General features: G+C 45.3%; 1 protein-coding gene across 1 annotated transcript; it reads left to right on the plus strand.

The window, feature by feature from the left end:
- Nucleotides 1-16,830: 16,830 nt before the first annotated feature.
- Nucleotides 16,831-50,393, plus strand: MYADM (myeloid associated differentiation marker). Its single transcript, XM_069742001.1, has 2 exons — nucleotides 16,831-16,953; nucleotides 46,420-50,393. The coding sequence occupies exon 2, from the start codon at nucleotides 46,431-46,433 to the stop codon at nucleotides 47,352-47,354; it is 924 nt and encodes a 307-aa protein (XP_069598102.1). The 5' UTR covers nucleotides 16,831-16,953; nucleotides 46,420-46,430; the 3' UTR covers nucleotides 47,355-50,393.
- Nucleotides 50,394-72,089: the final 21,696 nt, after the last annotated feature.

Consider the following 72,089-nt stretch of genomic DNA (forward strand, 5'->3'; position numbering starts at 1 on the left):
GAGAGACAACAATAATGATCATAGAGGCTCAGGTAATGATCAAGTAAAGGGGTGAGGTAGGAAGATCGGAGTATAGCTAGTGGCACCTATATCAGACAACTACTGGTGCTATGATGATTGACAGCCGGCTTCCCCCAGTTAGGCAGCAGAATCCGGCTGTCAATCAGCATGACACCACTAGTTCCACCCTGTCAACAGGAAGAGAAACTGCTGCTCTGTTGACAGAGAGCAGCTGAATCTCCGGCAGGAGCAGTCAGTTACCGCTGCTGGGTACAACAGGCAGGTAGTTGGCTCTCTTAACAGCTACATGCCTTTTTTTAAGTATTGGATATCCTCTTTAATGACATGGGCTATATGTTTGGGGTCACTTGAACTATGGATATACAGCATTCCTGTAAAGAATGAGTGCTCAAGAACGCTTCCACTTCTGTAAAAATTTGAAAATAAAGGTACTTTGTCCTCCAACGCGAGAAAAATAATTCCGATTTTATCTTGAAGCAGTCCAAAGAATATAATGGTAATGTTTCGGCCCAATACATGGACCTTCATCAAATATGGATTGCTATGGGGTACAGAGAAACCATGGTGATGCAACCACTAAGGAAGAGCGTGCGTTGTCGCTGTGTGTGGTGCTGTAAAGTCCTAGATGCCTCATTTATATACAAGATTAAAAAATAGACATATATAAAACACCTAAAACAATTACAAAGCGTAAGAAAAAGTGAAAAGGGTGGCAAAGAAATGAAAAAAAAAGTAAATTGTAAAATAAATTTTATTACATATACCGTAAGTAACAAAAAAAGTGCACGTGCATAGAGTAGATATGGCCGTCACAACTTGGACATTTTATTCAACAGGATATTTAATTAAAACGATAAAAAGGCGGTCATTAAGTGGTTAAACACTATAAGATCTGTGATCTTCAGATAGTGATTTGCAATTACCGTGCCCTGAACCCAATAGCTCTATTTCAAACCCCATATGTGTTTCCTTTTAGACAGGAAACAGATAAATGAAATGAGTCAATTTCTAACTATAAACTGGTAACTTAAAAAAAAGTGAAATGAATTATATGGAAAAGAGCTGACTTTGTAAATGACCAAACCCAGCGTTGGTTGCTGTAGTTACCCATAATAAAAACGTCTTGAACGTTGCACAGTGTTCCCTATTCTGGTCTCGGTCTCCTTAGCTACAGTTTATTTCTGCACAAATAAACCAGTTTCCCCTACAATCAGTAGGGCAGCACAGTGCAGCCCTCACTATACAATTAATCACCTAGTGTAGAAAGCCAGATGCTATCATTCTACAGGGATTTCCTAAATGTTAAGCTATAAAAAGAAAGGAATGGAGTTCCCTCCTGGTGAATGATATGGCACCAATTCCCTCTTACTACATAAGCAGCATCTGTATTCGCTTCTGCTGTATGGAAACAAGCCTGACGAATCATGGCAAGTTCTCATCCACTGTCCCACTATTTGTGTACCACCAGTATATTCATCAGTGTCACAAAAACACTCGCAATGAGCAAGTGTGGAAAAACAATTAACGTCATTAAGTTTATGCCCTCATGCCCATTAAATGAAAGTCATCCAATTCAATTAGGCAGGATTGGCCGGCCTTCCAATATGCAAGGGGCCTCCAAAATGTCCACCGATAAATTATCTCAGGAGACATAAGGATCGGGCAACTGGAAAGACAATCCCGACCAAAGGGGTAACCCTCAACCAGGTGTTATGTCATCTCTGGTTTGTCAAGAGGAGACCAAGATTCACAGGAACACAGTCCATAGTCACACGTTCAGTATTTGGTAAGTATGTTACCTCAGTATTTGTAAGACAAAACCAGGGGTGGGTAATAAATACGGAAGTGGTGACGTGTTTCTATTATACCTTTCCTCTGATTGTTCCACTCCTGGTTTTGCCTTACAAATACCGATAGAAAATACTGACCAAATACTGAATGTGTGAACCTTGGCCTAAGTTTCAGAATGGGAGTTGTTGAGGATCACTGGTGGTGAGGATGCTTTTATCAGCACGATAACACATTTAGAGGGGTATTCTCAAGTTTAAAATCTATCGATGAGACAGAGGACCACTTCCCAAATGATGGAGACTCCGACTGTTGGGACCCCAGCAATTCCAAGAACTGGAGCTCTAATGTGAATGGAGAAGTAGTCAATCATGCACACTGCTACTGTATTCGGAAAGTCGACAGCTGCACCAAGACACAACTAAGGGGGCATAGCAATGAACAACGCTCATGGCCATGAGTGCACCAAAGCCCCTCATTTGCCTATAGATTAAAAGATATTTTTACAAGCACCTTACCAGTCACAGCTACAGTACTAGTTTGAGTTTTATAGGGGTAAAGTCCCTTATATCACTGTATAGTTAGTCTAAAAGGCATTTTTGGGGTGACAGACAACCTTTGAGTTTTCAAAGTAGAACCATAACATAGTAACATACTTAGCAAGGCCGAAAAAAGACATTTGTCCATCCAGTTCAGCCTCTATTCCGTCAGAATAAATCCACAGATCTACGTCCTTTTAACCCCTTCATGACCCAGCCTATTTTGACCTTAAAGACCTTGCCGTTTTTTGCAATTCTGACCAGTGTCCCTTTATGAGGTAATAACTCAGGAACGCTTCAACGTATCCTAGCGGTTCTGAGATTGTTTTTTCGTGACATATTGGGCTTCATGTTAGTGGTAAATTTAGGTCAATAAATTCTGCGTTTATTTGTGATAAAAACGGAAATTTGGCGAAAATTTTGAAAATTTCGCAATTTTCACATTTTGAATTTTTATTGTTAAACCAGAGAGATATGTGACACAAAATAGTTAATAAATAACATTTCCCACATGTTTACTTTACATCAGCACAATTTTGGAAACAAAATTTTTTTTTGTTAGGAAGTTATAAGGGTTAAAATTTGACCAGCGATTTGTCATTTTTACAACGAAATTTACAAAACCATTTTTTTTAGGGACCACCTCACATTTGAAGTCAGTTTGAGGGGTCTATATGGCTGAAAATACCCAAAAGTGACACCATTCTAAAAACTGCACCCCTCAAGGTACTCAAAACCACATTCAAGAAGTTTATTAACCCTTCAGGTGCTTCACAGCAGCAGAAGCAACATGGAAGGAAAAAATGAACATTTAACTTTTTAGTCACAAAAATTATCTTTTAGCAACAATTTTTTTATTTTCCCAATGGTAAAAGGAGAAACTGAACCACGAAAGTTGTTGTCCAATTTGTCCTGAGTACGCTGATACCTCATATGTGGGGGTAAACCACTGTTTGGGCGCACGGCAGGGCTTGGAAGGGAAGGAGCGCCATTTGACTTTTTGAATCAAAAATTGGCTCCACTCTTTAGCGGACACCATGTCACGTTTGGAGAGCCCCCGTGTGCCTAAAAATTGGAGCTCCCCCACAAGTGACCCCATTTTGGAAACTAGACGCCCCAAGGAACTTATCTAGATGCATAGTGAGCACTTTGAACCCCCAGGTGCTTCACAAATTGATCCGTAAAAATGAAAAAGTACTTTTTTTTCACAAAAAAATTTTTTTAGCCTCAATTTTTTCATTTTCACATGGGCATCAGGATAAAATGGATCCTAAAATGTGTTGGGCAATTTCTCCTGAGTACACCAATACCTCACATGTGGGGGTAAACCACTGTTTGGGCACATGGTAAGGCTCGGAAGGGAAGGAGCGCCATTTGACTTTTTGAATGAAAAATTATTTCCATCGTTAGCGGACACCATGTCGCGTTTGGATAGCTCCTGTGTGCCTAAACATTGGCGCTCCCCCACAAGTGACCCCATTTTGGAAACTAGACCCCCCAAGGAACTTATTTAGATGCCTAGTGAGCACTTTAAACCCTCAGGTGCTTCACAAATTGATCTGTAAAAATGAAAAAGTACTTTTTTTTCACAAAAAAATTCTTTTCGCCTCAATTTTTTCATTTTCACATGGGCAGTAGGATAAAATGGATCATAAAATTTGTTGGGCAATTTCTCCCGAGTACGCCGATACCTCATATGTGGGGGTAAACCACTGTTTGGGCACACGGCAGGGCTCGGAAGGGAAGGCGCGCCATTTGACTTTTTGAATGGAAAATTAGCTCCAATTGTTAGCGGACACCATGTCGCGTTTGGAGAGCCCCTGTGTGCCTAAACATTGGAGCTCCCCCACAAGTGACCCCATTTTGGAAACTAGACCCCCCAAGGAACTTATCTAGATGCATATTGAGCACTTTAAACCCCCAGGTGCTTCACAGAATTTTATAACGCAGAGCCATGAAAATAAAAAATAATTTTTCTTTCCTCAAAAATGATTTTTTAGCCTGGAATTTCCTATTTTGCCAAGGATAATGGGAGAAATTGGACCCCAAATATTGTTGTCCAGTTTGTCCTGAGTACGCTGATACCCCATATGTGGGGGTAAACCACTGTTTGGGCGCACGGCAGGGCTCGGAAGGGATGGCACGCCATTTGGCTTTTTAAATGGAAAATTAGCTCCAATCATTAGCGGACACCATGTCACGTTTGGAGAGCCCCTGTGTGCTTAAACATTGGAGATCCCCCAGAAATGACACCATTTTGGAAACTAGACCCCCAAAGGAACTAATCTAGATGTGTGGTGAGGACTTTGAACCCCCAAGTGCTTCACAGAAGTTTATAACGCAGAGCCATGAAAATAAAAATAAAAAATTATTTTCTCAAAAATGATCTTTTAGCCTGCAATTTTTTATTTTCCCAAGGGTAACAGGAGAAATTTGACCCCAAAAGTTGTTGTCCAGTTTCTCCTGAGTACGCTGATACCCCATATGTGGGGGTAAATCACTGTTTGGGCACATGCCGGGGCTCGGAAGTGAAGTAGTGACGTTTTGAAATGCAGACTTTGATGGAATGCTCTGTGGGCGTCACGTTGCGTTTGCAGAGCCCCTGATGTGGCTTAACAGTAGAAACCCCCCACAAGTGACCCCATTTTGGAAACTAGACCCCCAAAGGAACTTATCTAGATGTGTGGTGAGCACTTTGAACCCCCAAGTGCTTCATAGAAGTTTATAATGCAGAGCCGTGAAAATAATAAATACGTTTTCTTTCCTCAAAAATAATTATTTAGCCCAGAATTTTTTATTTTCCCAAGGGTTACAGAAGAAATTGGACCCCAAAAGTTGTTGTCCAGTTTCTCCTGAGTACGCTGATACCCCATATGTGGGGGTAAACCACTGTTTGGGCACATGCCGAGGCTCGGAAGTGAAGTAGTGACGTTTTGAAATGCAGACTTTGATGGAATGCTCTGCGGGCGTCACGTTGCGTTTGCAGAGCCCCTGATGTGCCTAAACAGTAGAAACCCCCCACAAGTGACCCCATTTTGGAAACTAGACCCCGAAAGGAACTTATCTAGATGTGTGGTGAGCACTTTGAACCCCCAAGTGCTTCATAGAAGTTTATAATGCAGAGCCGTGAAAATAATAAATACGTTTTCTTTCCTCAAAAATAATTATTTAGCCCAGAATTTTTTATTTTCCTAAGGGTTACAGGAGAAATTGGACCCCAAAAGTTGTTGTCCAGTTTCTCCTGAGTACGCTGATACCCCATGAGTGGGGGTAAACCACTGTTTGGGCACACGTCGGGGCTCAGAAGGGAAGTAGTGACTTTTGAAATGCAGACTTTGATGGAATGGTCTGCGGGTGTCACGTTGCGTTTGCAGAGCCCCTGGTGTGCCTGAACAGTAGAAACCCCCACAAGTGACCCCATTTTAGAAACTAGACCCCCCAAGGAACTTATCTAGATATGTGGTGAGCACTTTGAACCCCCAAGTGCTTCACAGACGTTTACAACGCAGAGCCGTGAAAATAAAAAATCATTTTTCTTTCCTCAAAAATTATGTTTTAGCAAGCATTTTTTTAGATTCACAAGGGTAACAGGAGAAATTGGACCCCAGTAATTGTTGCGCAGTTTGTCCTGAGTATGCTGGTACCCCATATGTGGGGGTAAACCACTGTTTGGGCACACGTCAGGGCTCGGAAGTGAGGGAGCACCATTTGACTTTTTGAATACGAGATTGGCTGGAATCAATGGTGGCGCCATGTTGCGTTTGGAGACCCCTGATGTGCCTAAACAGTGGTAACACCTCAATTCTACCTCCAACACTAACCCCAACACACCCCTAACTCTAATCCCAACTGTAGCCATAACCCTAATCACAACCCTAACCCCAACACACCCCTAACCCTAACCACAACCCTAATTCCAACCCTAACCCTAAGGCTATGTGCCCACGTTGCGGATTCGTGTGAGATATTTCCGCACCATTTTTGAAAAATCCACGGGTAAAAGGCACTGCGTTTTACCTGCGGATTTTCCACGGATTTCCAGTGTTTTTTGTGCGGATTTCACCTGCGGATTCCTATTGAGGAACAGGTGTAAAACGCTGCGGAATCCGCACAAAGAATTGACATGCTGCGGAAAATACAACGCAGCGTTTCCGCGCGGTATTTTCCGCACCATGGGCACAGCGGATTTGGTTTTTCATATGTTTACATGGTACTGTAAGCCTGATGGAAAACTGCTGCGGATCCGCAGCGGCCAATCCGCTGCGGATCCGCAGCCAAATCCGCACCGTGTGCACATAGCCTAATTCTAAAGGTATGTGCACACGCTGCGGAAAACGCTGCGGATCCGCAGCAGTTTCCCATGAGTTTACAGTTCAATGTAAACCTACGGGAAACAAAAATCGCTGTACACATGCTGCGGAAAAACTGCACGGAAACGCAGCGGTTTACATTCCGCAGCATGTCACTTCTTTGTGCGGATTCCGCAGCTGTTTTACAACTGCTCCAATAGAAAATCGCAGTTGTAAAACCGCAGTGAAATGCGCAGAAAAAAACGCGGTAAATCCGCCATAAATCCGCAGCGGTTTAGCACTGCGGATTTATCAAATCCGCAGCGGAAAAATCCGCAGAGGAACAGAATACGTGTGCACATACCGAAACCCTAACCCTAGCCCTAACCCTACCCCTAGCCCTAACCCTAGCCCTAACTCTACCCCTAACCCTAACCCTACCCCTAACCCTAGCCCTACCCCTAACCCTAACCCTAGCCCTAACCCTAGCCCTACCCCTAACCCTAACCCTAGCCCTAACCCTACCCCTACCCCTACCCCTAACCCTAACCCTATTCTAGCATTAGTGGAAAAAAAAAATTTCTTTATTTTTTTATTGTCCCTACCTATGGGGGTGACAAAAGGGGGGGGTCATTTATTATTTTTTTTATTTTGATCACTGAGATAGATTATATCTCAGTGATCAAAATGCACTTTGGAACGAATCTGCCGGCCGGCAGATTCGGCGGGCGCACTGCGCATGCGCCCGCCATTTTGGAAGATGGCGGCGCCCAGGGAGAAGACAGACGGGACCCCGGCTGGATCGGTAAGTATGATGGGGTGGGGGGGACCACGGGGGGGGGGGGGGATCGGAGCACGGGGGGGGGAATCGGAGCACGGGAGGGGTGGAACGGAGAACGGGGGGCGTGGAACGGAGCACGGGGGGGGCTGGAACGGAGCACCCGGGGGGGTAAGGAGCACTAGGGGGGAGTGGATCGGAGTGCAGGGGGGGTGATCGGAGCACGGGGGGGTGATTGGAGCACGGGGGGAGCGGACAAGAGCACGGGGGGGAGCGGAGCACAGGACGGAGGGGAGCCGGAGCAGTGTACCGGCCAGATCGGGGGGCTGGGGGGGCGATCGGTGGGGTGGGGTGGGGGCACATTAGTATTTCCAGCCATGGCCGATGATATTTCATGGATTGTAATATTTCACCCGTTATAATAGGTGAAATATTACAAATCGCTCTGATTGGCAGTTTCACTTTCAACAGCCAATCAGAGCGATCGTAGCCACGAGGGGGTGAAGCCACCCCCCCTGGGCTAAACTACCACTCCCCCTGTCCCTGCAGATCGGGTGAAATGGGAGTTAACCCTTTCACCCGGCCTGCAGGGACGCGATCTTTCCATGACGCCACATAGGCGTCATGGGTCGGAATGGCACCGACTTTCATGACGCCTACGTGGCGTCATGGGTCGGGAAGGGGTTAAAGAACCTAATAACTGTAATATACAATACTTTTACGCTCCAGGAAAACATCCAGGCCTCTCTTGAACCCCTCAGCTGAGTTGACCATCACCACCTCCTCAGGCAAGAAATTCCAGATTCACACTGCCCTAATAGTAAAGAATCCTCTTCTATGTTGGTGGAAAAACCTTCTCTCCTCCAGACAAAGAGAATGCCCCCTTGTGCCCGTCACCTTCCTTGGTATAAACAGATCCTCAGAGAGATATTTGTATTGTCCCCTACATGGTTATTAGGTCACCCCTCAGTCGTCTCTTTTCTAGACTAAATAATCCAAATTTTGCTAATCTCCCTGGGTATTGTAGTTCCCTATCTCCTTTATTAATTTTGTTGCCCTCCTTTGTACTCGCTCTAGTTCCATTATATCCTTCCTGAGCACCGGTGCCCAAAACTACTCCATGTGCGGTCTAACCAGGGATTTGTACAGAGGCAGTATAATGCTCTCATCATGTGTACCCAGACCTCTTTTAATGCACCCCATTATCCTGTTTGCCTTGGCAGCCGCTGCCTGGCACTGGTAAGTTTATCATTAACTAGGATCCCCAAGTCCTTCTCCATGTCAGATTTACCCAGTGGCTTCCCGTTCAGTGTGTAATGGTGATATTGATTCCTTCTTCCCATGTGTATAACTTTACATTTATCATTGTTAAACCGCATCTGCCACTTTTCCGCCCAAGTTTCTAACTTATCCAGATCCATCTGTAGCAGAATACTATATTTTCTTGTATTGACTGCTTTACATAGTATTGTATCATCTGCAAATATTGATATTTTACTGTGTAAACCTTCTACCAGATCATTAATGAATATGTTGAAGAGAATAGGTCCCAACACCGACCCCTGCGGTACCCCACTGGTCACAGCGACCCAGTTAGAAAATATACCATTAATAACCACCCTCTGCTTTCTATCACTAAGACAGTTACCTATTTACACACATTTTCCACCCAGACCCAGAATTCTCATTTTATGTACCAACCTCTTGTGTGGCACGGTATCAAACGCTTTGGAAAAATCATGATATACAGTACCATGTCCAATGACTCACCTTGGTCCAGTCTATAGCTTAGCCCCTTCATAAAAGCTGATTAGATTGGGTTGACAGGAGTGATTCCTCATAAACCGGAAGCTCTTCCTGTGTTCAGCGGTCACGTGGTACCGCTCATTAAGGTAATGAATATGAACGCGCCTCCACCCCGATAGGCCTGGAGCGCATATTCATTACTTTATTGAGCGGTACCACGTGACCGCTGAACACAAGTACAAGCTGCCAGCACCAGAGAGATGATCAGAGAAGCAGGGACTTGCAGAGACCGTGCCAGGAGAAGGTGAGTATGACGGGGGAGCGTGAGCCATGAGATATTCACCTGTCCCCGTTCCACCGCTGCGCTGTCTTATGCATCCTCTGGCTGTGACATTCAGGTCAGAGGGCGCAACGACGTGTTTAGTGTGCGCCCTCTCCCTGAACAGTCACTGCAGAGACCCGGAAGACACAGTGGCGCACGGCGGTGGAACGGGGACAGGTGAATATCGCAAGTGCCGGGGCCTGAGCCAGCAGCGACACCAGCACCTGGCCCCCATAGCGCACCGATATTCCCGCCTGCTCAGGACACTGGCACCTTGCTCCCAGTGACGAGAGGTGAGTATGTCATTTTTTTTTTTACATTTTTTTAATCGCAGCAGCAGCATATGGGGCATATTATTTTATGAAGCATCTTATGGGGCCATCAACCTTTATGGAGCAGCATATGGGGCATAATATTCTATGAAGCACCTTATGGGGCCATCAACATATGTGCAGCATTATATGGGGCATATTATTCTATGGAGCATCTTATGGGGTCATCGACCTTTATGGAGTATTATATGAAGCATATTATTCTATGGAGCATCTTACGGGGCCATCATTAACCTTTTATGCAGCATTATATGGGGTATATTTTAATATGGAGCATCTTATGGGGCCAATATTAACCTTTGTGCAGCATTATATGGGGCATATTTTTGTACGGAGCATCTTATGGGCCCATCATGAACTTTATGGAGCATTATTTGGGGCGTATTTTGTATGGAGCATCTTATGGGGCCCATAATGAACTGTATGGAGCATTATATGGGGCTCTTGATTCAATATGGATATTAAAAAACACTTAATCTACTGATGTTTTATTTTTGATATTTACCAGTAGCTGCTGCATTTCCCATCCTAGGCTTATACTCGAGTCAATAAGTTTTCCCAGTTTTTTTGTGGCAAAATTAGGGGTCTCGGCTTATACTTGGGTCGGCTTATACTCGAGTATATATGGTAAGTATGGTGAAAGTGTGGAAAAATAAAGAGGTAAGATAGTTAATAGACAATGGTATCTCTCACCTCTGGTCACTTCTGGGAAATTTCTGGTATATTTGTAATGTGCACTTAAAAGCTGCACTTGACATTGCTGCACGCAGATACAGGAAAGTGCAGCGCCCCAGAGATCTGGTCGTTGCAGTATGACACTCTGCCACTAAGAGGAGTGATGGTACGTCTGATGGCACTGAAGGAATTCTCCTGACCAGGTATCACCAGCACACATTACACTTCACACTCCGGCCACTAGGGGGAGCAAAAGGCTTTATTTATTGGGCCCCTCCTCACACTGGTAAAACTAGGGGTTGGATAGAAAGTTAGTCAGAAGCTGACTGGGTTGGATTCAGGCAACATCCCGTGGCAGGGGGTGTGGCAGGGAGAAGACACAGGGGGGACCCTGTCAGGCGTGGGAACCTGGCAGGTGCCTAGTGAACAGAGCAGAACGTTACGGAACCGCGCCTGCATCTCCTTGCGGCGGTATCCTAAGAAAGAGACAAGAAAGGAAGGATATTGTGGAACAGTGTAAACGAGATCTAGCAAAAAGGAGTACCAGTAGGAATCGTGCCGTGAGACCGAGGCAACATCCTACTGAGGTGCGTAGCCGGTGGCCGGAACGCCGCAGAAGTAACTGACTCTAGGCCTTACTTCAAACTCCGCAGGACAGTTAATTATAGGTTGGCTGTCTACCTTAAATTTCCTAAGAAGACTTAGGGGGCAACATTGGGAGAGGGGCGTCTCTAGGGTCCCGGAAGACCTCCAAGCCTTCCCGTCATACGGGTGCGTCTTAGCCAAAACATACTGGGGGACGAGAAACTAGCAACATCTGGAACTAACGAGAGAGAGAGAGAGCTGTAAAGAACGAACGAAACGAGAACAGCAGTTGTGAGGACTATTCCGAATGCTCAGCAGGGTAGAACTACAACACACAGGCGCTAGTGGTGGGCAACGATTTCCATCTGTGAGGGAAACTCTGGAAGTGCCCATCAGACCGGCCTGTCTCTGATAGCCCTGTTAAACGTGCTCTGGATTGAGGATCCTGAAGTCTTCAGTAAAGAGGTAAAGAGACTGCAACCTTGTGTCCTCGTTATTGCCTGCACCTCACACATCACTATCCACCTTACTGGGAAGCCCTGGGGACATACTTCACCTGTGGGAAGGTATACCATCCAGCTGCAATTCCATCACCCCAGCGGACCCCGCAGCAGCGTCGGTCACCCTGACCGAACACCACAGGTGGCGTCACGAACCCCTGACAGACTATACCACCTTTATTGGACGCCCCTTAGCAGGGTCGCGGACCGGGTCTAGCCACCGTGACAGCCTCAGAACCGAACCAGAGAGGCCCGGTACCAAGAACGCGTGGCCCTGTGTCTTGGGGCGATCCAACTTGGCGTCACGAACAGGATCGTACTTAACCCTGAAGAATTGGGACATGTGTGCCTTGGAACTGTGATTGAAACGTGTTGGACTGCGATTTATTGCATGGACTGTGTGTTGCCATCTGCTGCAAGATTCCCGCCAAAACTGCCGCCATTGTAGCGCCACGAGGAGCGCAAGAGAAGAAGAAGGGCGTGGAAGTGGGCGTGAGTAAGCTGGAGAGCGCGAAAGATAATGGCCGCCCAGTCTAAGCATTGCTGTATCCTGAGGGCATGTCCGTCAGTGGCTGAGGTCCGCCTTCTCATTCTCCATGGAGGGTGGAGACAATGGAGACGGGACCGCCCTCGGAAAAGAGCCCGGGAAGAAGACCCAGAGGAGGAGACAAAGATGGCGACGTCCAGGCCACCGCATGGCGACAACCCGGCCAGGCAGAGACCTGCACCCCCTGCAGCGACCTCGGAGTCATCACCGCTGCAGAGACTTTCCATCGCGGAGCAGCCGGAGGGAAAACCCGGCGGATGGATGCCCGTCGGTGGGATGGCCATGGCCGAGGCCCGGCAGCTGGCGCGCTGCCTGAAGGCCCAAGCTCGTGTGAGTTCCTGATTGGGCCACCCGACAGAGATTCGCCTGTCGCCCATGTCTCCTCCTTTACCCGTCCCGGCCGCGGCGGACTCCCGAACCCGGCCAGGGGATCGTGTACCGCAGGGGTCGGATCTGAAGATCTTGACGGTGACGGAGCATCAGCGACGCCTGGTGGTGGCCCGGAGGAAGCAGCCTCGACCCGCGATCGTAGTCGACCTCACGGAGGAAGAGAAGGTCCGACCGTCACAGTGGGGAGTGGTGGTCTTCTATAACCCCAAGGAGGAGAGGGGGGTCATCCAGGAGATTGGAGAGCCCTTACAGGTCCGTGTTGATCGGAGCGAGGTGGAGCCGTGTTGTGGGACGGTCGAAGACCGCGACCTAAGACCTGGAGACGCGGTAACTTATACCCGATGGTCGAGGGGGACCGGCTGGACGGCCAGGGGCGTTCAGCGGTGCGCAGTCCTCCATGTCGCAGCTGGGACCCCGGATGATGAGGTCCCCGCTGCGGATCGCCGGGCTGACCAGGCCCCGCATGCAACTGTGGATCCCACCCGTGCTCAACGGAGAGGAGTGGTCTGCGAGGTAAGACCACAACCTTCACAGAACTAAACCTCGAAACCCTGAAAATGTACATAAGTTATTTAACTGTTTCTTGCTGCTGCTTAAAACCCGTCCAGGGTTAACTCCTAGGGATCCCTTTGTTTACCCGGGATCCCTCTTCTTTTTGTTTGTTCATCATTGTTTCCAAAGACTGCCAGATCATGGACAGTGAATGAATCCAAAACTGCTTTGTATATAGTTTGCACCTTCATAAAGGTGCTCCCTACTGGTTTTACAAGTGAAAGAAGACTTTGCGAAGATAATGCTTCTGGACATGACGCAGAAGGTCTTGCTTTCAGTGGACTTGCAGACAGAGAGAATCTGCACTACTTTCTAGAGACTTGGGTCCCTCTTAAAGGGAATGTTTACATGGTTGCCTTAATAAAAGTTGAAACGTTAATAATGTTGAAATTTAGAAAGTTTGATAATGTTGATAGAGACTGGGGACAGGAAAGCTTGAAAGTGAACCCATAGGGGTTAGAGAGAGAGAGTCCTCCTGAGAACTGTAGAAAGATGGTCGGCACAATGACAGTAGGCCAAGCCAAGGAGCTAGGTGGTCCTGCATTGGGGAAGTTAGAATGGAAAGAAAAGTTGAGTTATTTATATAGCATTTTATAGTAGGCCTTTAGTGGGTTCAGCGTATACGCCCTTAAAGGAAAAGTTAACTTATTGTTCAGAGTTTGCACTTGGTAGAATACCCAGCTGGGTACTGAGAATTATTTATAGTCAACATGTTATTTAAAAATATTTAATTTTGTTTGTAACGTTCAAGTGTCCTCACCTCCCATAAAGGGAAGCATTGTTCTATTTACTTGTTTTAGCATTTCAAAAATTTTGTATGTCTTTTGCTGCTATGTATTGTTGTTCTTCTTCCCAGTCCAGGAGTACTGGATTTAACCGGGGGGGAGTGCAGCGCCCCAGAGATCTGGTCGTTGCAGTATGACACTCTGCCACTAAGGGGAGTAGCGGTACGTCTGATGGTACTGAAGGAATTCTCCTGACCAGGTATCACCAGCACACATTACACTTCACACTCCGGCCACTAGGGGGAGCAAAAGGCTTTATTTATTGGGCCCCTCCTCACACTGGTAAAACTAGGGGTTGGATAGAAAGTTAGTCAGAAGCTGACTGGGTTGGATTCAGGCAACATCCCGTGGCAGGGGGTGTTGCAGGGAGAAGACACAGGGGGTCCCTGTCAGGCGTGGGAACCTGGCAGGTGCCTAGCGAACAGAGCAGAACGTTACGGAACCGCGCCTGCACCTCCTTGCGGCGGTATCCTAAGAAAGAGACAAGAAAGGAAGGATATTGTGGAACAGTGTAAACGAGATCTAGCAAAAAGGAGTACCAGTAGGAATCGTGCCGTGAGACCGAGGCAACATCCTACTGACGCGCGTAGCCGGTGGCTGGAACACCGCGGAAGTAACTGACTCTAGGCCTTACTTCAAACTCCGAAGGACAGTTAATTATAGGTTGGCTGTCTACCTTAAATTTCCTAAGAAGACATAGGGGGCAACATTGGGAGAGGGGCGTCTCTAGGGTCCCGGAAGACCTCCAAGCCTTCCCGTCATACGGGTGCATCCTAGCCAAAACATACTGGGGGACGAGAAACTAGCAACATCTGGATCTAACGAGAGAGAGAGAGAGAGAGAGAGAGAGAGAGAGCTGTAAAGAACGAACGAAACGAGAACAGCAGTTGTGAGGACTATTCCGAATGCTCAGCAGGGTAGAACTAAAACACACAGGCGCTAGTGGTAGGCAACGATTTCCATCTGCGAGGGAAACTCTGGAAGTGCCCATCAGACCGGCCTGTCTCTGATAGCTCTGTTAAACGTGCTCTGGATTGAGGATCTTGAAGTCTTCAGTAAAGAGGTAAAGAGACTGCAACCTTGTGTCCTCGTTATTGCCTGCACCTCACACCATCACCATCCACCTTACTGGGAAGCCCTGGGAACATACTTCACCTGTGGGAAGGTATACCATCCAGCTGCCATTCCATCACCCCAGCGGACCCCACAGGAGCGTCGGTCACCCTGACCGAACACCACAGGTGGCGTCACGAACCCCTGACAGACTCCTATCACCTTTTATTGGACGCCCCTTAGCAGGGTCACGGACCGGGTCTAGCCCAGTACCGAGAACGCGTGGCCCTGTGTCTGGGGGCGATCCAAAAGAACTTTGTAAAACTTTACCTTTATTTATATGAACCACGAAAGATTTAGAGACAAGGTACCTCATCTGCATAAGAGGGGATTGTTGATTTAAAGACACCTATCACCAATCTTTTTGTTTAATTAAAGGGAACCTGTCATCATGATTTAGTATGTTAAAATAAAGGTATGGTGCTTTTATACTGATTTAATAGATACCTGTAGGGAAGAAATCTGCATCATGGTTCTTGTTTAATTCATGTTATATATACCGTATATTGCCATTGCTGTGCTTATTATTAGGGCTTTTTCACATGGCTGAATTTCCCAGCCGATCTCAGTCTGTAAATTGGACTTTACACTGACCAGTTTGGAGCAACTTCCACTACACGTCAGACGCTTATCCCTTCCTAGCGTCACCTCTTCACTGGATTACCCTACATCAATATTCTGTGTAAAATAACAGCGCACATTTTACGAAAATGGTGTCAGCACTTTCTAAAGCACACAATATATTTGATGAATGATGGGCCCGAATCACCAAGAGTGTCGTTGTTGAAAGCGCTTTTCTTTTTTTGTCCTGAGTTCTTGGCAATTTTGGAGCCAAATTTTTTCAAAATGGTTCAAGTGGTTCAAAAATTTTGTGCAAAAATAAAAAATGATTTTTTGACTGATACATTATTGCATTTGTGCCTTTTTTTAATCAAGTTTTTGGTGTTTTTTTGGCTTGGATTTCATGTGCGCCTTTTTTTTCTTAATTTGCCCGCTTTTGCCGGTTTATTTTTTTCTATATCCAGCAGTGTAGATGCAGTTTGGGGCCTCTAGATGTTTTCAGCCATTTCATCAATTGTGAGTTTTTCAAAAGTTGTACAATTTTTCCCTAATTTCTTCAGTCGATCCTCTGGAGTGACGTTATACGCGCCATATATTGGGCACAAATCTTCCTCCGGCTTGGGAAACCTGCGACCTTTGCACCAAACAGTTACAAAAAAAGCCACGAAGACCATTTTGATGCAAAAGTCATGAGCTGCTTGCGACATTTGAAACGACAGGAACGAATACCATAAAACTAAAAAGTGACGATAGAAAAAAAAGACCTTTTATTTTTGTCTTTAACTTATTTTGTGATTATTCATTTTATGGCGCAAGTTTCTCTAAAAATTGCATGCAAAAAAAAAAAGTCTCGGGCACGGATAAAATCGGTGCTGTACCTTCGCGACAAATTTTTGCAACCTTTCGAAAAGTCACGAGTGGTGAATCGGGGGCGGGGGGGGGGGGGAACCATCTAAAGTCTGAACACGGCGAAGACATAGAAAATAGAAAAATGGCGCAACTTAAAAGAAGCGAATAAAGAACAGGCAAAAAATTGGGCAAATGAAATAATAAAGGAAGCCCTCCCTGTAAGTTTGCCTATTTGGTGTAATTTATGTCAGTAATTTTTTACATTTAGTATGTTGAGAACTAGAAGTCCCAGCGTGCAGTCTGGAGCAGCACAATGGAGGCTGTACTAGTACAGAGTAGTTACCTCAGCTCCACATAACTCGCAGCCTCCTGAAGGAGACGCGTAGGGACTGAGGGTAAATATACACTCACGTAGAGGGGGGCAGGAGCCGCAGCTGGCCCCGCTGTGTGTGTGACGTGCTCTTGTCTCCGCTCCCTCAGCCCTGTGTATGTGTCTTTTGGCCGCACCCGCCCAGCACCGGGTTCCGCTCATTCCCTTCTTGCCGTCGGGCGGAGAGCTGCAGAGTGTCGGTGCTCACCAGGTAAGTGCCCGGGGTCTGCACGTGTGGGGGGCACAGAGGTTCCCAGCTGCTGCACATTAGCCGTCGGAAACGCTTTCTCATTGCTTTTTATTTTGCTTTATTTCCCCCTTTCCTCCACTTTTCCGACTTATGATGTCACACGATGTTGGTCCACAGTGATGTCATCATCCCACATTTGGGCGTGTGACATCACCCTGGTTGCAGAGTTAAAAAAAAAAAATCTCATCTAGTGTTTGTTTTTCTTTTTTGTTTGTTTGTTGTAGACCAGTTATTTAATTTTTATTTATTATTATTTAACGAAGTAACAAAGCGCAAAATGCATGGTTTCTCCTTCCAACACTACGGTTTTCGTGTGTGTGATATATATGTATGTATATATATGTATGTATATGTGTATGTATATGTATATATATATATATATATATATATATATTATACCCTGTGTGAACTTACCATAAGGGGCATTCCATTTTAATATTGGGAAATTTTTTATTTTTTATTTTCATAAGTATTACCCCCCATGAAATATTCAATGTCGGTGATTTTTCTCCTATGCAAAAACGAACAAAAATCCGCTCTTGTAGGTGTTTGGTTCTTGCAGTTTGACCGTCCTCTCCTAAAAACTAAGCAAAGGGGGCGCCTACCCCGGGGGGACGTGCCCACAATAAGAGAGAACGGCGTTTTGGACACATCTCGGCTACGCTTCATCCAAACGCTGTTATATTGTGGGCTCGTAGCCTAGGGCTAGATTCACATGGAGGATTTTGAGGTGGATTTTGATGCTCCAAACAAGGCACTGCCCAATCGAAAGGATGCAAAGAACACGGAATACCTCCCAAACTCTTCAAAACCCATTCAGGAAAAGGGGGGAGAACTCCCATGGGGAAAAAAAAAAGCCTGACACCTTGTGACCCTGGTGTAAGTGGTCTACATTGGGCTGAGGCTATAGGGCAACTTGTAGGACTCCACACCCCTGGGCGCAGCACTCGGCTGATTCTCCTAACGCTTTGGCAGATAGTCGGGCCGTCCGCCACCTTGGCCGCCAAACCCTTCATTCAGTGTTATCTTTCTGAGGGCCGCTGCCAGACATCTCTGCCATCGGCTTTCCTTCTGGAGCCCAAAGCAGCCTGCCATCTGTAATTGGACGCACCCCATCTCGTGCTTCCCTCGCTGCCCCTGCATGCTCATGTGTTCGTACACCCCTCGGATCTGCTGTATGTGTACACTCAGTGTAACGGCTCTCGCCAACTTTTGCGTCTACTGGTCTATCAAGGTGAATATAACCTGTGATTGGGCACCGTTCACACCACAGTATTATCGGACCATGGGGAAAACTGACCTCACCCAGGCGACACTAGGAGTAATTTTATTTAGCAGGGCTGATCAGATGGTATTTTTTTTCAGACCGAGTGTCCGTGTGAAATCAATGGCAGCATGCACGTGTCAACTGTATTTCAGGTGAAACTTGCCCATTCAAGTTATGGGTGCGCCAAAAAATCTGTCCCCGTACTGATCACCTGTACAGCATCCGATTATTGACAGAGGACGCTGTATCTGGTCAACTACCTCCCACTGCGGAAGAGAATACAGATGAGAAGTCATTTTTTCTTTTTCTGGATTATTGTTTTTTCCTCACTGGGTGAGGCAGAGCTGACCCTTGCGTGCCGTGAGATTCGATATAAGCCATGTTGGTAAAGATTCAGTTGTAGCCACAGACTAATGTTACTGATCGTCATTACATCATTGGCCCAAAAAACGCAATTTGTGACTCGAGGCGATGTCGTGTTACAACAGCTGGAGAACCACAGCTGAGCTATGGATGTCAAAGCTACAAATTTGACGCTAAGGGTATGACAATGCCTTAGTCCTGCCCCGGTCTGTAGTGATAGTGGTAACATCACAATATGATACATATGACAAAAAACTGACTGACACATCCAAACTAGTCTGAATAGGTGCATACAAGGTGGAGCTACCTCCATCTACACGATACAAAAAATGGCAGCACTATATTGTGCTAAAGCATGTCAATGTGAAATATACTATGAATAGCAATACGGCTTTTCAATATTAGGAAACAATTGCATAAAATTTGGCCAAATTATATCTGCCCATCAACCAACGTCTAAGAGGTCTCAAAGACTGAGAACAGGCATTGCTGAGAGAGATGTCCACATTCACCCTGGAATTCAGACGTCCGCCTAAGAGAGGTAATCATACAAATAGGGACCCATCAGTCTTTGAGACCAACTTGACGTTGGTTGATGGGCAGACATAATTTGGCCACATTTTATGCAAGGTGTCTCATTTTTTTTCCCTAATAAAGCCGTATTGCTATTAATATTTCATTTCACATTGACAAGCTTTAGCATTGATGGAGTGAAACCTTTTTTGTATTTCACAGTATGATACAGTCCAGCAGTAAATAAATGTCATAAATTCTTCATTGAAGAACTGGTTAGAAACGTTCCATCACAAGGCTCCGTCCTCATCGCACACGTCTGCTGGGATTTGTTATCACTATGTCTGGATACCATTATGCCCATATGTGGACAAGTAATGTGCTGTTTGCCTGGCTGCTGTCCATAGCATGTCATGGAGTGTTCACGGTACTGTCCTGTACTACAGTCATGTGTAGGGTGGTAATGCACGCTCCTTATACTGGCCCCAGTCCATAGCATTGCTTGTACTGGGGATACAACAGTCATGTATGAGTGGTGTGCACAGTGCTGCGCCTGTGTAGGGAGGTAATGCATGCTACCTATACTGGCAGCCGTCCATAGCTTGTCCTGTACTGGGGATACAACAGTCATGTATGAGTGGTGTGCACGGTGCTGCGCCTGTGTAGGGCGGTAATGCATGCTCCCTATACTGGCAGCCGTCCATAGCGTGTCCTGTACTGGGGATACTACAGTCATGTATGAGTGGTGTGCACGGTGCTGCGCCTGTGTAGGGAGGTAATGCATGCTCCCTATACTGGCAGCCGTCCATAGCTTGTCCTGTACTGGGGATACAACAGTCATGTATGAGTGGTGTGCACAGTGCTGCGCCTGTGTAGGGAGGTAATGCATGCTCCCTATACTGGCAGCCGTCCAGAGCGTGTCCTGTACTGGGGATACTACAGTCATGTATGAGTGGTGTGCACGGTGCTGCGCCTGTGTAGGGAGGTAATGCATGCTCCCTATACTGGCAGCCGTCCATAGCGTGTCCTGTACTGAGGATACTACAGTCATGTATGAGTGGTGTGCACGGTGCTGCGCCTGTGTAGGGAGGTAATGCATGCTCCCTATACTGGCAGCCGTCCATAGCGTGTCCTGTACTGGGGATACTACAGTCATGTATGAGTGGTGTGCACGGTGCTGCACCTGTGTAGGGAGGTAATGCATGCTCCCTATACTGGCAGGCGTCCATAGCGTGTCCTGTACTGGGGATACTACAGTCATGTATGAGTGGTGTGCACGGTGCTGCGCCTGTGTAGGTATGCTCCCTATACTAGCCGCAGTCCATAGCGTGTCCTGTACTGGGGATACTACAGTCATGCATGAGTGGTGTGCACGGTGCTGCGCCTGTGTAGGGAGGTAATGCATGCTCTCTATACTGGCAGCCGTCCATAGCATGTCCTGTACTGGGGGTACTACAGTCATGTATGAGTGGTGTGCACGGTGCTGCGCCTGTGTAGGGAGGTAATGCATGCTCCCTATACTGGCAGCCGTCCATAGCGTGTACCGTACTGGGGATACTACAGTCATGTATGAGTGGTGTGCACGGTGCTGCGCCTGTGTAGGGAGGTAATGCATGCTCCCTATACTGGCAGCCGTCCATAGCGTGTCCTGTGCTGGGGATACTACAGTCGTGTATGAGTGGTGTGCACGGTGCTGCGCCTGTGTAGGGAGGTAATGCATGCTCCCTATACTGGCAGCCGTCCATAGCGTGTCCTGTACTGGGGATACTACAGTCATGTATGAGTGGTGTGCATGGTGCTGCGCCTGTGTAGGGAGGTAATGCATGCTCCCTATACTGGCAGCCGTCCATAGCGTGTACCGTACTGGGGATACTACAGTCATGTATGAGTGGTGTGCACGGTGCTGCGCCTGTGTAGGGAGGTAATGCATGCTCCCTATACTGGCAGCCGTCCATAGCATGTCCTGTACTGGGGATACTACAGTCATGTATGAGTGGTGTGCACGGTGCTGCGCCTGTGTAGGGAGGTAATGCATGCTCCCTATACTGGCAGCCGTCCATAGCGTGTCCTGTACTGGGGATACTACAGTCATGTATGAGTGGTGTGCATGGTGCTGCGCCTGTGTAGGGAGGTAATGCATGCTCCCTATACTGGCAGCCGTCCATAGCATGTCCTGTACTGGGGATACTACAGTCATGTATGAGTGGTGTGCACGGTGCTGCGCCTGTGTAGGGAGGTAATGCATGCTCCTTATACTGGCAGCCGTCCATAGTGTGTCCTGTACTGGGGATACTACAGTCATGCATGAGTGGTGTGCACGGTGTTGCGCCTGTGTAGGGAGGTAATGCATGCTCTCTATACTGGCAGCCGTCCATAGCATGTCCTGTACTGGGGATACTACAGTCATGTATGAGTGGTGTGCACGGTGCTGCGCCTGTGTAGGGAGGTAATGCATGCTCCCTATACTGGCAGCCGTCCGTAGCGTGTACCGTACTGGGGATACTACAGTCATGTATGAGTGGTGTGCACGGTGCTGCGCCTGTGTAGGGAGGTAATGCATGCTCCCTATACTGGCAGCCGTCCATAGCGTGTCCTGTGCTGGGGATACTACAGTCGTGTATGAGTGGTGTGCACGGTGCTGCGCCTGTGTAGGGAGGTAAAGCATGCTCCCTATACTGGCAGTATATCATGTGACATGTAACTGAACGTAGGGGCAGTTATACATCACATCAGTAGCTGGGAATGTTCCTCGTCTGTTTATGCTGGGAATCCTATTCCAGATGACGTGAGTAGAAGCCTTGCATCTGTGGAGTACAGGGACGCGCCCTACAGCTACACAGGACGGGGGCATGCCCACGCACTATGGACTAGTCACTAACCTCCACTAGTGTAGCCACTGTTTTGTGTTTTTATATAATGTGATTTTGCAAAAAGCAAGCACCTTACATGATCTAGGGCGCTTTAGGCTACGTTCAAATGAGTTTTTGATATGGCACCAATTATTTAAATTACGGTAGGTTACCTGTGTGTTTCACTGAATTTTTTTATGTTTTCATTGAGTTTATTTGACGCTGTGGTTGTGTTTTTTTGTCTTTTTTTCCCTCGCTTTAAAGGGAACATGTCAGCAAGTTTTTGTTCTCTAATCTGAGAGCAGCATGATGTATGGACAGAGTTCCTGATTAGTGATGAGCAAATATACTAGTTACTCGATATTTCTCGAGCACGCTCGGGTGTCCTCCGAGTATTTTGTAAGTACTCAGAGATTTAGTTTTTAGCGCCGCAGCTGAATGATTTACATCTGATAGCCAGCATAAGTACATGTGGGGATTCCCTAGCATCCAGGCAACCCCCAGATGTAAATCATTCAGCTGCGGCGCTAAAAACTAAAACTCTGAGCACTAAAAAATACTCGGACACCCGAGTGTGCTCAAGAAATCTCTAGTAACGAGTATATTCGCTCATCACTATTCCTGATTCCAACGATGTCGCTGTTTCGCTAGAATCAGTGTTATCAGCAGACAATCATCACTATTGGACTCTCGTACCTCCTGGTCCAACCCCATCGGCACCACTGATCAACAGCTGTGTCACTATTCAGTGTACACAGGAAGCTGCCAATCAGTAATGTGGGCGGGGTTATACACAGCTCAGCATTCAAGCTTTGCTAGATCTGCAGCAGAGAACTGTGATTCTATCACAAGGGCTGCACCCCTAAGTGATTGCTGGAATCAGGGTCCCTGTTCTTACATTATGATGCTGTCAGGTTACACAACAAAGACCTTCAGACAGATTCCCTTTAAAGCTAGTTTGTTTTTTATACTTTCTGATTTTTGGCTTTTGACACCTTTTAATAATAGTCATGTGCAGATCACATACATTCTTTTTACCTGCTGATTTTCCTTATCTAGTGCATCTATATAGAAAAGAAACTCTGCACATAGAGCTCTGCTTGCCCACTGTGGTCATGAGATTCACTACTATAAATTCCACGCACTTTCCTGGACTGTAAGCAGCAAAAAAAAAAAAACTATGGCGAAAGCTCATTGTGGGAACTTGAACTTTGTGGGAACCTATCAGACATGCAATTTACCTGGATTTATTGGGTTAATCTATAGGTAAATGGCTTTAAAACCCTGTGTGGCTCTTTGCCTCGGAGTGTGTTTACATGGAGAAAATGAAGGCTTAATTCTAGTGTAAAGGTACCGTCACACTAGACGATATCGCAGCGATCCGTGACGTTGCAGCGTCCTCGCTAGCGATATCGTCCAGTGTGACAGGCAGCAGCGATCAGGCCCCTGCTGTGCTGTCGCTGGTCGGGGAAGAAAGTCCAGAACTTTATTTGGTCGCTGGACTCCCCGCAGACATCGCTGAATCGGCGTGTGTGACACCGATTCAGCGATGTCTTCACTGGTAACCAGGGTAAACATCGGGTAACTAAGCGCAGGGCCGCGCTTAGTAACCCGATGTTTACCCTGGTTACCATCCTAAAAGTAAAAAAAACCAAACACTACATACTTACCTACCGCTGTCTGTCCTCCAGCGCTGTGCTCTGCACTCCTCCTGTACTGGCTGTGAGCGTCGGTCAGCCGGAAAGCAGAGCGGTGACGTCACCGCTCTGCTTTCCGGCCGCTGTGCTCACACAGACAGTACAGGAGGAGTGCAGAGCACAGCGCTGGAGGACAGACAGCGGTAGGTAAGTATGTAGTGTTTGTTTTTTTTTACTTTTAGGATGGTAACCAGGGTAAACATCGGGTTACTAAGCGCGGCCCTGCGCTTAGTTACCCGATGTTTACCCTGGTTACCGGCATCGTTGGTCGCTGGAGAGCGGTCTGTGTGACAGCTCTCCAGCGACCAAACAGCGACGCTGCAGCGATCCTGATCGTTGTCGGTATCGCTGCAGCGTCGCTAAGTGTGACGGTACCTTTAGATAGCAAAAAAAGGAACTGAAACTTAACTTTTAGTTAAGTCGGTACAGTTAAAAGCAATGATGGAGGAGAGCATCAGATTAGATTACGCTCCCCCCCCCCCCCCCCCATCATTCACCTCTGCCACAGCGGGTGCATGATCACGTCACTTCAGTGTGCACCATGCTGTGCCGGGTAGTGGAGCTTCTGACACTATGCAGGGACCAGAGCAACGGCGTAACAAGGAGGAGAGGTGTTTGTTATTTAAAAAAAGAACAAAAAAAACAATGGCCACCGCGCATACAGGGACTATAGGATGCATTCTACTATGGGTAGTGCATTGTACTATATAGGGGGGACTGTGGGAAGTGCATTATACTGTCAAGGACTATGGGGTGCATTGTGTTATATTGGGGAGTGCATTATACTATGGGGTGCATTGTGCTATATGGAGGACTATGGGGAGTGCATTATACTATGGGGTGCATTGTGCTATATGGAGGACTATGGGGAGTGCATTATACTATGGGGTGCATTGTGCTATATGGAGGACTATGGGGAGTGCATTATACTATGGGGTGCATTGTGCTATATGGAGGACTATGGGGAGTGCATTATACTATGGGGTGCATTGTGTTATATTGAGGATTGGGGAGTGCATTATTCTATGGCTTGCATTGTGCTATAGGGAGGACTATGGGGAGTGCATTATACTATATCAAAGACTATGGGGAGGAGTGCATCATACAATTCACTAAAAATTATGGAATCTCCGGCCTTGGAGGATGTTCATTCAGTTGTTTAATTTTGTAGAAAAAAAAAGCAGATCATAGACATGGCACAAAACTAAAGTCATTTCAAATGGCAACTTTCTGGCTTTAAGACACACTGAAAGAAATCAAGAACAAAAAATGTGGTAGTCAGTAATGGTTACTTTTTTTTTAACCCCTTCAAGACCCAGCCTATTTTGACCTTAAAGACCTTGCCGTTTTTTGCAATTCTGACCAGTGTCCCTTTATGAGGTAATAACTCAGGAACGCTTCAACGGATCCTAGCGGTTCTGAGATTGTTTTTTCGTGACATATTGGGCTTCATGTTAGTGGTAAATTTAGGTCAATAAATTCTGGATTTATTTGTGATAAACACGGAAATTTGGCGAAAATTTTGAAAATTTCGCAATTTTCACATTTTGAATTTTTATTCTGTTAAACCAGAGAGATATGTGACACAAAATAGTTAATAAATAACATTTCCCACATGTTTACTTTACATCAGCACAATTTTGGAAACAAAATTTTTTTTTTGTTAGGAAGTTATAAGGGTTAAAATTCGACCAGCGATTTGTCATTTTTACAACGAAATTTACAAAACCATTTTTTTTAGGGACCACCTCACATTTGAAGTCAGTTTGAGGGGTCTATATGGCTGAAAATACCCAAAAGTGACACCATTCTAAAAACTGCACCCCTCAAGGTACTCAAAACCACATTCAAGAAGTTTATTAACCCTTCAGGTGCTTCACAGCAGCAGAAGCAACATGGAAGGAAAAAATGAACATTTAACTTTTTAGTCACAAAAATTATCTTTTAGCAACAATTTTTTTATTTTCCCAATGGTAAAAGGAGAAACTGAACCACGAAAGTTGTTGTCCAATTTGTCCTGAGTACGCTGATACCTCATATGTGGGGGTAAACCACTGTTTTGGCGCACGGCAGGGCTTGGAAGGGAAGGAGCGCCATTTGACTTTTTGAATCAAAAATTGGCTCCACTCTTTAGCGGACACCATGTCACGTTTGGAGAGCCCCCGTGTGCCTAAAAATTGGAGCTCCCCCACAAGTGACCCCATTTTGGAAACTAGACCCCCCAAGGAACTAATTTAGATGCCTAGTGAGCACTTTAAACCCTCAGGTGCTTCACAAATTGATCTGTAAAAATGAAAAAGTAATTTTTTTTCACAAAAAAATTCTTTTCGCCTCAGTTTTTTCATTTTCACATGGGCAGTAGGATAAAATGGATCATAAAATTTGTTGGGCAATTTCTCCCGAGTACGCCGATACCTCATATGTGGGGGTAAACCACTGTTTGGGCACTCGGCAGGGCTCGGAAGAGAAGGCGCGCCATTTGACTTTTTGAATGGAAAATTAGCTCCAATTGTTAGCGGACACCATGTCGCGTTTGGAGAGCCCCTGTGTGCCTAAACATTGGAGCTCCCGCACAAGTGACCCCATTTTGGAAACTAGACCCCCCAAGGAACTTATCTAGATGCATATTGAGCACTTTAAACCCCCAGGTGCTTCACAGAAGTTTATAACGCAGAGCCATGAAAATAAAAAATAATTTTTCTTTCCTCAAAAATGATTTTTTAGCCTGGAATTTCCTATTTTGCCAAGGATAATAGGAGAAATTGGACCCCAAATATTGTTGTCCAGTTTGTCCTGAGTACGCTGATACCCCATATGTGGGGGTAAACCACTGTTTGGGCGCACGGCAGGGCTCGGAAGGGATGGCACGCCATTTGGCTTTTTAAATGGAAAATTAGCTCCAATCATTAGCGGACACCATGTCACGTTTGGAGAGCCCCTGTGTGCCTAAACATTGGAGATCCCCCAGAAATGACACCATTTTAGAAACTAGACCCCCAAAGGAACTAATCTAGATGTGTGGTGAGGACTTTGAACCCCCAAGTGCTTCACAGAAGTTTATAACGCAGAGCCATGAAAATAAAAAAAAAAATTATTTTCTCAAAAATGATCTTTTAGCCTGCAATTTTTTATTTTCCCAAGGGTAACAGGAGAAATTTGACCCCAAAAGTTGTTGTCCAGTTTCTCCTGAGTACGCTGATACCCCATATGTGGGGGTAAATCACTGTTTGGGCACATGCCGGGGCTCGGAAGTGAAGTAGTGACGTTTTGAAATGCAGACTTTGATGGAATGCTCTGTGGGCGTCACGTTGCGTTTGCAGAGCCCCTGATGTGGCTTAACAGTAGAAACCCCCCACAAGTGACCCCATTTTGGAAACTAGACCCCCAAAGGAACTTATCTAGATGTGTGGTGAGCACTTTGAACCCCCAAGTGCTTCATAGAAGTTTATAATGCAGAGCCGTGAAAATAATAAATACATTTTCTTTCCTCAAAAATAATTATTTAGCCCAGAATTTTTTAATTTTCCCAAGGGTAACAGGAGAAATTTGACCCCAATATTTGTTGTCCAGTTTCTCCTGAGTACGGTGATACCCCATATGTGGGGGTAAACTACTGTTTGGGCACATGCCGGGGCTTGGAATTGAAGTAGTGACGTTTTGAAATGCAGACTTTGATGGAATGCTCTGCGGGCGTCACGTTGCGTTTGCAGAGCCCCTGATGTGCCTAAACAGTAGAAACCCCCCACAAGTGACCCCATTTTGGAAACTAGACCCTGAAAGGAACTTATCTAGATGTGTGGTGAGCACTTTGAACCCCCAAGTGCTTCACAGACGTTTACAACGCAGAGCCGTGAAAATAAAAAATCATTTTTCTTTCCTCAAAAATTATGTTTTAGCAAGCATTTTTTTAGATTCACAAGGGTAACAGGAGAAATTGGACCCCAGTAATTGTTGCGCAGTTTGTCCTGAGTATGCTGGTACCCCATATGTGGGGGTAAACCACTGTTTGGGCACACGTCAGGGCTCGGAAGTGAGGGAGCACCATTTGACTTTTTGAATACGAGATTGGCTGGAATCAATGGTGGCGCCATGTTGCGTTTGGAGACCCCTGATGTGCCTAAACAGTGGTAACCCCTCAATTCTACCTCCAACACTAACCCCAACACACCCCTAACCCTAATCCCAACTGTAGCCATAATCCTAATCACAACCCTAACCCCAACACACCCCTAACCCCAACACTAACCCCAACACACCCCTAACCCTAACCACAACCCTAATTCCAACCCTAACCCTAAGGCTATGTGCCCACGTTGCGGATTCGTGTGAGATATTTCCGCACCATTTTTGAAAAATCTGCGGGTAAAAGGCACTGCGTTTTACCTGCGGATTTTCCGCGGATTTCCAGTGTTTTTTGTGCGGATTTCACCTGCGGATTCCTATTGAGGAACAGGTGTAAAACGCTGCGGAATCCGCACAAAGAATTGACATGCTGCGGAAAATACAACGCAGCGTTCCCGCGCGGTATTTTCCGCAACATGGGCACAGCGGATTTGGTTTTTCATATGTTTACATGGTACTGTAAACCTGATGGAACACTGCTGCGGATCCGCAGCCAAATCCGCACCGTGTGCACATAGCCTAATTCTAAAGGTATGTGCACACGCTGCGGAAAACGCTGCGGATCCGCAGCAGTTTCCCATGAGTGTACAGTTCAATGTAAACCTATGGGAAACAAAAATCGCTGTACACATGCTGCAGAAAAACTGCACGGAAACGCAGCGGTTTACATTCCGCAGCATGTCACTTCTTTGTGCGGATTCCGCAGCGGTTTTACAACTGCTCCAATAGAAAATCGCAATTGTAAAACCGCAGTGAAATGCGCAGAAAAAAACGCGGTAAATCCGCCATAAATCCGCAGCGGTTTAGCACTGCGGATTTATCAAATCCGCAGCGGAAAAATCCGCAGAGGACCAGAATACGTGTGCACATACCGAAACCCTAACCCTAGCCCTAACCCTACCCCTACCCCTAACCCTACCCCTAACCCTACCCCTAACCCTAGCCCTACCCCTAACCCTACCCCTAACCCTACCCCTAGCCCTAACCCTAGCCCTACCCCTAACCCTAACCCTACCCCTACCCCTAACCCTAGCCCTACCCCTAACCCTAACCCTATTCTAACATTAGTGGAAAAAAAAAAATTTCTTTATTTTTTTATTGTCCCTACCTATGGGGGTGACAAAGGGGGGGGGGGGGTCATTTATTATTTTTTTTATTTTGATCACTGAGATAGATTATATCTCAGTGATCAAAATGCACTTTGGAACGAATCTGCCGGCCGGCAGATTCGGCGGGCGCACTGCGCATGCGCCCGCCATTTTGGAAGATGGCGGCGCCCGGGAGAAGACGGACGGGACCACGGCTGGATCGGTAAGTATGATAGGGTGGGGGGGGACCACGGGGGAGGGGATCGGAGCACGGGGGGGGGAATCGGAGCGCGGGAGGGGTGGAACGGAGCGCGGGGGGCGTGGAACGGAGCACGGGGGGGCTGGAATGGAGCACGGGGGGGTGGAACGGAGCACGGGGGGGGGTGGATCGGAGTGCAGGGGGGGGTGATTGGAGCACGGGGGGGTGATTGGAGCACGGGGGGAGCGGACACGAGCACGGGGGGGAGCGGAGCACTGGACGGAGGGGAGCCGGAGCAGTGTACCGGCCAGATCGGAGGGCTGGGGGGGCGATCGGAGGGGTGGGGTGGGGGCACACTAGTATTTCCAGCCATGGCCGATGATATTCCAGCATCGGCCATGGCTGGATTGTAATATTTCACCCGTTATAATGGGTGAAATATTACAAATCGCTCTGATTGGCAGTTTCACTTTCAACAGCCAATCAGAGCGATCGTAGCCACGAGGGGGTGAAGCCACCCCCCCTGGGCTAAACTACCACTCCCCCTGTCCCTGCAGATCGGGTGAAATGGGAGTTAACCCTTTCACCCGATCTGCAGGGACGCGATCTTTCCATGACGCCGCATAGGCGTCATGGGTCGGAATGGCACCGACTTTCATGACGCCTACGTGGCGTCATGGGTCGGGAAGGGGTTAAGCAAGCATAGGGGAAAAATTATGGAATCACTCAATTCTGAGGAAAAAAGTATGAAATTGCCCTGTTAATTTTCATACCCAAAAAGAACACCTGCATCAAATTAGATCTACTCATTAGGCCGGCTTCACACTTGCGAGTTTTACGGACGTAAGAGCGCAGAAACTACGTCCGTAAAACTCGCAAAAAATACAGCACAATTATTCTCTATGCCCCTGCTCCTATCTGCCGTATTTTACTGATCAGTATTATACGGCTTTCTACGGCCGTACAAAATCGCAGCATGCTGCGTTTGTCACCGTACTGCGCAAGAAATACGCCAATGAAAGTCTATGGAAGCGTGAAAAATACGGATTACACACGGACAAGCAGTGTGACTTGCGAGAAATACGCAGCGCTGTTAGAGAGAAAAGCCGGTAATTCAGTGCGGTGTACAGTAAAATCACACTGACAGCTTACAGTAGAATAGGTAGAATAAATGTGTACACATAGAATAGGTATATATATATATATATATGTCAGTGAGACACATATATGTATATATATTAATATTTATTCCAGCGCTATACAGCTTGAAAGCCGGTAATTCAATTATAATAAAACTAGATGGCAGCCCGATTCTAAAGAATCGGGAGTCTAGAATCCATATATACTTTATTTATTCAAATGTATAAGAATAATACAATTAATAAATAATAGTAAGAAAGAACACAAAATGGCTGCACTTACCAGCTCTTGACAATTCTTGTTATTTAAGAAATTGCTGGGCAATAATGGACAATGTCCTTATGTGGCAAATAATAGAGCAATATACCCAATGTGGCAAAGAAGAGGTTAATAAACGGCAGTCTCTCAGTATAACAGTCAGTGAATAATAGGCAGTATATGGAGAAAACACCAAACAAAAGTTCAAAATTGGTGTGAAAATGTCACTGAACCACTTCACAACTAAATATATATAGTTTTGGTAAATGGTATTATCATTTTTTTGACGAAATTCGGCAGGAGCTTGAAGAGCAACGTCACTGGGCCCGCCTCCACGCAGTAGAAACTTGCTGTGAGGTAAAAATTCAAAAATCACACCAAAATGGCGGGCGGAGTGTGTCACAGTACGGCACGTTTCTGATTGGTCGCTCGCAGCAGGCGGCAACCAATCAGACACTGGACACTGTTGACGTCACTTATCTCCGGACATTAGCTCCGGACATTAGCTCCGGACATTAGCTCCGGACATTAGCTCCGGACAAAGCCACGGAAGTTGGCACAAATTGCAGGAAGTAGTATTCTAGGCAATTATATATTAGATAAAGGGTTAAATGGCGGAAAAAATTGGCGTGGGCTCCCGCGCAATTTTCTCCGCCAGAGTAGTAAAGCCAGTGACTGAGGGCAGATATTAATAGCCATTTAACCCTTTATTTTAAGAGCTAGAACGGCCAAATTTTGCAGATACACTCTACTGACATTAGTAGTGTGGAATCTGCAAAAAAAATGGAGAGAAGACATGGTTTACTGTATGTAAACCATGTCTCAAATCATGTCGGGTTTTAGGAAGGAGAAAGAAAAAGCCGGTAATTGAATTACCGGCTTTCAAGCTGTATAGCGCTGGAATAAATATTAATATATATACATATGTGTCTACTGATTTATATTTATATATATATATATATATATATATATATATATATATATATATATATATATATATATATATATATATATATATATATATTAATTATATAAATTTTTTTTCTTTTTGGGACACATGGATCATTTCTATAGCGGTATGTTGGTTTTGCAAGCCTGCGAGAATACCACGCAGTACGGATGCCATACGGATTACATACGGAGGATGCCATGCGCAAAAAACGCTGACACACCCTGCCTACGGAGGAGCTACGGACCACTATTTTCGGGACATTTCAGCGTATTACGGCCGTAATATACGGACCGTATTTTCATACGCTGAGTGTGAAGCCGGCCTTAGTCTGCATCCAAAAAGGAGTGATCACAGCTTGGAGAGCTGTTGCACCAAGTGGATGGACATGAATCATGGCTCCAACATGAGCGATGTCAATTGAAACAAAGGAGAGGATTATCAAACTCTGAAGAGGGTAAATCCTCACGTTATGTTGCAAAAGATGTTGGTTGTTCACAGTCAGCTGTGTCTAAAATCTGGACCAAATACAAACATCATGGGAAGGTTGTTAAAGGCAAACATACTGGTAGACCAAGGAAGACATCAAAGCGTCAAGAAACTTAAAGCAATATGTCTCCAAAACAGGAAATGCACAACAAAACAAATGAGGAACGAATGGGTGGAGACTGGAGTCAACGTCTGTGACCGAACTGTTAGAACCCGCCTAAAGGAAATGGGATTTACATACAGAAAAGCTAAATGAAAGCCATCACTAACACCTAAACAGAAAAAAACAAGGCTACAATGGGCTAAGGAAAAGCAATCGTGGACTGTGGATGACTGGATGAAAGTCGTATTCAGTGATGAATCAGGAATCTGCATTGGACAAGGTGATGATGCTGGAACTTTTATTTGGAGCCGTTCCAATGAGATTTATAAAGATGACTGCCTGAAGAGAACATGCAAATTTCCACAATCATTGATGATATGGGGCTGCATGTCAGGTAAAGGCACTGGGGAGATGGCTGTCATTACATCTTCAATAACTGCACAAGTTTATGATATTTTGGACACTTTTCTTATCCCATCAATTGAAAGGATGTTTGGGGATGATGAAATCATTTTTCAAGATAATAATGCATCCTGCCATAGAGCTAAAACTGTGAAAACATTACTTGGAAAAAGACACAAGGTCAATGTCATGGCCTGCAAATAGTCCGGATCTCAGTCCAATTGAAAATCTTTGGTGGAAGTTGAAGAAAATGGTCGATGACAAGGCTCCAACCTGCAAAGCTGATCTGGTAACGGCAATCACAGAAAGATGGAGCCAGATTGATGAAGAGTCCTGTGTGACACTCATTAAGTCCATGCCTTAGAGACTGCAAGCTGTTATGAAAGCCAGAGGTGGTGCAACAAAATACTAGTGATGTTTTGGAGTGTTGTGTTTTTTTTTTTTTTTTTATTTTATTTAATTTTTTTCCATGATTCCATAATTTTTTTTTTTTCCTCAGAATTGAGTGATTCCATAATTTTACCCCCTATGCTTGGTTAAAAAAAAAATAATCATTACTATCACATTTTTTGTTCTTGATTTTCTTTTAGTGTTTCTTAAAGCCACACAGTTTTGTGCAATGTCTGTGATCTGCATTTTGTTTTTTGTTTTTTTACAAAATTAAACATCTGAATGAACATCCTCCCAAGGCCGGTGATTCCATAATTTTTGCCAGGGGTTGTACTAAACATGCAAAATGCTGCCTATTCATCGAGTGATTTTGATGCCGGAACAAAAATCATTGTTCTCAGCAGCACATCATCATATTTTTAGCCAAGCATATGAACCCAAGGTGTTGATGAGTATCTTTAATCTGATAAAGGTGTCAAACACAGTGCTTGCGTCATAGCTGAAGCCATTTTCCCGGAAAGTGTGGTCCACTGAAATATGCATGATCTGCTGGGGTTTCCTGTCTGAGGATGGGAGCTGATGTCCCAGATAAGTGTTTTCTAGTATTGATTAGTACGTCTCTGAACGGTTCCCAACCAGCAGCCTGGTTCTAATATCATTCATTTGTTGCCAGCACTTGTGATTGTGCAGCAGCCGCTTTATTACATACACTGTGTGCTCAGATGAGATCTGGCAGAATGTTTTCTGCATGGAAATGTGGCTCGTTGGAGGACATTTGGCGAATGCCAACACTGAGCAGAACAATCTGACCCTTAAAGGGAATATGTCCGTAGGATTGACGTCTCATGAGCCGTCTATATGGGCCAGTAGGTCATAGGAAGCTGAATAAAATGATACCATGATATGTGCAATACTGGTAAATGATAAGGAACCCCTTCACCTGCGGTAGCCCCTGTCTAAGATCATCACGGACAGTGCAGCCGCAGGACGTCACATTTGCCTGCAAAATGTCAGACATGACCGTGGGTCATCTTGAGAGTATTAGGACCAGGAGAGGCGTTTAAATTATTTATCTGCCTTTTTTACTGTATAGATCGCACCAATGATGTAATCTGACCTATGTGACTCCTGCCACTAACCCCGAAGAGGAAGTTGCCTGACCTCACATTGACAGCAGAAGATTTTCCTAGCAGCCTAAAATGCAGAAGTCCCATGGTCTAGAAACTGACTTCAAACTAAACTATATTTTTGGTCTTACTCTTGATTCTCACACAGATCTTGTTTTGACTGGTCAGTGCTGTGATTTAAACGCTTCGGGCACTTTTAAAACCTTTATATAAAAAAAAAAAAAAAAAAAAAAGCTAACTTTTAAAATTTCAGTCCTCAATCTACATTCATTTCAGGTGCCCATGATATGCAGTTTGCAGCCTGATCCAAGTTTCAGGTTTTTCTCCTGCGGAGGTGACTGTAGGCTGGATGTGAGCTTTGTCTATCTACTGTCGGCACAGCTCCAGAACTGCACTTATTTCCTCTTCATGTGCTTTCCTCTTTTTCTGCCCTCCCTGAGACTGTTGATGCTTTCCACTCTCTCCGCACTGGAGATCTGTGTACAACTTTAGAAAAGGGAGGGGAAGAGCAGTTAAAGTAAGACATTTTGTATTAAGATTTCTAAAAAAAAATATCCTGTCCCTCCCTTTTCTAAAATGTCAGTCTCATTATGACCACTATACAAAAGAAATGTTGCCTGGAAATAGATCTTGGTGCATACCCTCCTAGACAATGAGTCATATGTATCATGAGAAACTAAAATTTGTTAGGAGTTAGAAAAATGACCTCTCTGCTCAGGGTCATGGGGATTTGGAATGTTTGTAGTATCACATTCTCAGTCTAAGACTAGACACTCCATAACTGTCTTCAGGCACGTTCCTCCCAGAAAATGTTAGTGCTGCTAGGGAAACCAGGTAGTGCATCATATATACTGGTAAGATCTTAAGGGATTTTCTGAGTTGGTAGTTGCATCCATTGCTTCTCATATGAATATGTATGTTTACGTTGGTGGGACCTGATGTCCCCCCTCAACTTCAGTCACCAGTCCTGTGCAATGGCCACTTAGTCTGCCCTTGGATAAATAAGTGGCACAGGCTGCTGCTTTTCTCGGCTACAGTGTAAAGCCCACAGTGGCACAGGCTGCTGCCTTTCTCAGCTACAGTGTAAAGCCCACAGTGGCACAGGCTGCTGCCTTTCTCTGCTGCAGTGTAAAGCCCACAGTGGCACAGGCTGCTGCCTTTCTCGGCTGCAGTGTAAAGCCCACAGTGGCACAGGCTGCTGCCTTTCTCGGCTACAGTGTAAAGCCCACAGTGGCACAGGCTGCTGCTTTTCTCGGCTACAGTGTAAAGCCCACAGTGGCACAGGCTGCTGCCTTTCTCGGCTGCAGTGTAAAGCCCACAGTGGCACAGGCTGCTGCCTTTCTCGGCTACAGTGTAAAGCCCACAGTGGCACAGGCTGCTGCCTTTCTCGGCTACAGTGTAAAGCCCACAGTGGCACAGGCCGCTGCCTTTCTCGGCTACAGTGTAAAGCCCACAGTGGCACAGGCTGCTGCCTTTCTCGGCTATAGTGTCACTGCCGTGTGTGAACACAGCCCTAAAGCGTCGCCCTGTAGTGATGTCGCAGGCTAGATTCCAGTACTAAGCTAGTAGATTCGGGCGTGCGAGTGTTGAGCTTGGCTTGTTCCACTTCCCCTGGCACTGAGACGAGCGGAAAATAGAGGGAGAATACGTCTAGTCACAAAGTCTGTTGCTTTGCCAAGAAATGAGTGATTTGTGTGCATATTGCAGCTTTGAGCAGCTAGGTTGGATCGGAGCTTGTTCCAATAACCAGCCTGAAATGACAAGGGGCTGCTGATCTGTAAGTGCACTACAAGCACCAGCATTCTGTCTAATGTCACAGAGCAGCTCACCATCCCTATATGCCACGCAGATTCGGATCAGACTGGTCGCGGGAGACGCCCCACCTTTTTTCGCTGCTCTTGTTAATGCTGCAGTTATACTTTTTATTACAGATTACCTCATACTGTATAGTACAACAGGAAATGTCTGTGACTCATGCACCCGAGCTGCTGAAATATCTTCCTTCTTACCTTAAAATGGAACAGTACGTTCAACGAAATTATAGAAGACTTTGTAATAGATCTTATCAGAGAAATCTGCTTCCTTCCCCACTGACTCGGATAGCCAGCTCAGCTCTGCAGTGTTTCTGTTGTGTGTTTCGTGCAGATCAGGAATATACTGCGCACACATGCCGCAGTCAAATGTAGTGTTTAGCTGCAGGGAGAAAGTGAAGTTGCGTCCTTCCTGCAGCCGCTCACTTCTGATCATCTGGTTGGTGGCAGTGAGCAGTCACTTCTGAACAGAGAGCTGTAATCAGTTCCATGAGTGACATCATGCTCAGCACATTCACAAGATGCTGGTGCCACCCAGATGACTCAAGGCAAGCGGCTGCAGGGAGGATGTATCTGCATTTTCTCCCTGCAGCTAAGCATCATGTTAGTTTGGGGAACGGTATTTCTATATACTCTGCAGCAGTAGAATGGTACAACTCTTAATGCAGAGTGTGTACAAGGCCTTCACCTAGCTAGCTTCTCTGCAACACTGGCCAAATCCATCACAGCCCAGCTCCCAGCATGGACACCTCTCCTGCCTTTCTCTTGGTTCTTGTTAGAAATAGTAGGCAGGGATGGTGTTGTGCTCAGATCTGAGAGGAGGAAGGATTCATCTATTTCTCAGGGAGGACATAAAGCAAAAAGGTGTAGAGAATGTGTAAACATATATAAAGGGGGAAACGGTCCCGTGATACATGGGAGTCATTCTCTGGTGATGTGTTGTGCCCCCAACTGTTTTCAGTGTGTCTGCTCCCACATTGTGTCCTGTCTTGGAGGAGCTTTGTGCAGTCCACAGTTGGTGAGCAGCCATTTTGCATTAATGAGGAGCTGCTGGTGGCGCAGTGACCGGGTGAATCCGTGAGTGACATTCATTGTCTTTGCCTTCTTGTAGTGTGAGGAACCTGACTCCCTGATAGGATTGACCTTGCTCGCACAAGACCTAGATTCAGGTGGGATTTCTGTGCGGTTGGTTTCCATAAGCTCCATTGTATACCATTTCCTCAAGTGACCGCAGGTGCGTTTCCATAAAACAAGTTGAATCCATCTTGTGTGTCCATATAACCTTCATATCCGGTCCTGCTGACATAAGGGGTAGTTGGCAGGATAAGGCCCAGACACAAATATGGACACGAAAAGCGACAATAGAGCCGCTGATTAGTGATGAGTCCAAGTGCTGAGGTATGCACCGAGTATTGTGGGGAAAAAACAACAAAACATAGTATGACATTGGAGCGAGTGCTAGCCAATAAAACATCGGATAACACTCGCCCGAATTATACATTGGCTACTTGGCAGTGAGCGCAAACCCTAAACGTCAGCCCCTTCTCAGGAAGCCAGACAATGTAAAACGTGGCTGCCATCCTGGCTTCCATTTTTTTGTTTTGCATTCTTGGAACCTAATTGACTTGTTGGAGACATTTCCTGCTAGGTTTTTTTCCCTCATAGTTGTATAGAGGTCGTTGTGACAATCCGTGTACAAGGAATCCTTTACTAATGGAGAAAAAATGATTACAGGGATAAGGCTGCTTCCTTATAAGGCCCCCTCCCCGCGAGGCCTGGCCGCGTGCCACACACTGCACTCACTCCATCACTATGTAACCAGGGCTGCGGAGTACGTTTACATGTCACTAATTCGCTGGACTTCCTTCCTAATTAGATATTTGGCAGCCGGATCCTGCTTCGTTTTCTATCAGTCTGATGTCCTTTTACAGCTCTCACTAAAGGCTGCTGCTTGGTGCTATTGTCTTTACAATTTTAAGTTGAAAAATTGTCGGAGTGGTGACCAGTCATCAGGCAGTGCCAGGGCAGTGAACAGTCAGCACTGACTACACAGTAAGCACACCCCCATTGTTTGACTAATATCCTGCTCTGTAACGTGGGCATTGTTTGCTGCCAGATAAGGTGCAAGAGGAACCAATACAGCAGGCTCGCACCTCCCCGATCACTGAGAGCGAGCAGCTGCAGGGAGAAAAGATCTTAATGGTTTTTTTTTTTTCTCCCTGCAGCCACACTTGCAGGTAGACAGCCGAACGTGTTCAAAACTGTATTTTCTTGCTGATTGAATGTATACTTTTTTTTTCTTTGAGTATTCATTTACAAAGAAGAGTTTACTATGCAGCTAAAAAAAAAAAGCTATGCCACCATAGAGGTAAATGCTGACCTGTGGGCTATCTGATGGAAGATTAGAACTCTTATATTATGCAGACAGAAAATATTACAAACATGCTAACAGACAACCTTTATAATAAGCCCATAGTTTGTAAATGTTGTATACAGATTTTTGCACTGATGCTATAGTGGGGGTCTCCAACCTGTGGCTGGTGGGCCCATGATGTGCGGCTGTCTGAGGGAGTGGTGCATTAGCACCAGGTTCCACGAACCATGAAAACAGGACTTTTGTGGGTAGAAGAGCATATCTGGGTGTGCACATACGGGCATTGGGGTTGGAGAGAAGACTAAAGTGCTAAGCTGGACACAAGATGATATTGGCGGATAGAGGAGGAGCTCAAAGATGGATGTGATAGTGTGGTGGGAGTGCTTGATGCAAGAATACGTAATGAGGGTAAGGTGGGAACCTGTGGGGGTGCAAGTTCACTGCCGCAGTGTGATTTCTATGGGAAGACACTGACTCTATACCGATAATGGGGGCAGTGGGTGTCTTTAATGTGGGGGAAGCAGAGCTGGATATATATATATATATATATATATATATATATATATATATATATATATATATATATATATATATATATATATATATATATATTGCAAATTCGAAGGAAAGAAATGTAGCGCACTCCTCGGTCCAGACATAAAACTTGAGCTTTATTGGAACATCTTACAAAGGAAGGCGGGCGGGAGAAAACGTGTTGGGGGATGAAGGACAATATATATATATATATAGTCTAAGGGTTTTTCTGTCTGTCTGTCCTGGAAATCCCGTGGTCTGATTGGTCATAATGGTTGCCATGGCGACTATGATGTCATAAAGGTTGCCTCGACCAATCAGCGACGGGCACAGTCTGCCGCGAATTCTGGAATCATCATTGTCCATATACTACTGGGACATGCATATTCTAGAATACCCGATGCGTTAGAATCGGGCCACAATCTAGTGTGTATGTGTGTGTATGTACACACACACACACACACACACACACACACACACACACACACACAGTTAGGTCCGTATATATTTGGACAGAGACAACATTTTTCTAATTTTGGTTATAGACATTACCACAATGAATTTTAAACAAAACAATTCAGATGCAGTTGAAGTTCAGACTTTCAGCTTTCATTTGAGGTTATCCACATTAAAATTGGATGAAGGGTTTAGGAGTTTCAGCTCCTGAACATGTGCCACCCTGTTTTTAAAGGGACCAAAAGTAATTGGACAATTGACTCCAATGCTATTTCATGGACAGGTGTGGGCGATCCCTTCATTATGTCATTCTCAATTAAGCAGATAAAAGGCCTGGAGTTGATTTGAGGTGTGGTGTTTGCATTTGGAAGGTTTTGCTGTGAAGTAAACGTGGTCATAGGAGCTCTCCATGCAGGTGAAACAAGCCATCCTGAAGCTGCAAAAACAGAAAAAACCCATCCGAGAAATTGCTACAATATTAGTAGTGGCAAAATCTACAGTTTGGTTCATCCTGAGAAAGAAAGAAAGCAAGCACTGGTGAACTCATCAATGCAAAAAGTCCTGGGCGCCCACGGAAGACAACAGTGGTGGATGATCGCAGAATAATCTCCATGGTGAAGAGAAACCCCTTCACAACAGCCAACCAAGTGACCAACACTCTCCAGGAGGTCGGGGTATCAATATCCAAATCTACCATAAAGAGAAGACTGCATGAAAGTAAATACAGAGGGTTCACTGCACGGTGCAAGCCACTCATAAGCATCAATAATAAAAAGGCTAGACTGGACTTTACTAAAAAAACATCTAAAAAAGCCAGCACAGTTCTGGAATAACATTCCTTGGACAGATGAAACCAAGATCAACCTCTACCAGAATGATGGAAAGAGAAAAGTATGGCGAAGGCATGGTACAGCTCATGATCCAATGCATACCACATCATCTGTAAAACACGGCGGAGGCAGTGTGATGGCTTGGGCATGCATGGCTGCCAGTGGCACTGGGTCACTAGTGTTTATTGATGACGTGACACAGGACAGAAGCAGGCAAATGAATTCTGAGGTATTCAGAGCCGCCATACTGTGTGCTCAGATCCAGCCAAATGCAGCCAAACTGATTGGTCGTCGTTTCATACTACAGATGGACATTGACCCAAAACATAAAGCCAAAGCAACCCAGGAGTTTATTAAAGCAAAGAAGTGGAATATTCTTGAATGGCCAAGTCAGTCACCTGATCTCAACCCAATTGAGCAGCATTTCACTTGTTAAAGACTAAACTTCAGACAGAAAGGCCCACAAACCAACAGGAACTGAAAACCACCACAGTGAAGGCCTGGCAGAGCGTCAAAAAGGAGGAAACACAGCGTCTGGTGATGTCCATGAGTTCAAGACTTCAGGCAGTCATTGCCAACAAAGGGTTTTCAACCAAGTACTAGAAATGAACATTTTATTTAAAATTATTGAATCTGTCCAATTACCGTATATACTCGAGTATAAGCCGAGATTTTCAGCCCAAATTTTTGGGCTGAAAGTGCCCCTCTCGGCTTATACTCGAGTCAATGTGGGTGGCAGGGTCGGCGGGTGAGGGCGCTGAGGTATACTTACCTAGTCCCAGCGATCCTCGCGCTGTCCCTGCCGTCCCACGGGCTTCTGTGCTGCAGCTTCTTCCCCTCTTCAGCGGTCACGTGGGACCGCTCATTAGAGATATGAATAAGCGGCTCCACCTCCTATAGGGGCGGAGCCGCCTATTCATTCCTCTAATCAGCGGTGCCGGTGACCGCTGACAGGAAGAGCTGCGGCACCGAAGACCAGGCAGAGGGACAGCGCGAGGATCGCCAGGACTAGGTAAGTATAGCATATTCACCTGTCCTCGTTCCAGCTGCCGGGCGCCGCTCCATCTTCCCCGCCGGCGCCTCCATCTTCCCGGCGTCTGCGCTCTGACTGTTCAGGCAGAGGGCTCGATGACGCATATAGTGTGCGAGACGCCCTCTGCCTGATCAGTCAGAGCAGAGACGCCGGGAAGATGGAGGCGCCGGAACGAGACGCCGGGAGCTGCAATCAAGGGAGGTGAGCATGTGGTTTTTTTTTTTTTTTTTTATTGCAGCAGCGGCGGCAGAGATTTCTATGGGGCACAATGAACGGTGCAGAGCACCGTATATGGCACAGCAATGGGGCACAATGAACGGTGCAAAGCACCGTATATGGCACAGCAATGGGGCACAATGAACGGTGCAGAGCACCGTATATGGCACAGCAATGGGGCACAATGAACGGTGCAGAGCACCGTATATGGGCACAGATATGGGGCACAATGAACGGTGCAGAGCACCGTATATGGCACAGCAATGGGGCACAATGAACGGAGCAGAGCACCGTATATGGGCACAGATATGGGGCACAATGAACGGTGCAGAGCACCGTATATGGCACAGCAATGGGGCACAATGAACGGTGCAGAGCACCGTATATGGCACAGCAATGGGGCACAATGAATGGTGCAGAGCACCGTATATGGCACAGCAATGGGGCACAATGAACGGTGCAGAGCACCGTATATGGGCACAGATATGGGGCACAATGAACGGTGCAGAGCACCGTATATGGCACAGCAATGGGGCACAATGAACGGTGCAGAGCACCGTATATGGGCACAGATATGGGGCACAATGAACGGTGCAGAGCACCGTATATGGCACAGCAATGGGGCACAATGAACGGTGCAGAGCACCGTATATGGGCACAGATATGGGGCACAATGAACGGTGCAGAGCACCGTATATGGCACAGCAATGGGGCACAATGAACGGTGCAAAGCACCGTATATGGCACAGCAATGGGGCACAATGAACGGTGCAGAGCACCGTATATGGCACAGCAATGGGGCACAATGAACGGTGCAGAGCACCGTATATGGGCACAGATATGGGGCACAATGAACGGTGCAGAGCACCGTATATGGCACAGCAATGGGGCACAATGAACGGAGCAGAGCACCGTATATGGGCACAGATATGGGGCACAATGAACGGTGCAGAGCACCGTATATGGCACAGCAATGGGGCACAATGAACGGTGCAGAGCACCGTATATGGCACAGCAATGGGGCACAATGAATGGTGCAGAGCACCGTATATGGCACAGCAATGGGGCACAATGAACGGTGCAGAGCACCGTATATGGGCACAGATATGGGGCACAATGAACGGTGCAGAGCACCGTATATGGCACAGCAATGGGGCACAATGAACGGTGCAGAGCACCGTATATGGCACAGCAATGGGGCACAATGAACGGTGCAGAGCACTGTATATGGCACAGCAATGGGGCACAATGAACGGTGCAGAGCACCGTATATGGCACAGCAATGGGGCACAATGAACGGTGCAGAGCACCGTATATGGCACAGCAATGGGGCACAATGAACGGTGCAGAGCACCGTATATGGCACAGCAATGGGGCACAATGAACGGTGCAGAGCACTGTATATGGCACAGCAATGGGGCACAATGAACGGTGCAGAGCACCGTATATGGCACAGCAATGGGGCACAATGAACGGTGCAGAGCACCGTATATGGCACAGCAATGGGGCACAATGAACGGTGCAGAGCACTGTATATGGCACAGCAATGGGGCACAATGAACGGTGCAGAGCACCGTATATGGCACAGCAATGGGGCACAATGAACGGTGCAGAGCACCGTATATGGCACAGCAATGGGGCACAATGAACGGTGCAGAGCACTGTATATGGCACAGCAATGGGGCACAATGAACGGTGCAGAGCACTATATGGGGCACAGCTATGGGGAAATAATGAACGGTGCAGAGCACTATATGGCACAGCTATGGGGAAATAATGATCTATTTTTATTTTTGAAATTCACCGGTAAATGCTGCATTTCCACCCTAGGCTTATACTCAAGTCAATAAGTTTTCCCAGTTTTTTGTGGCAAAATTAGGGGGGTCGGCTTATACTCGGGTCAGCTTATACTCGAGTATATACGGTACTTTTGGTCCCTTTAAAAACAGGGTGGCACATGTTAAGGAGCTGAAACTCCTAAACCCTTCATCCAATTTTAAAGTGGATACCCTCAAATGAAAGTCTGAACTTCAACGGCATCTGAATTTTGTTTAAAATTCATTGTGGTAATGTCTGTAACCAAAATTAGAAAAATGTTGTCTCTGTCCAAATATATATGGACCTAACTGTGTATGTATGTATGTATGTATATGTGTATATATGTATATATATATACTAGATGGCGGCCCGATTCTAACGCATCGGGTATTCTAGAATATGCATGTCCCCGTAGTATATGGACAGTGATGATTCCAGAATTCGCGGCACACTGTGCCCGTCGCTGATTGGTCGAGGCAACCATTATGACATCTACGTCGATACTGTGCCCGTCGCTGAATCAGAAACGTGAGATGTCTACGTCCTTTATGACATCATCGTCGCTGTGCCCGTCGCTGATTGGTCGAGCAGACAGACAGACAGACGGAAAAACCCTTAGACCATTATATATATATAGATTTTATATATAGATATATCTATATTTTATATACCGTATATACTCGAGTATAAGCCGAGATTTTCAGCCCAAATTTTTGGGCTGAAAGTGCCCCCCTCGGCTTATACTCGAGTCACGGTAGCGGTGGGGTCGGCAGGTGAGGGGCTGAGGGCGCTGGGGTATACTTACCTAGTCCCAGCGATCCTCGCGCTGTCCCTGCAGTCCCACGGGCTTCGGCGCTGCAGCTTCTTCCTCTCTTCAGCGGTCACGTGGGACCGCTCATTACAGAAATGAATAAGCGGCTCCACCTCCCATAGGGGCGGAGCCGCTTATTCATTTCTCTAATCAGCGGTGCCGGTGACCGCTGATAGAGAAAGAAGCTGCGGCACCGAAGACAGGAGGGGACAGCGCGAGGATCGCCAGGACTAGGTGAGTATGTTATATTCACCTGTCCTCGTTCCAGCCGCCGGGCGCCGATCCATCTTCCCGGCCGGCGCCTCCATCTTCCCGGCGTCTCTGCTCTCTGACTGATCAGGCAGAGGGCGCGATGACGCATACAGTGTGCGCGGCGCCCTCTGCCTGATCAGTCAGAGCAGAGACGCCGGGAAGATGGAGGCGCCGGAACGAGACGCCGGGAGCTGCAATCAAGGGAGGTGAGTATGTGTTTTTTTTTCTTTATTGCGGCAGCGGCGGCACAAATTTATGTGGAACATCTATGGGGCACAGTGAACGGTGCAGAGCACCGTATAAGGCACAGCTAGGGGGCACAATGAACGGTGCAGAGCACCGTATATGGCACAGGACAGCTATGGGGCACAGTGAACGGTGCAGAGCACCGTATATGGCACAGCACAGCTATGGGGCACAGTGAACGGTGCAGAGCACCGTATATGGCACATCTATGGGGCACAGTGAACGGTGCAGAGCACCGTATATGGCACAGCACAGCTATGGGGCACAGTGAACGGTGCAGAGCACCGTATATGGCACAGCACAGCTATGGGGCACAGTGAACGGTGCAGAGCACCGTATATGGCACAGCACAGCTATGGGGCACAGTGAACGGTGCAGAGCACCGTATATGGCACAGCACAGCTATGGGGCACAGTGAACGGTGCAGAGCACCGTATATGGCACAGCACAGCTATGTATGGGGCACAGTGAACGGTGCAGAGCACCGTATATGGCACAGCTAGGGGGGGCACAGTGAACGGTGCAGAGCACCGTATATGGCACAGCACAGCTATGGGGCACAGTGAACGGTGCAGAGCACCGTATATGGCACAGCACAGCTATGGGGCACAGTGAACGGTGCAGAGCACCGTATATGGCACAGCACAGCTATAGGGCACAGTGAACGGTGCAGAGCACCGTATATGGCACAGCACAGCTATGTATGGGGCACAGTGAACGGTGCAGAGCACCGTATATGGCACAGCACAGCTATGGGGCACAGTGAACGGTGCAGAGCACCGTATATGGCACAGCTATGGGGCACAGTGAACGGTGCAGAGCACCGTATATGGCACAGCTATGGGGCACAGTGAACGGTGCAGAGCACCGTATATGGCACAGCACAGCTATGTATGGGGCACAGTGAACGGTGCAGAGCACCGTATATGGCACAGCACAGCTATGGGGCACAGTGAACGGTGCAGAGCACCGTATATGGCACAGCTATGGGGCACAGTGAACGGTGCAGAGCACCGTATATGGCACATCTATGGGGCACAATGAACGGTGCAGAGCACCGTATATGGCACAGCTAGGGGGCATAATGAACGGTGCAGAGCACTATATGGTTCACACCTATGGGGAAATATGAACGGTGCAGAGCACTATATGGCACAGCTATGGGGAAATAATGATCTATTTTTATTTTTGAAATTCACCGGTAAATGCTGCATTTCCACCCTAGGCTTATACTCAAGTCAATAAGTTTTCCCAGTTTTTTGTGGCAAAATTAGGGGGGTCGGCTTATACTCGGGTCGGCTTATACTCGAGTATATACGGTATCTATATTTTATATATCTATATTTTATATATCTATATTTTTATATATATATATATATATATATATATATATATATATATATATATATATATATATATATATATATATATATATATATATATATATATATTCTATATTTTATATATATCTATATATCTCATAGTCCTGCTGTCACTGCCAGTGCTGCTCACATCCAACCCACACCTGATTTTCTAATGCTATGGACTAGTGAACTTCAGCTGTATGGGGATCCATTACTTGCCATAAAGATATTATTTTTTTTTTTTTTTTTTTTTTTTCTTTCTTGTGTAAGTGCTAACGATGTCTTGAATATGGAGCTTATTTTAATTTTTTTTTTTTCTGTTAGCCAAATGTGTTTTTTCAATTCTTCTTTGTGGACTTCTTCCTCTAGCTCACACCCATTTGGCTAACCATAGATGAACATACAGGATAAAGGAGGCCATATCTCCAGAATGGAGAGGTGTAGGAACGAAAGAAAAACATCCCCAGAATCAAGAGAGCAGTGACATGTCCGTGGCTAGTGAGTGGTCCTCTCTAGGAATGCTGGAAAGCTCCAGCTCCCAGTATGGTGGTTTTATGATATTCATATCCTAAAGTCCTGAAAAAATCATGCAACAGAACGGAGTTCACTTGTTCAGGGGTCGTATAACTTCTTTATTGTTGAGCGTTTGTTCTCCTTACTAAACTTGTATAAAATTGTGATGAAGTCCTGTCTCTGCTCTATTGTAATTGTCTTTTCTTTTGGCAGGTACATCAACCATGCCAGTCCAAAAGAGGACCGTGGTGGTGGGCAATGCCCACACCTTAAAGTCTCCTGTCGGAATTGTGCGGATTCTTGCAGCCATCTTCGCCTGTGTCACCTTCAGCTTGGTCGCCCACAGTGGAAGATGGAGTGGCCGAGTCGGAGATTTGTGCATGTTTTCCTGGTGCTTTTGCTTCGTAGTCACTATACTTATCCTCGTGGTGGAGTTTGCCGGAGTGCAAAACCGGATGCCAGTGTCCTGGAAGAACTTCCCAATCACTTTTGCCATGTTTGCTGTCCTGATGTGTCTCTCTGCCTCCATCATTTATCCACTGTACTTCCTGGAAGATAGAAGCTATGGCAGCAGTAAGCGTACCTATGAAATCGTGGCCACGGTGTTCTCGTGCCTTACCACCTTGGCCTATATCATCGAAGTGTCCTTAACCAGAGCTCAACCAGGAGAAGTCACCGGATACATGGCCACTGTGCCTGGACTCCTGAAAGTCATAGAAAGCTACATTGCCTGCGTCATTTTTGTCTTTATTTCAGATCCACCTCTATATGAAAGCCATGATGCGCTGAAATGGTGTTTGTCCGTATACTGTATCTGCTTCATCCTTTCTATTCTGGTTATTATTTTGTGTGTCGGAGAGTGCACCAGCTGGTTGCCCTGTGCTTTTGAGAAGTTCCTCAGTGCCTACGCCCTCCTTGCCGTCCTTTTCTATGCATCTGCCTTGATCATCTGGCCTATCTTTCAGTTTGATTCCAAACATGGCGGCTACGGCCGAAGACCTGATGGCTGCAGAAACACTTTGGGAAAACTAGGACTGTGTAATTATGACAAAGCGGTAGCCATTGCTGTTCTGACCGCTTTCAATCTTTTGGTTTATGTCGGTGATCTTGTGCATTCGGCAAGACTAATTTTCATCACTGTTTATTAGGAGACCACGTCTCCAGGTCGCTCTATGCATACAGGCTGTAATTACTCCACTGAAGAAACAATTTTAGGCCAAAGATCAGCTTCCTGCCTTCACTATATCACATTACAATATATATATATCGATATGAAGGTTTTATGTTTTTTTTTTTTTTTTTTTCTTAAATGAACGGATATTGTGGAAGTGTTGCGTAATTTCAGGCAGACGTCATCCTGATTGTCCACCCTGGATCTTTTCCCACAAGCTCCATTGTATTGCACTCGTTTTTCTTGCCTATTTTTTGGCCATTCGGGGTTGACTTGGTTCCAAGCTAATGTAGATCGCTGTTAGTGACACAAATTTAGGCCATCTTTTATTTTTTAGAAAATAAATAACACATTTAACTGCATACATGTAGGTCAGCATATATAGTAGTTTGTGTTTTTTTTATATCATTGTCCATTGGAAAGAGTTTGTGGGATATTTTAAAGGTTATAGAGTAGGGAATGTAAAAAAAACTTTGGCGACCACCTTTGATTCCTGTGCTCCAGTTGTCTCCTCTGGCATCTGAAAGTGATGTCTGGTCCATCAGTCCTCCACACTGTCTTATGACCGCCATGGCCAGTCATTGACTGTAGCGGTAATGAGACTAATGAAAGGGAGGCCATCGTTTCCGATACCAGCAGAGACAATTAGAGAGGCATTAATGGAAACAATAAATATGAATGCAATCTGATATTCACATGGGATAAGCATGTATTTAGCCCAAGGTCCATGTAATCAAAAATTGTGAGGTGGCTTCATATCTTGTGTGACGTGGGTCATAACTCCCTCAATGCCTATGTTGACTAGTGTCATGATCACCCATGCTATACGTTTTATGCCTTTATATTTCATATGGGATTTTCATCTTAACCAAAGGAAATCGGGTTTTGGAAGCTTTTCATTACAACTTGAGATGGCTGTTTTTCTGGGAACAAACAGATGTATGTCAATGAAGATGATTGTAAGATATTCACTGAAATATTAGAGATCACAAAAGTTCCTACTCTTTGACACACAAAATAGTTTCATTTTTTGTTTTTGAGTGATAACTTTTTCTACGTCTTCTGGAAGCTCCCTGGGTATAAGTATCCGATTTACATCATAATAGTTTACATAGGAGTTTGTCTTGTGCTCAGAGGTGACCCTATACCTAAAATTGCAATCCGTTGTTTTATATCCATTACCGATTTTTTTTTTTTTTTTTTTTTTTTTTTTTTTTTTAAGTTTTTATTGTGAAATAAAAGTGATGTCTACAATATCTGACGTATTCATTGTTGGCATGTCTGAAAGTCAGGCACGTAACAATTAATGGTTGGTAGTTACGGTAATTCAAAAAAAGTTTTATTGTATAGAGCTTAAAGAAGCACTCCAGCATTTTATTTTTACTCAATTTACCGTATGGGTTAATTAACTGAACTTTTATGGACACAAAAATACCAACACAGGAGTGAGCAGATGGCAGCCGTAGGAGCCTACTGTCTGCCCCCGCCTGCCAGGGTAATCAATCAGTTACCCAAATACAAGACAAGCGGTCAAAGCGGACACAGACCAAAAAAGGTGAGAATCAGATCCTTCACACTGATGAAAAATGGTCTAATTTTTTTTCTTGTACAAGACCAATTTCGATCAGTGTTTTGGGTCAGACTTTGAGTTTTTACCATCAGAACTTAATCAGCTTTTCTGGTCTGAAAAAAAAATAAAAAATTGGAGGTTCCAGATTGTCATCAGTTTACTGTCCAAGTTTTTCTTGGACACAGAGACTTGCATTGGTGAGTTTTGAAACCGGATTCGGAACAAAAATGAACTTGCATCTATTTTATTTTCTTGCAATCCGTAAAATGAGACGGACATTTGAACATCCCGTAGATTATAATGGGTATATTTGTGCTCTAGCCACACAAAAAACCTGGACAGAAGATATGTCAAAGGAGAGAAAAATCTGACACGGCAACTTTGAACTCCTGGCATGTCACATTCTCAAGAGGTCTTCAACTAAGTGTAATTTTAGAAAAATCTGATTAATAAAGCAGGCCGAGAAAGTAAGTCTAATGGCTTGACTGCTGCCAGAGTTACAGCCATTAGTATGGGATAGTCGGGCAGCTCATCCTTAGATTGGTTACTATCTCAGATTATTCCGTCCTTCCACTCAAGTCCAAAATGACAATCGCGCGTAGAGAAGTGAAAAGTCTTGACGATACTCAGATAATTTTGCCTTATTAATCAGATATTCTGTGGAACTATGTAGCCACTAATTCCACCTCCTTGATACTTTAGTATTTCATCTTTTCTGCTGTGTTCAGTGTTAGTTTTTAACCCTTCATGTGTCCATCTTAATCCTGGCTTGATATGTCATTGGTTTGAAACGTCAAGCCTTAATATCAATCGGTATCTCCTGGTGATGAGCGAGCGTGCTGTGATATAGCGGTATCCGAGAATGCTCTGGTGTTATCCAAGTGTCAAGAGTCCTTGAGTAATATGTTCGAGTCCCTGCAGCTGTATGATTCGAGGCTGCTAGACAGCCCAACACATGCGAGGATTGCCTATTTGTTAGGCAATTCCCGCATGTGCTGGGCAGTCTAGCAGCACGGGGACACAAACATGTTACTCGCTCATCACTAGTATTTGCTCTTTAATGTAAAATGTTTACCATCAAATATAAGTGCCATTTCACCTTGTATCCCAAGCAACAACAAAAAAAAATGTCCATTTATTTTCACATGTCGCCTTATAGACTTGATAGAATGAAGGTTTGGGGCTTTATCAATCTTGTAACAAAATGAACTATGCTTGAAGAAAAAAATTTAAAAAATATATTCTTGCACATAGTGGATCTATAGCATGCTCTGAGTTTTCTTGTTTTTGTACCAAGTGCCTCCTTTCGAACAGTATTGTACACAACCTATGTAAACTTTTAAAGCTTTTATATTCATTTTGTATGATTTTATTTTTTGTATTTTTTTGAAGTTGAACAAATCCCGTGCCTTTTTATTGTTGTAATAAATACATTGATGTACAATATTTTGCTAGCTGTGTGTCTCTACAATTTGTGGGAATAAGCTACAGCAGTGATATGCAATTAAGAGAATTGTAAACCCCGAGCCTGTTTTCAACTTCCTGATTAGGCCATTTTTTTCAATTCTGACCACTGTCACTTTGAGGTCATAACTCTGAAACGCTTCAACGGATCCTGGTTATTCTGAGATTTTCTCGTGACTTATTGTAATTTATGATAGTGGTAAATTCGTCGTTTTGACTTGCGATTATTTGTTTAAAAAAAACAAACGGAAATTTGGCAAAGATTTTGAAAATTTTGCAATTTTTAAACTTTTAGTTTTTATGCCATAAAATTAGTCATATCAAACAAAATAGTTAAGAAATAACATTACCCACATGTCTGCTTTACATTAGCAGTTTTGGAAACATAACTTTTTTTGTTAGGAAGTTATAACGGTTAAAAGTTGACCAGCAATTTCTCATTTTTACAACAAAATTTGCAAAACCATTTTTTTTTTTTTTCTTTTTGGGACCACCTCACACTTGAAATCACTTTCAGGGGTCTATATGACAGAAAATGCCAAAAAGTGACACCATTCTAAAAAAAACTGCACCCCCCAAGATACTCAAAACCACATTCAAAACGTTTAACCCTTCAGGTGCTTCACAGGAATTTTTGGAATGTTTAAAAAAAAAAAAAAAAAATTGAACATTTAACTTTTTTTCACAATTTTTACTTCAGATCCAATTTGTTTTATTTTACCAAGGGTAACAGGAAAATTGGAACCCAGAAGTTGTTGTACAATTTGTCCTGAGTACGCGGATACCCCGTGTGTGGGGGTAAACCACTGTTTGGGCGCATGGAAGGGCTCGGAATGGAAGGAGCGCCGTTTGACTTTTCAATGCAAAATTGGCTGGAATTGAGATGGGACGCCATGTCGCCTTTGAAGAGCCCCTGGAGTGCCTAAACAGTGGAAACCCCATTTTGGAAAGAAGACCCCCTAAGGAACTTATCCAGATGTGTGTTGAGCACTTTGAATGCCCAATTGTTTCACTAGAGTTTAGAATGTAGAACGGTAAAAATAAAAAAAATTATTTTTTTCCACAATCTTTTAGCCCACAATTTTTTATTTTTTTTTTTCCCGAGGGTAACAGGACAAATTGGACCACAAAAGTTGTTGTCCAATTTGTCCTGAATACGCTGATACCCCAAATGTGGGGGGAAACCACTGTTTGGGCGCACGGCAGAGCTCGGAAGGGAAGGAGCGCCATTTGGAATGCAGACTTAGATGGATTGGTCTGCAGGCGTCACGTTGCATTTGCAGAGCCCCTGCTGTACCTAAACAGTAGAAACCCCCCACAAGTGACCCCATATTGGAAAATAGACCCCCCCAAGGAACTTATCTAGATGTGTTGTGAGAACTTTGAACCCCCAAGTGTTTCACTACAGTTTATAACACAGAGCCATGAAAATAAAAAATCTTTCCCACAGAAATTATTTTTTTAGCCCCCGGTTTTGTATTTTCCCAAGGGTAAAAGGAGAAATTGGACCTTAAAAGTGGTTTTCCAATTTGTCCTGAGCACGCTGATACCCCATATGTTGGGATAAACCCCTGTTTGGCGCAGGAGAGCTCGGAAGGGAAGGAGCACTATTTTAATTTTTCAACGCAGAATTGGCTGGAATTGAGATCGGACGCCATGTCGCGTTTGGAGAACCCCTGATGTGCCTAAACAGTGGAAACCCCCCAATTCTAGCTGAAATCCTAATCCAAACACATCCCTAACCCTAATGCCAACCATAACCCTAACCACACCTCTAACCCAAACATCCCTAACCCTAATCCCAACCATAACCACACCCCTAATCCCAACCGTAAATGTAATCCAAACCCTAACTTTAGCCCCAACTCTAACCCTAATGGGAAAATGGAAACATACATTTTTTTTATTTTTATTTTATTAATTTTCCCTAACTAAGGGGGTGATGTAAGGGGGTTTGATTTTCTTTTATAACTTTTTGTTGGCGGATTTTTATGATTGGCAGCTGTCGCACACTAAAAGATGCTTTTTATTGCAAAAAAATAGTTTTTGCCTCACCACATTTTGAGAGCTATAATTTATCCATATTTTGGCCCACAGAGTCATGTGAGGTCTTGTTTTTTGCGGGACGAGTTGATGTTTTTATTGGTACCATTTTCGGGCACATGACATTTTTTGATCGCTTTTTTTTTTTTTTGATTTTTGGGAGGCAGAGTGAACAAAAACCAGCAATTCCTGAATTTCTTTTAGGGGGGGCGTCTATACCGTTCCACGTGTGGTAAAATTGATAAAGCAGCTTTATTCTTCGGGTTAGTAAGATTACAGCGATACCTCATTTATATCATTTTTTTTTTTGTTTTGGTGCTTTTACACAATAAAAACTTTTATATAAAAATTGTTTTTGCATCGCTATATTCTAAGCTATAACTTTTTTTTTTTTTTTTTTTTGCGGGACAAGATGACGTTTTCAGCAGTACCATGGTTATTTATATCCCTCTTTTTGATCACATTTTATTGCACATTTTGTTCGGTGGTATGATAAAGCTGTTTTTTTTTTTTTTTTTGCCTCGTTTTTTATTTTTTGCTGTGTTCACTGAAAGGGTTAACTAGTGGGATCGTTTTATAGAGCGGGTTGTTATGGACACGGCGATACTAAATGTGTACATTTATTTTATTTTTTTTTTACATAAATGGATTTATTGGAAAATATTTATTTTCTTTCTTTGGGGATCTTTTTTTTTTTTTTTTTTGCACAGTTTATAACATTGTCCCAGGGTGGGACATCACTATATTTCATCAGATCGCTGATCTGACACTTTGCATAGCACTGTGTCAGATCAGTGATCTGACAGGCAGCGCAGGAGGCTTTCCAGCTCCTGCTCTGCTCTCAGTGAAGGACCCGGAAGGAGCCCTGCGACCATCTTGGATCCGGGGATTCCTTACAGAACACTGGAACAACACGATCGCATCGCGTTCCGGTGGTAGAGCGCAAGCAGTCCCCATCGCTGCACGATGTCCCTCTATGTCGCGGTCACTACTGACAGCGGCATCAGAGGGGTTAAATCCGCCGATCGTGGGCATTGCTGTGCGGTGTCAGCTGTCACATACAGCTGACACCCGCACGCGATCGCTGCGGTGCTCATTGTGAGACCGCGCCATCGTGCCGCCGTACTAGTACTGCGGTTTGCGGGAACTCAGTTCCCATAGAGCAGTACTAGTACGGTGCATGTGGGGAAGAGGTTAAACATGTTTCTCACCGACAAAAAAAATCCCGGATAATGTAGTATGTGGTTCCTGAAGGGGTCACGTACAGTGGGGGAAATAAGTATTTGATACACTGCCGATTTTGCAAGTTTTCCCATTTTCAAAGAATGGAGAGGTCTGTAATTTCTTTTTTTATCGTAGATACACTTCACCTGTGAGAGACAGAATCTAAACAAAATCCAGAAAATCACATTGTATGATATTTAAATAATTAAATTGCATGAAGTAAGTATTTGATCGCCTACCAACCAGCAAGTATTCTGGGTCTTGGGGTATGTGCACACGCTGCCGATTTTTTGCTGCGGATCCGCAGCGGTTTCCCATGAGTTTACAGTATAATGTAAACCTATGGGAAACGAAATCCCCAGTGCACATGCTGCGGAAAAAAAACGCGTGAAAACATTCCGCAGCATGTCAATTCTGTGTGCGGATTCCGCTGCGGGTTTACACCTTGCTCCAATAGAAAACTGCAGGTGTAAAACCGCAGCGGAATCCGCAGTAGAAACATCGATAAATCCGCAGGAAAAACCGTAGCGGTTTTGCACTGCGGATTTATCAAATCTGCGGAAAAATCTGCAGCCCTCACAGATACGTGTGCACATACCCTTAGACCTGTTAGTTTCCCACTCGGCACTCATTACCTGTATTTATTGCACCTGTTTAACTCATTATGTGCACACATCACTTGTCCATACAATCGCACTCCGACCTCGCCACCATGGCCAAGACCAGGGTGAAGCTCTGCTATGTGTAGCACAAGCAGTCAGAAGATCGCAGCTTCCAGTGTCCTAAGGAGACTATTGAAACAAGTAAAAAGTAGAATAAAAAACAAACAAACTATGAAATGCTCAAATCCCCTTTTGCCCCATTCCTAAAAAAAATTAAAAAAATACTCCTTTGGTATTGCAGTGTACAGAAATACTCTATCCAAATGTAAAAAGAATTAATCTGATCTGTAAATGGTGTAATGAGAGAAAAAAACAAAACTCCAGAATTACGCTGCAATAATAGGCGGTCAAAACATACTATTTTGTGGTCGATGCTATCCATAAAAATGTCATCTTGATGCTCAAAAAAAAAAAAAAAATCCTGACCCAGCCCCATGTCACGGAAAATGGGAGACGCTACGGGTCTCGGAAAATGGGAAGTGTTTTTTGTTTTTCACGGCTTAAATAATAGAATTGAATTTGGTATCTATGAACTCGTAATGACCTGGAGAACCATAACGGCAGGTCAGTTTTAGCATATAGTGAACATGGTAAAAAAGAAAATCCTCAAAAATACTTGTGGAATTGCACAGTGAGAAATTCAGGCTATGACCCCAGACATCCTGCGGAATACATTCAGCAATATGGAACAGTGAACATTTTCAACACCTGCTTCAAAACATGTTTCTCATGACCCAAGGTATATACAGGGTCTTTTAGAAGTTACAGCTTTTTTCCAGGTAAAATGGCGAGTGAATCCCCCTGTAGAATGGGAAACACTTCTGTTTAGTTACGCATTCATGGAGTCGCCTATTTTATGCTTGGAGCCCTCATACCATACGATGTCTGGGCAGTGACTGTCAGTGTATGGCACCTCCCCAGCAGTAGACAATCGTAGCCTAAAGGGAATCTGTCGGCAGGTTTGTTTCATTTGAGAAAAGCATAATGTATGGGTAGATGGCCTGATTCTAGGGATGCGTCACTTGCTCAGCAGCTGCTATGGTTTAGATTTCAATACAAGCAGTGTTTTATCAGCAGGAGGTTATCACTGCAGGACTAGATCTGAGCAGGGCAACCAATCTAGGACGTCTGCATTAGCCCTTCACCCACCCCACTACTGATTTATAGCCCGCACAATGTACATAGGAAGCTGACAATTACTGGTGGGGGACATGGTTATACAGGGCTCAGCATTCAGACCACTGCTACATCTACAGCAAGGAGTAAAATGGTTTCCATCAAAACTGCAGCAAGCAGCTCAGTATGGCTACGTTCACATTAGCGTCATGCGACGCAGCGTCGCCGACGCAACGCACAACGCAACTGAAACGCACGCAAAAACACACCATTTTTGAGGCATGCGTCGAACGGATGCGTCGTAAAACGCAGCGTTTTTTGTGCGTTTTTGTTGCGTTTTAAAAAAAACGCAGCGTTTTACAACGCATGCGTTGTCAAACAATGATGTCATCTTTCAACACAATTTAGTGTCTAGACACTAGATAATGCCACCAATGGGTAGATGAGGGTGGGTATAATGGAATTGTGGTATATACAGGTCCTTCTCAAAAAATTAGCATATAGTGTTAAATTTCATTATTTACCATAATGTAATGATTACAATTAAACTTTCATATATTATAGATTCATTATCCACCAACTGAAATTTGTCAGGTCTTTTATTGTTTTAATACTGATGATTTTGGCATACAACTCCTGATAATCCAAAAAACCTGTCTCAATAAATTAGCATATTTCACCCATCCAATCAAATAAAAGTGTTTTTTAATAACAAACAAAAAAACATCAAATAATAATGTTCAGTTATGCACTCAATACTTGGTCGGGAATCCTTTGGCAGAAATGACTGCTTCAATGCGGCGTGGCATGGAGGCAATCAGCCTGTGACACTGCTGAGATGTTATGGAGGCCCAGGATGCTTCAATAGCGGCCTTAAGCTCATCCAGAGTGTTGGGTCTTGCGTCTCTCAACTTTCTCTTCACAATATCCCACAGATTCTCTATGGGGTTCAGGTCAGGAGAGTTGGCAGGCCAATTGAGCACAGTAATACCATGGTCAGTAAACCATTTACCAGTGGTTTTGGCACTGTGAGCAGGTGCCAGGTCGTGCTGAAAAATGAAATCTTCATCTCCATAAAGCATTTCAGCCGATGGAAGCATGAAGTGCTCCAAAATCTCCTGATAGCTAGCTGCATTGACCCTGCCCTTGATGAAACACAGTGGACCAACACCAGCAGCTGACATGGCACCCCACACCATCACTGACTGTGGGTACTTGACACTGGACTTCAGGCATTTTGGCATTTCCTTCTCCCCAGTCTTCCTCCAGACTCTGGCACCTTGATTTCCGAATGACATGCAAAATTTGCTTTAATCAGAAAAAAGTACTTGGGACCACTTAGCAACAGTCCAGTGCTGCTTCTCTGTAGCCCAGGTCAGGCGCCTCTGCCGCTGTTTATGGTTCAAAAGTGGCTTTACCTGGGGAATGCGGCACCTGTAGCCCATTTCCTGCACACGCCTGTGCACGGTGGCTCTGGATGTTTCCACACCAGACTCAGTCCACTGCTTCCTCAGGTTCCCCAAGGTCTGGAATCGGTCCTTCTCCACAATCTTCCTCAGGGTCCGGTCTCCTCTTCTCGTTGTACAGCGTTTTCTGCCACATTGTTTCCTTCCAACAGACTTACCATTGAGGTGCCTTGATACAGCACTCTGGGAACAGCCTATTTGTTGAGAAATTTCTTTCTGGGTCTTACCCTCTTGCTTGAGGGTGTCAATGATGGCCTTCTTGACATCTGTCAGGTCGCTAGTCTTACCCATGATGGGGGTTTTGAGTAATGAACCAGGCAGGGAGTTTATAAAAGCCTCAGGTATCTTTTGCATGTGTTTAGAGTTAATTAGTTGATTCAGAATATTAGGGTAATAGGTCGTTTAGAGAACCTTTTCTTGATATGCTAATTTATTGAGACAGGTTTTTTGGGTTATCAGGAGTTGTATGCCAAAATCATCAGTATTAAAACAATAAAAGACCTGACAAATTTCAGTTGGTGGATAATGAATCTATAATATATGAAAGTTTAATTGTAATCATTACATTATGGTAAATAATGAAATTTAACACTATATGCTAATTTTTTGAGAAGGACCTGTATACCCCGGCATAGATTATTCCAACCATACAGCATCAAGATGGATCGTCCCATGGAGAGTATCTACCTCAATATGGAGCTGGATTTTGCCCTTGCTATTGCTTATGCTATTGCCTGTCATGAACAGAGGAAAAGAGAAAAACTACGGAGAAGGAGTCGTCAGCGTTTTTGGCTACACCCTATAGTAGAAGTCCAAGAGAGTCGTGGAGCCTACCATTGTCTGTTTGGCGAGTTAAATGACATCCAGGAGAAATACTTTGAGTACACCAGGATGTCTCAAAACAGCTTCCGCTATCTGCTGCGTCTGGTGGAAGGAGCCATTTCCAGGCAGGACACGCAGCTCCGTAAAGCAATTTCCCCCGAGGAACGTCTGCTGGTGACTCTACGGTACGTAATGCAATGTGAAGGATTTATATGTTCTTGCCATTTTTTAAAGTAACGTGTTTTGGTTTTGTGGGGTGGGGGATTGTAATCAAAAATGAAAATTTCTTTCATAACAATTTAATTAATTATATTTATTTATTTTTCTTCTTGTCAGTTTCCTGGCTACCGGAGAGACCTTGAGATCACTGCATTTCCAGTTTAGGATTGGAGTCTCCACACTTTCTGGTATTATTGCCGACACATGCCGCGCATTGTGGGACAACCTCCGGGAGGAATTTTTACCCATCCCTACAACAGAATTATGGCAGGCCAACGCCCAAAAATTCGAACAAGTGTGTTCTTTCCCTAACTGTATTGGAGCCGTGGATGGGAAGCACATTAGGATTACCAAGCCTTCAAGAAGTGGATCTCTGTTTTTTAATTATAAAAAAAATACTTTTCCACCGTGCTCATGGCAATTGCAGGTGCGGACTGCAGGTTTCTCGCTGTGGACATTGGAGCGTTTGGCCGTGCAAATGATTCACGGACATTTAAGGAGTCTGACATGGGCCGAAGATTAAAACAATTTTAATTTCCCCCAGCCACGACCTCTTCACAACACCGAAGGCCCGGCCATGCCATTTGTTGTGGTTGGGGATGAGGCTTTTCAAATGAGTGGCAACCTACTTAAACCGTACTCCAGTCGGGGGTTGGACCACACAAAAAGTATTTTTAATTATAGACTGTCCAGGGCCAGAAGAACTGTGGAGTGCGCCTTTGGAATCCTTGTCTCCAAATGGCGTATCTTAGGATCCGCTATAAATTTGAAAATTGAGACAGTGGATGAGGTGGTGAAGGCTTGTGTGGTTCTCCACAATTATATTATTGATAAAGAGAGAGTCAACGTGGAACTCGATGAACCCATACCAAATCCATTGCCTGATTATCAAGATCATCCTCTGCGGACAACTGTGGAGATTGCTCATATGAGGGACCGATTTGCTGCATACTTTGCTTCAGATGTTGGCCGTGTTTCATGGCCAGATCAAATGGTTTAATTCATCTTGGTATTATGAAACAATAAAAACACTGTCATGTAAACACTGTTGAGTCCATGTCATTTTACCAGCCTATGTAATGTTATTTAAATGTTGTTAATGTCCCCTGATTTTCTAATGCGTTGTGTTTTGAAATAAAGTTCTTGTGCCTTTCCGTTTTCACAAATCAAATCTCCCATATGTTTTTCCATAGTAAACAAAATTTAAAATCCAATGTTATATAAACTAACGTGTGTCCCACAAAATTTATGTGAGCACCAGTACCCAAATGGACTGTGACAAAACAAAAAATTTTTTCAGCCGTGTGTTCCATAGTTTTGACATATAACATGATCGGCTTCCACCTTGTCAACCATTTTTAATCTTGCAGACTATTTGCATATGGAACCTGGCTTGACAAGGAGGGAGACGATCATGTTTGCAAAACTCTACAGAGTTAACACTATTGGACTCAGGATGCTGGGATACGTCCAGAGTCAAATAGTGGCGACACTGTGAACATTGCTACCACCTCACCTGACCAATATTCTTAAGGTACCGTAATAAAACGATTAGCCAACGATACCGACCAGTGATACGACCGGACCGTGATCGTTGTTAGTCGTCGCGTGGTTGCTGGAGAGCTGTCACACAGACAGCTCTCCAGCGACAAAAAAAGAGCAAGTCCCCTTGTAATCTGGGTAACCATTGTGTTATGAAGCGCATGGCCGCACTCACGATGTTTTCCCTGTTTACTAGAGTTGAGCGACCTTGACCTTTTTAGAGTCGAGCCGGGTTTTGCGAAACCCGACTATGTCCAAAGTCGGGTCGAGTGAAATCGGCCGATTATGACGTAAAGTCGGGATCGACCGAAACACGAAACCCAATGCAAGTCAATGGGGCAGCATAGTCGGCAGTGAGTGGGGGCCAGGAAAACACCTAGAGTGGCCATTTTAATGTCAAAACCATCCATTCTTCTTAATGAAGCTTGTCAAGCGTAATTTACCTTATAATAATTGGAAGGCATTTGAAATTGGGGGTCATTTGGCTAAAGTTGTGGGGGGTAGGGCTGGTTCAAGTAATTAGTGGGCCCAGGAAATCTGGACCACGTCACGGCAGTGGAGCAGGGAGAGGTAAGTATTTCAACTTTGCAAGTGCTGTGAACCTGAGCAAGCAGGGGGGGCCCACTCGTTGGCATTGGCACTGGCACAGGGCCCCTCAAAGTACAGCGGTGTGTTTGCACGGCGGGGGCGCCTCCCACCGGCAGCAACACTTTTGCGTACTATGAGAGGCCCTGTGCCAGTGACGTCGCCAACTAGTATTCCTCCCCCCACCTGATGAAGGAACCTGCACTTTCATCTGCACCTTCCTCTTTGTCCCCGTGTAAGGTGGTATGGTATGCGGGAAGAGCAACCTGACTTTCAGCAGGGTCACAATGTTGTTGTGTAGCGTGCACGGGGAATGTTGCGTTATGGGTCAATGTACCAGCAGACTCATCTATCACTGGCTGGGCAATGGGCACGATGAAGTGGAAACACAGATATAGGCCCAAAGAAGAAAGTGGGCTAAATGCAGTTCAAAATTGGTAACACAGGAATAACCAGGGGGCATTGCAGTGGAGGACAACTGGAATGAGAGGCTGACACAGAGAGTAGGGCCAAATCAGTAAGTAGTCGAAATGCAGTTCAAAATTGGCAACCGTAGTAAACAGGCGGCACAGCTTTGTTCAGTGGAGGAGAACAGCAAGGAGTGGCAGACACCGATAGTAGGCCCCAAACCAACTAGTACGCCAAATGCAGTTGTTCCATTTAACCACAATTTAATGAGAGCCTGAAGATAGAAGCTCAGGAAAGGCAACCTGGGGAACACCTTGGAGTGTAACACACCATCTCTCTCCACCCCATACCCATTTTGTATGGCCTAATGCAGTGTACTTTTCTACAACTACTAAACGAGAGTCGGAAGACCGAAGCAATGGCAAGGAAACCTGGGGAACACCTTAGAGTGTAACACACCCTCTCTCTACACCCCATACCCAATTTGAAGGCCTAATGCAGTGTAGTTTCCAAGAACTACTAAACGAGAGCCGGAAGATCGAAGCTCAGGAAAGGCAACCTGGGGAACACCTTGGAGTGTAACACACCCTCTCGCTACACCCCATACCCAATTTGAAGGCCTAATGCAGCGTAGTTTCCAACAACTACTAAACGAGAGCCGGAAGATCGAAGCTCAGGAAAGGCAACCTGGGGAACACCTTGGAGTGTAACAAACCCTCTCTCTACACCCCATACCCAATTTGTAGGCCTAATGCAGCGTAGTTTCCGACAACTACTAAACGAGAGCATGAAGATCGAAGCTCAGGAAAGGCAACCTGGGGAACACCTTGGAGTGTAACACACCCTCTCTCTACACCCCATACCCAATTTGTAGGCCTAATGCAGCGTAGTTTCCGACAACTACTAAACGAGAGCCGGAATATCGAAGCTCAGGAAAGGCAACCTGGGGAACACCTTGGAGTGTAACACACCCTCTCTCTACGCCCCATACCCAATTTGTAGGCCTAATGCAGCGTAGTTTCCGACAACTACTAAACGAGAGCCGGAATATCGAAGCTCAGGAAAGGCAACCTGGGGAACACCTTGGAGTGTAACACACCCTCTCTCTACACCCCATACCCAATTTGAAGGCCTAATGCAGTGTAGTTTCCAAGAACTACTAAACGAGAGCCGGAAGATCGAAGCTCAGGAAAGGCAACCTGGGGAACACCTTGGAGTGTAACACACCCTCTCTCTACACCCCATACCCAATTTGTAGGCCTAATGCAGCGTAGTTTCCGACAACTACTAAACGAGAGCCGGAATATCGAAGCTCAGGAAAGGCAACCTGGGGAACACCTTGGAGTGTAACACACCCTCTCTCTACGCCCCATACCCAATTTGTAGGCCTAATGCAGCGTAGTTTCCGACAACTACTAAACGAGAGCCGGAATATCGAAGCTCAGGAAAGGCAACCTGGGGAACACCTTGGAGTGTAACACACCCTCTCTCTACACCCCATACCCAATTTGAAGGCCTAATGCAGTGTAGTTTCCAAGAACTACTAAACGAGAGCCGGAAGATCGAAGCTCAGGAAAGGCAACCTGGGGAACACCTTGGAGTGTAACACACCCTCTCGCTACACCCCATACCCAATTTGAAGGCCTAATGCAGCGTAGTTTCCAACAACTACTAAACGAGAGCCGGAAGATCGAAGCTCAGGAAAGGCAACCTGGGGAACACCTTGGAGTGGAACACACCATCTCTCTACACCCCATACCCAATTTGAAGGCCTAATGCAGAGTAGTTTCCAAGAACTACTAAACGAGAGCCGGAAGATCGAAGCTCAGGAAAGGCAACCTGGGGAACACCTTGGAGTGTAACACAACGTCTCTCTACACGACGGAAGGGCTGATTCTTAGGAAGGAAGGCTGTTGGAAATAAGCATTGCGCGTCCGAGGGTGATTATATTCTTATTAGGTATATACTCACCCTCGGACGCGCCCTGCTTCTTTATTTGGAATGAATGTTTATTTGCAATGTGGTGTTGACTTTCTCTATTATTTTGGTAATTAATGATTTTATTATTTTCATTATTTTGCATCTTCTCGGCAATAATATAAAGAAGACGCGACAGGACAACACTCGGTGGATGCCATATGTGTGTTTTCAATTTAAAAAAACTTTCAGTTAACTACTTGCAGGAGAAAGTAATTGTAGCTGGTGGCCATTTTTAGTACTGTACCAGATTAGAGTTGTGTGTTTGTTTTTAATGTTAAAATGTCTGCATTTGATATCTCACCAGTATTTTCTTTTTTATAAGCAAAATACTTATTTTTATATTTTCTGATGTTGGTTCCAGGGGTACACGGCCAGCAGTGCCCTGGTCAGTGTAGTAGTAGTTGAAAGAATGGACCGCAGACAGGCATCGAAGGCCTAAAATAATAACACATGGCTGTAGGCAATTTTAAATTGGTTCCAGGGGTACACGGACAGCAGTGGTGTGGTCAGTGGAGGCCTAGTGGAAGGAGTGACCGCAGACAGGCATCGAAGGCCTAAAATAATAACACATGGCTGTAGGCAATTTTAAATTGGTTCCAGGGGTACACGGGCAGCAGTGACCTGGTCAGTGTAGTAGTAGTTGAAAGAATGGACCGCAGACAGGCATCGAAGGCCTAAAATAAAAAAATTGGGCTGGCTGTAGGCAATTTTAAATTGGTTCCAGGGGTACACGGGCAGCAGTGGTGTGGTCAGTGGAGGCCTAGTGGAAGGAGTGACCGCAGACAGGCATCGAAGGCCTAAAATAATAACACATGGCTGTAGGCAATTTTAAATTGGTTCCAGGGGTACACGGGCAGCAGTGACCTGGTCAGTGTAGTAGTAGTTGAAAAAATGGACCGCAGACAGGCATCGAATGCCTAAAATAATAACACATGGCTGTAGGCAATTTTAAATTGGTTACAGGGGTACACGGACAGCAGTGACCTGGTCAGTGTAGTAGTAGTTGAAAGAATGGACCGCAGACAGGCATCGAAGGCCTAAAATAAAAAAATTGGGCTGGCTGTAGGCAATTTTAAATTGGTTCCAGGGGTACACGGACAGCAGTGGTGTGGTCAGTGGAGGCCTAGTGGAAGGAGTGACCGCAGACAGGCATCGAAGGCCTAAAATAATAACACATGGCTGTAGGCAATTTTAAATTGGTTCCAGGGGTACACGGACAGCAGTGGTGTGGTCAGTGGAGGCCTAGTGGAAGGAGTGACCGCAGACAGGCATCGAAGGCCTAAAATAATAACACATGGCTGTAGGCAATTTTAAATTGGTTCCAGGGGTACACGGACAGCAGTGGTGTGGTCAGTGGAGGCCTAGTGGAAGGAGTGACCGCAGACAGGCATCGAAGGCCTAAAATAATAACACATGGCTGTAGGCAATTTTAAATTGGTTCCAGGGGTACACGGGCAGCAGTGACCTGGTCAGTGTAGTAGTAGTTGAAAGAATGGACCGCAGACAGGCATCGAAGGCCTAAAATAAAAAAATTGGGCTGGCTGTAGGCAATTTTAAATTGGTTCCAGGGGTACACGGGCAGCAGTGGTGTGGTCAGTGGAGGCCTAGTGGAAGGAGTGACCGCAGACAGGCATCGAAGGCCTAAAATAATAACACATGGCTGTAGGCAATTTTAAATTGGTTCCAGGGGTACACGGGCAGCAGTGACCTGGTCAGTGTAGTAGTAGTTGAAAGAATGGACCGCAGACAGGCATCGAAGGCCTAAAATAAAAAAATTGGGCTGGCTGTAGGCAATTTTAAATTGGTTCCAGGGGTACACGGGCAGCAGTGGTGTGGTCAGTGGAGGCCTAGTGGAAGGAGTGACCGCAGACAGGCATCGAAGGCCTAAAATAATAACACATGGCTGTAGGCAATTTTAAATTGGTTCCAGGGGTACACGGGCAGCAGTGACCTGGTCAGTGTAGTAGTAGTTGAAAAAATGGACCGCAGACAGGCATCGAATGCCTAAAATAATAACACATGGCTGTAGGCAATTTTAAATTGGTTACAGGGGTACACGGACAGCAGTGACCTGGTCAGTGGAAGTCTAGTGGAAGGAGTGACCGCAGACAGGCTTCCAAGGCCTAACATAACAAACTTGGGCTGGCTGTAGGCACTTTTAAATTGGTTCCAGGGGTACACGGGCAGCAGTGGTCTGGTCAGTGGAAGTCTAGTGGAAGGAGTGACCGCAGACAGGCTTCCAAGGCCTAACATAACAAACTTGGGCTGGCTGTAGGCACTTTTAAATTGGTTCCAGGGGTACACGGGCAGCAGTGGTCTGGTCAGTGGAAGTCTAGTGGAAGGAGTGACCGCAGACAGGCTTCCAAGGCCTAACATAACAAACTTGGGCTGGCTGTAGGCACTTTTAAATTGGTTCCAGGGGTACACGGGCAGCAGTGGTCTGGTCAGTGGAAGTCTAGTGGAAGGAGTGACCGCAGACAGGCTTCCAAGGCCTAACATAACAAACTTGGACTGGCTGTAGGCACTTTTAAATTGGTTCCAGGGGTACACGGGCAGCAGTGGTCTGGTCAGTGGAAGTCTAGTGGAAGGAGTGACCGCAGACAGGCTTCGAAGGCCTAACATAACAAAATTGGGCTGGCTGTAGGCACTTTAAATTGGTTCCAGGGGTACATGGGCAGCAGTGTATGGTCAGTGGAAGTCTAGTGGAAGGAGTGACGGCAGACAGTCTTCGAAGGCCTAACATAACAAAATTGGGCTGACTGTAGGCACTTTTAAATTGGTTCCAGGGTAACACGGCCAGCAGTGGCCTGGTCAGTGTAGTAGTTGTAGAAAGAAGGGACCGCAGACAGGCTTCGAAGGCCTAACATAACAAAAATGTCAAAACAATGGTATTGTCAGTGCCAGGCATTGAAGGATGTCAGCGGCTAGACTACACATTGGTGAAGCTGTGAGAGATAATTTTGCTAGTGGTAGAGCACTGTTTGAGCTGGGGGGGGGAACTGTCTTGTGGCCGGCGGTACAGGCACAGGGCCCCTCATATTACAACGGTGTGTCTGACGTTGGGTGCGCACCACCACCGCCAGAGACACTTTATTGTACTATGAGGGACCCAGTGGCAGTGCCGTCGACCAAAAGCGGCCACACCCACCTCTTCAGACAAACAGCACTCTCAAGGGTCCAAGCGCAAAGTGGCGATAGCACGGCCCCGTGTGGGGAGTTTGGCCATTTCGTGAGGTGGAAACATGTCGTATGCTGGACAATCAGGTGAAGAAAATTACGAGATTGGAAAAGTCATTCAGAATAGTCCACAGGCAAGACCTTTTCATAGGAAAGCTAGGTGTCAGCCGGGCAGGGTGGGGCAAAAGATTTTGAAATCCAGTTGTGGTTCATTTTAATGAAGGTTAGATCATCTACATTTTGGGTAGCCAGACGAGTCCTTTTTTCTGTTAGTATTGAACCTGCAGCACTGAATACTCTTTCTGATAGGACACTAGCTGCCGGGCAAGCAAGCTCCTGCAATGCATATTCTGCCAATTCTGGCCAGGTGTCTAATTTGGATGCCCAGTAATCAAATGGGAATGACGGTTGAGGGAGAACGTCGATAAGGGATGAAAAATAGTTTGTAACCATACTGGACAAATGTTGTCTCCTGTCACTTTGAATTGATGCTGCAGTACCTGTCCTGTCTGCGGTCATAGAAAAATCACTCCACAACCTGGTCAGAAAACCCCTCTGTCCAACGCCACTTCTGATTTCTGCCCCTCTAACACCTCTGGTCTGCTGGCCCCTGGAGCTCGTGTGAGAACGATCACGGGCGCTGTGTGCAGGGAATGCCAGAAGCAAACGGTCAACAAGAGTTGATTGTTTTGTTGCTAATATTAGTTCCAAGTTCTCATGTGGCATAATATTTTGCAATTTGCCTTTATAGCGAGGATCAAGGAGGCAGGCCAACCAGTAATCGTCATCGTTCATCATTTTTGTAATGCGTGTGTCCCTTTTGAGGATACGCAAGGCATAATCCGCCATGTGGGCCAAAGTTCCCGTTGTCAAATCTGCGGTTGTGCTTGGTTGAGGGGCAGTTGCAGGCAAATCTACGTCACTTGTGTCCCTCAAAAAACCAGAACCCGGCCTTGCCACGCCACCAATTTCCCGTGCCCCCGGGAAAGCTTCCTCATTAAAAATATACTCATCCCCATCATCCTCCTCATCCTCCACCTCCTCTTCGCCCGGTACCTCGTCATGTACACTGCCCTGACCAGACAATCGCTGACTGTCATCAAGGCTTTCCTCTTCCTCTGGTGCAGACGCCTGATCCTTTATGTGCGTCAAACTTTGCATCAGCAGACGCATTAGGGGGATGCTCATGCTTATTATGGCGTTGTCTGCACTAACCAGCCGTGTGCATTCCTCAAAACACTGAAGGACTTGACACATGTCTTGAATCTTCGACCACTGCACACCTGACAACTCCATGTCTGCCATCCTACTGCCTGCCCGTGTATGTGTATCCTCCCACAAAAACATAACAGCCCGCCTCTGTTCGCACAGTCTCTGAAGCATGTGCAGTGTTGAGTTCCACCTTGTTGCAACGTCTATGATTAGGCGATGCTGGGGAAGGTTCAAAGAACGCTGATAGGTCTGCATACGGCTGGAGTGTACAGGCGAACGGCGGATATGTGCGCAAAGTCCACGCACTTTGAGGAGCAGGTCGGATAACCCCGGATAACTTTTCAGGAAGCACTGCACCACCAGGTTTAAGGTGTGAGCCAGGCAAGGAATGTGTTTCAGTTGGGAAAGGGAGATGGCAGCCATGAAATTCCTTCCGTTATCACTCACTACCTTGCCTGCCTCAAGATCTACAGTGCCCAGCCACGACTGCGTTTCTTGCTGCAAGAACTCGGACAGAACTTCCGCGGTGTGTCTATTGTCGCCCAAACACTTCATAGCCAATACAGCCTGCTGACGTATGCCAGTAGCTGCCCCATAATGGGAGACCTGGTGTGCAACAGTGGCAGGTGCGGATGGAGTGTTTGTGCGACTGCGGTCTGTGGACGAGCTCTTGCTTCTGCAGGAGGACGAGGAGGAGGAGGAGGAGGGGGTGCGAACGGCTACAGACAACTGTTTACTAGACCGTGGGCTAGGCAGAACTGTCCCAAACTTGCTGTCCCCTGTGGACCCTGAATCCACCACATTTACCCAGTGTGCCGTGATGGACACGTAACGTCCCTGGCCATGCCTACTGGTCCATGCATCTGTTGTCAGGTGCACCTTTGTGCTCACAGATTGCCTGAGTGCATGGACGATGCGCTCTTTAACATGCTGGTGGAGGGCTGGGATGGCTTTTCTGGAAAAAAAGTGTCGACTGGGTAGCTCGTAGCGTGGTACAGCGTAGTCCATCAGGTCTTTGAAAGCTTCGCTTTCAACTAACCGGTAGGGCATCATCTCTAACGAGATTAGTCTAGCTATGTGGGCGTTCAAACCCTGTGTACGCGGATGCGAGGCTAAGTATTTCCTTTTTCTAACCATAGTCTCATGTAGGGTGAGCTGGACTGGAGAGCTGGAGATCGTGGAACTAGCGGGGGTGCCGGTGGACATGGCAGACTGAGAGACGGTGGGAGATGGTATTGTTGCCGCCGGTGCCCTAGATGCAGTGTTTCCTACTACGAAACTGGTGATTCCCTGACCCTGACTGCTTTGGCCTGGCAAAGATACCTGCACAGATACAGCAGGTGGTGCGCTAAATGGTGGTCCTACACTGCCGGAAGGGATGTTGCGTTGATGACTAGCTTCATTGGCCGAGGGTGCAACAACCTTAAGGGACGTTTGGTAGTTAGTCCAAGCTTTCAAATGCATGGTGGTTAAATGTCTATGCATGCAACTAGTATTGAGACTTTTCAGATTCTGACCTCTGCTTAAGGAAGTAGAACATTTTTGACAGATGACTTTGCGCTGATCAATTGGATGTTGTTTAAAAAAATGCCAGACTGCACTCTTTCTAGCATCGGATACCTTTTCAGGCATTGCAGACTGAGCTTTAACCGGATGGCCACGCTGTCCTCCACCAGGTTTTGGCTTTGCCACGCGTTTTGGGCAAGATACGGGCCCGGCAGATGGAACCTGTGGCGATGTTGATGCCTGCTGGGGCCCCTCCTCCTCCTCTGCTTCAGAACTGCTGCCGCCTGCACCCTGTTCCCCCAATGGCTGCCAATCGGGGTCAAGAACTGGGTCATCTAATAACTCTTCTTGTACCTCCTGCGCAACTTCGTCTGTGTCACCGTGTCGTTCGGTGGTATAGCGTTCGTGATGGGGCAACATAGTCTCATCAGGGTCTGATTCTTGATCAGCACCCTGCGAGGGCAATGTTGTGGTCTGAGTCAAAGGACCAGCATAGTAGTCTGGCTGTGGCTGTGCGTCAGTGCACTCCATGTCAGATTCAATTTGTAATGGGCATGGACTGTTAACTGCTTCACTTTCTAAGCCAGGGACGGTATGTGTAAAGAGCTCCATGGAGTAACCCGTTGTGTCGCCTGCTGCATTCTTCTCTGTTGTTGTTTTTGCTGAAGAGGACAAGGAAGTGACTTGTCCCTGACCGTGAACATCCACTAACGACGCGCTGCTTTTACTTTTACCAGTTTCACGAGATGAGGCAAAAGAGCTAGAGGCTGAGTCAGCAAGATAAGCCAAAACTTGCTCTTGCTGCTCCGGCTTTAAAAGCGGTTTTCCTAATCCCAGAAAAGGGAGCGTTCGAGGCCTTGTGTAGCCGGACGACGAACCTGGCTCCACAGCTCCAGACTTAGGTGCAATATTTTTTCCCCCACGACCACCTGATGCTCCACCACTACCACTACCCTCATTACCAGCTGACAATGAACGCCCCCGGCCACGACCTCTTCCACTAGACTTCCTCATTGTTTTAAAAACGTAACCAAACTAACGTTATTTGTTGCAGTCACACAACTTACACGGTGAGCTATAACTTCAGTATGATTTAGCTACCCCTTTACAGGTTGGTGAGACCACAGCGAAAATCAGGCCCAATGTTACACACTCTTTTTTTGGTGGCTGCAAATTAGAGAGATGCCCCACACGCAGGACTGTCACTGAAGCACAAATGTTAATATTAATGTCACACTATTATTTTTTTTTTATTTTTATTTTTTTCAGGAACACTTTAGAAACCCCCCCAAAAAAAAAAAATAGATTTTTGCAGGGAGAATTTAGAAAACAAATGTAACAAACTATATGCTTTCTATGGGCCACTGAGTGAGAGATGACGCACACAGGAATCAGGAGTGGCACACAAGCCCAGAGGCCAATATTTTTCTACCAATGATTGATGGAGTTATTTTCTCTGGTAGATTTTGGAACCCAAATCAAGGAAAAAAAATGTAGGCTTTCTATGGACCACAATTGGAGAGAGAGAGAGAGAGAGATGGCACACCCAGGAGTCAAGACTGGCACACAAGCAGAAAGGCCAATATTAATCTCCCACTGTTTTTTTTTTGTTTTTTTTGTTTTTTTTTTTTTTCAGGGAGACTTTAGAAAAAAAAATAATAAAAAAAATATGATTTTATCAGGAAGAATTTAGAAACCAAATAAAATAAAATGATTTTTTCAGGGAGAATTTATAAAACAAATAAAAACAAAAATAGGCGTTCTATGGCCCACTGACTGAGAGATGACGCACACAGGAGTCAGGAGTGGCACACAAACCCAGAGGCCAATATTTTTCTACCAATGATTGATGTAGTTATTTTCTCTGGTAGATTTTAGAACCCAAATCAAGGAAAAAAAATATAGGCTTTCTATGGACCACAATTGGAGAGAGAGAGAGAGAGAGAGAGAGAGAGAGAGAGAGAGAGAGATGGCACACCCAGGAGTCAAGACTGGCACACAAGCAGAAAGGCCAATATTAATCTCCCACTGTTTTTTTTGGTTGTTTTTTTTTTTTTTTTTTTCAGGGAGACTTTAGAAAAAAAAATAATTAAAAAATATGATTTTATCAGGAAGAATTTAGAAACCAAATAAAATAAAATGATTTTTTCAGGGAGAATTTATAAAACAAATAAAACCAAAAATAGGCGTTCTATGGCCCACTGACTGAGAGATGACGCACCCAGGAGTCAAGACTGGCACACAAGCAGAAAGGCCAATATTAATCTCCCACTGTTTTTTTTGGTTGTTTTTTTTTTTTTTTTTTCAGGGAGACTTTAGAAAAAAAAATAATAAAAAAAATATGATTTTATCAGGAAGAATTTAGAAACCAAATAAAATAAAATGATTTTTTCAGGGAGAATTTATAAAACAAATAAAACCAAAAATAGGCGTTCTATGGCCCACTGACTGAGAGATGACGCACCCAGGAGTCAAGACTGGCACACAAGCAGAAAGGCCAATATTAATCTCCCACTGTTTTTTTTTTTTTTTTTCAGGGAGACTTTAGAAAAAAAAATAATAAAAAAAATATGATTTTATCAGGAAGAATTTAGAAACCAAATAAAATAAAATGATTTTTTCAGGGAGAATTTAGAAAACAAATAAAACCAAAAATAGGCGTTCTATGGCCCACTGACTGAGAGATGACGCACACAGGAGTCAGGAGTGGCACACAAACCCAGAGGCCAATATTTTTCTACCAATGATTGATGTAGTTATTTTCTCTGGTAGATTTTAGAACCCAAATCAAGGAAAAAAAATATAGGCTTTCTATGGACCACAATTGGAGAGAGAGAGAGAGAGAGAGAGAGAGAGAGATGGCACACCCAGGAGTCAAGACTGGCACACAAGCAGAAAGGCCAATATTAATCTCCCACTGTTTTTTTGGTTGTTTTTTTTTTTTTTTTTTCAGGGAGACTTTAGAAATAAAAATAATAAAAAAAATATGATTTTATCAGGAAGAATTTAGAAACCAAATAAAATAAAATGATTTTTTCAGGGAGAATTTAGAAAACAAATAAAACCAAAAATAGGCGTTCTATGGCCCACTGACTGAGAGATGACGCACACAGGAGTCAGGAGTGGCACACAAACCCAGAGGCCAATATTTTTCTACCAATGATTGATGTAGTTATTTTCTCTGGTAGATTTTAGAACCCAAATCAAGGAAAAAAAATATAGGCTTTCTATGGACCACAATTGGAGAGAGAGAGAGAGAGAGAGAGAGAGAGAGATGGCACACCCAGGAGTCAAGACTGGCACACAAGCAGAAAGGCCAATATTAATCTCCCACTGTTTTTTTGGTTGTTTTTTTTTTTTTTTTTTCAGGGAGACTTTAGAAATAAAAATAATAAAAAAAATATGATTTTATCAGGAAGAATTTAGAAACCAAATAAAATAAAATGATTTTTTCAGGGAGAATTTAGAAAACAAATAAAACCAAAAATATGCGTTCTATGGCCCACTGACTGAGAGAGAGAGAGAGATGGAACGCTTAGTACTGGCACACAAGCCCAAAGGGCAATATTAATCTCCCTTTTTTTTTCCAGGGAGAATTTCTGAAACCCAAAAAAAAAATAAAATAGGCTTTCTATGGCCCACTATTTGTGAGAGAGATGGGACGCTCAGGACTGGCACAGATGGCACGCTCAGGACTGGCACAGAAGCCCAGAGGC

This window comes from Ranitomeya imitator, chromosome 10, assembly GCF_032444005.1.
Source record: "Ranitomeya imitator isolate aRanImi1 chromosome 10, aRanImi1.pri, whole genome shotgun sequence".
Classification (NCBI taxonomy): domain Eukaryota; kingdom Metazoa; phylum Chordata; class Amphibia; order Anura; family Dendrobatidae; genus Ranitomeya; species Ranitomeya imitator.

Bases quoted from the DNA above. Each gene is read 5' to 3' on its own strand.
- MYADM (XM_069742001.1), top strand. From the start codon at position 46,431: ATGCCAGTCCAAAAGAGGACCGTGGTGGTGGGCAATGCCCACACCTTA.